General features: G+C 38.9%; 4 protein-coding genes across 4 annotated transcripts; all 4 read left to right on the top strand.

Annotated features, from left to right (window-relative positions):
* The first annotated feature begins 17,499 nt into the window (after positions 1-17,499).
* Positions 17,500-42,377, top strand: LOC120549802 (uncharacterized protein C14orf132). The gene is made up of 2 exons (XM_039786942.1): positions 17,500-17,819; positions 40,927-42,377. The coding sequence occupies exons 1-2, from the start codon at positions 17,793-17,795 to the stop codon at positions 41,164-41,166; spliced, it is 267 nt and encodes an 88-aa protein (XP_039642876.1). The 5' UTR covers positions 17,500-17,792; the 3' UTR covers positions 41,167-42,377.
* A 15,554-nt stretch (positions 42,378-57,931) lies between these two features.
* On the top strand, positions 57,932-60,863 carry LOC120548783 (B2 bradykinin receptor-like). The gene is made up of 2 exons (XM_039785259.1): positions 57,932-58,061; positions 59,309-60,863. The coding sequence occupies exons 1-2, from the start codon at positions 58,024-58,026 to the stop codon at positions 60,345-60,347; spliced, it is 1,077 nt and encodes a 358-aa protein (XP_039641193.1). The 5' UTR covers positions 57,932-58,023; the 3' UTR covers positions 60,348-60,863.
* A 140-nt stretch (positions 60,864-61,003) lies between these two features.
* Positions 61,004-64,218, top strand: LOC120548785 (B2 bradykinin receptor-like). The gene has a single exon (XM_039785260.1). It carries the CDS (start codon positions 62,105-62,107, stop codon positions 63,131-63,133), a length of 1,029 nt encoding a protein of 342 aa, XP_039641194.1. The 5' UTR covers positions 61,004-62,104; the 3' UTR covers positions 63,134-64,218.
* A 3,104-nt stretch (positions 64,219-67,322) lies between these two features.
* bdkrb1 (bradykinin receptor B1) lies at positions 67,323-69,376 on the top strand. The gene is made up of 2 exons (XM_039786648.1): positions 67,323-67,381; positions 67,826-69,376. The coding sequence occupies exon 2, from the start codon at positions 67,836-67,838 to the stop codon at positions 68,928-68,930; it is 1,095 nt and encodes a 364-aa protein (XP_039642582.1). The 5' UTR covers positions 67,323-67,381; positions 67,826-67,835; the 3' UTR covers positions 68,931-69,376.
* Positions 69,377-72,089: the final 2,713 nt, after the last annotated feature.

Here is a 72,089-nt window from a genome sequence, read left to right as displayed (position 1 = left end):
GATGTGGCATCATGCTGAGGGAAAAAAACAACTGTGATTTTACTGAGGTTCCAGCATTGTTTAACACTAGTAGAGTGTAGTTGTCCATCTTTGCAGGCGATCATGTCAAGACACCGGCTTACTCAGCCGCCCCCTGCTGAACTCATCCTGCAGGTAATCAGGTTTTTTTTTAATTTATTTTTTTTAGAAACAACTCACACAGAAACAAGAGAAGAATGCAATGAGTGTGAAAAGAGCTTGGACAGAACCTGCACTGCGAGGGGTGATTATTTGTTCTACTGATTCAGTGAGTTGTATGAAGAACCAACCACAGTGCAACCTACCACCAGCTGCAGCTTAGTGTTGTTAAATAAATGTTTTTATGAATTAATTTTACTTATTTAAATGTTGTCAAAAAATGAAGGGATTAAAATACACTAAAGCTAAATTAAGCTGTTAAACACACTTAAGACTAACACACATGTCAAAACACAATTTAAAAGGCCGTTCCCAACTTAATACCACTTAATGCTTTGCAGGGTACAAATGAAAATAAAGGCATCAAACATTCATGAGCTTCATGAGATTTATGCATTAACACTGATAATAAATATATCATCAATACAGACCTGACCAATTTTTTAAAAAGTCTACAGGCGGACATGACCTTGTAATCGTCCCACTTCCTCTTTAAATGTCTGGTAAAATATGAGTCCAACATGAAATACGACCGCTGGAGCCGGCAATTTTCAAGTGTCTGTTCATTTGACTCCACTGACAAAATAAGAGGAGACAATTATTCCATTAGCTTGGGCTGAGAATGTGTCACCTTCTGAGGTTGAATGGCTAATGTATTGCATCTTCTTGTAGACATGAATAATTCATAATCATTAATTGCACTCATTGCACAACCTTATCCAACCCTTGAAAAGAAACCACATTATTACACATTCAATCTTTTGGACTCTTGTGGATTGTGTGGATTTGGGAACAGAACTTGGACTAAGGAGGAAATAAAAATGTTCTCCTCATATAAGCAGCTGTAAAACAGAACAGGAATAACAAAGCAGGACACACAAAGGCCCCAGAGTACTATAAAGAAGTGATATTTTGTGACATCCTTTCTATTTTGGAGACATTTTTGGAGTAAAAACGCTGTTCAATTAGGATTTTGTTTTGGAACTGCCATACATTTCTTGTCTTCCAATCAGTCTGGTGCCATGTTTAAATTGTGCTTTTTAAGTTAAACTACTTTAAAGGTGCCCTGCCATACAAAACAGTTTTTACTTGCATTTTTTGAAAAATGTTAGTTCAGTTTAGTTCAGTTCAGTTCAGTTTTATTTTTGTCATTGCTACATCATAACAACGAAATAGGTCCATATGTGTTTGTGTTATGTTGTGAATGTGAAAATGAACTGCTACCTCCTTTGTCAGCTCTAGCCACTGAAAAGAAATAAGCAGAGAAATCAGGCCAATTACAAAAGCTGGTCAGTCTGACATCATGTTGCCTGAGCTCATTACTATTCATTAGCTTGCCCAGTTGGGCTGGGTAAAGGATTCTGACAGCCAGGCTCTCATTGGCTAGCTGTTAGCCAATCAGATTCAAACAGCTTAGCTAGTTGAATATTAATGAGAACTGGCAGAAAATCGAGCTGAGTCTTCCTGTAGGCTTTCTATACCACGCTAGAATGGCTTGAAACAAGGTAACCAAGGCATTTTTTCCACAAAAAATGTTACAGAGTCCATGGTAGAACTTCAGACATTACCACAAAGTAATGAAATACGTGTGGCAGGGCACCTTTAACTTCTTTAAGCAGTATTTGTCCAGCAACCTGGGTCACTATTGGTCAAACTAGCAATGGAGTTTTTCTGATTAATCCAAGCAAAACTCTGTTGCTCTACTGGATGATTAAAGGAGCAAATGCAATTTTTTTTAGAAAGTTGAATTAAAATTGTTTTTCAACAAATAAGAGAATGTAGGGGGTGCTATCACTGCAGTTAAATGGTCATCTTGTGATGAGGACAGCTCAGAATATAAACTCAAGAGTCCTTCAAAGTAATTAAAAAGCTAATACTTGCACTGCAAATGGAAATTTGTACATTTCAATTTTACTAACATTTCTTTGCATTATTGATCTTTTGAAAATCAATTTCCCACTGTTTTTAACATTCAGACAAAATACCAAAAACAAAGAACCTAGATTATTTTTAGACTTAGACTTTTAAACTATATCATACTGATAAATCAGTAATAAAGAGGAAAATAATGCAGATAACTACATTAAATTGGATAACTCACACATTTTGCAAGTGCAAGATTGTAAAGTGGTAATGTATACATTACACTTACTGATACAATATGTGATAAAATTAGGAAAATGATTAGCAATATTTTTTTTAAGAATTGAGTAAACTGCAAACAGACATCTGTTATTGTCATCTGTCATTCAGCAGCAAAGCACCTCATTGTCCATCTAACCAGGTAAATAAAGCTAACATATTTGAAATTATTAGCATGATTTCTGAGCTAATTTACTGACCGAGCAACATTGGTCTCTATGTCTACATCCTTCAATGTTGTGTCTCACACACTGCACGTCTTCCTTGCTTGGGGGAATGACAGGGAAGGAATAGCTATGTATGTGTGTGTGTGTGTGTGTGTGTGTGTGTTTGTGTGTGTGTGTCTGTGCGTGCATGTGTGCGTGCGTGCGTGCATGTGAACAGACAGGGTTGGTGACCTTTTCAGAAAGCTATCATGTAATAAACACTGACAGCCTTTTAGAGACCACTTACCATTCATCTGGTCTACAAGATTAGGCCCTGCAGTGAAACTACACAGTGATCGAATCATTGTCTCCAGATGGCATAGTGACAGCAAGAAAACACAAAATCAATATTTCTGTGGTGAGGAATCATATTTTAGTAAATCCGGGCAGCAACGTCCAACACTCAATCCATCCATCCGTCCATTTTATGTACCTGGTTAACTATGCAGGAAACCAATGTATTTGGCAAGAGGTGGGGTTCATTTTGGACAGGACAGCAGATGAGTTGTGTCCCATTTCAGAGCATGAACCTGCACCTCCTCTCCAAGTGAGACACCTTCCCCCACATAGACCAGAACTAATGGTGCATTCAGACAGCCAACAACTTGCAAGTTAGACATTTAAAAGTTTAAGATACAACGTTGCATTATGGAAAGGGTAGAACATAGTCTTCTGGGAGCTTGAATCAAACGTTCAAAGTTTTGAATCTGCTGTTCTGCACCTCAAAATCTCACTGATTACCGCAATGTACCATGCACAAACAAAAAAGACAATTTGTGATTTTAAGGGGAGTTGCATGCTCTGGCTATTTCAGCAAACAACAGCTGGGCGCAGCAAGGGAGAGGTTAACACGCAGACTCCACACAGAAAGTTCCCAAGCGGATGGGAAGGTCTGAAACAAGGGCCTTCTTGCTACGAGGCAACAGTGCTGCTATCAAATGATCAACAACAACAGTCGTCCAACAGACTTCCAGCATTTGGAGAAAAAAAACAGCAAACTGAGATTCATATATTTTTTTTTCAAATTCATGTTTCTTCCAAAAATAGTCCAAGTACATTTCGCTAGTGCAACAAGACGATACAGATTGTACATGACTTACTCACTTCCACTAAACACACACACACACCACACACACACACACACACACACACACACACACACACACACACACACACACACACACACACACACACACACACACACACACACACACTCGTCAGTGAGACAGGTTCACTGTGAGTGCTTGGCTACGTTGGCCACACTCATCCGGTGATATGTTTCATGCACCACTGCAGCAAACACGAGAAGTGCATACCGGAAACAGGCCGACAAGGATAAAAGCAGGAGCACGCAACCGCTCCTTTCGTCTGAGGCAGCCTCTCACCCACCCGGCTGCATGTTTGTCATATTAAATATGAAGCAATTACACAGCCTTACACAAGCCACACTGCTTCTCAATCTCGCATATGAAGTGAAATTAAAATTCCTCTCCTCTCTAATGTTTTCCCCTGCTGAGGGGAAAAAACTTCAACTTCAACAACATCTCATGGTGGAGTCCCCTCTCCCCACTTCTCTTCAGACCGACTTTTGGAGCGCGTTGATGGCGAGATGAGGGATAAATTGATGATGTTACATTTGGATGAATAAATTAGTGGGCCAACTTGTACCAGAATACATTTACATGTAGATGAGATTACAGTCCTGACATACAAGCTCATTACTGGCCTCTGCTGCCTCCTCCAGACGTCATCACCCAATTGCATCCTCATTCAGCCGGGGCGCTGCTACTATGAGAACAATACATACAGTAACTGGCTGACTGATGTGATAAATCATAGGGAGGGAACATGGAGGAACTACCAGCCACACATTATAAAAGCTGAGTAGTAGTTAATGCACCAAAGAGGTGTAGATAAATGTTTTAATATTTGAGGCTGAAGGATTCTTAATTAAAGGCTAAATAGCACATCTTCTGCCCACAAACATCATCAGAAGTAAATCCTCCTACAATTCACAAGCTGAGCTCTAAACTCTTTCCTTGCCTGCAAGTCTGAAGCAATGGTCCTCGGAGATCCTTTTATGTCCACAAATAAAACACAGTTCATATGCGATAAGTCAAAAAGAAATATGAAACAGGAATTCTAATTTTATGTGGCTCTGTTAGGAGGCACAAGCTGGGCTGAGTTGCAAGAAGCAGCAGTTTTATATACACATCTATGTATTATAGGTGCATTCATATTTTTTCCTGAAATTATTAAATGTTTTCCATAAGTCAAAATACTGAACATTTGTGTTTAAAGGTTTATAGCAGGGGTGGAAAGTACATTTATGAATTTATTATTTCGAGAAATGTTGATACATATATCATTTTGATATATTTCGAACATTTCCATTTCTGCTACTTACTTGCTGCTTAGTTGATTATATTGTGTATTAATAATCTAAATCTGCAAAGTAACTATAGCAATAAAAGTTATGGAGTATAAAGTAGCATGGAATGGAAATACTCAAGTACCTCTGATTTGTACTTAAGTACAGTACTTGAGTAAATTTACTTTGTTACATTCCACCATGGCATTTCAGTGGGATTTACTGAGCTAAGAGTCTACAACTAGCAACATCATTATGTTTCTTACATGTGTAGCATCAGTTGTAACAATGCTAATAATACATGCTTTGATCCTTTTACCTTTTACTATAATCAATGTTTAATTATAAGTATGCATCAAATGACAATGTGGAAAAAAAGGTCTTAATAGTGAGTTTCAGCTCATTGTTTAGCTGTCCAGCCCACAAATTTCCTGTCTGCTCTCATAGCATCGTTTTCGGACACAGCAGGCAGCCGTTTTTGGCAAAAAGCTCTACAAACTCACTGTACACAACCTGCTCATCACCAAACAGCAGTGAGACACAGTTGGCAACTAACTGGTGAACATAGTGAAGCATTTGTCAGCTGCAAATCCAGGTATTTCCCTTAGTAGTGGATAGAAAACAAAACAGCTAAAAAGTGAGTGAATATTAGACATACATTTATCCAGGTGGCCAGAAACATTGCTACAAATACTGTAAATGCTAATGTTGCTCCGTGTCAGCTGGATGTGTTAAAGCTTGTAAATGAAAATGATCAAATTAAATCACTACATTCAGTTCTTTAGTATTTTCCATCTGCCACAGTCTTCCCGGACAACGACAGCAGGCTTGCAGGTGCATACTCAGGATCAAAGCGACAGAGATGAAATGGCCTGAAGCTTTAAGTGAAAGTGAAAAGCCCAGACACAAATGGAAGGAGAAAAAAACACTGAGTGCAGAAAGGTAATGGTGGCTCTACAGGGAAATCTGCTGAAGGGGAGGCTCAAGGGAAGGATAAGACCGCCTGTCATCAGCGACCCGAGTACTCACGGTCATGAACATGAGCACACTCACATTCAGGCTGCAGCATGAAGGAAAGCCTGATATCTTCTAAAAACACATAAAGTTTCCAGATACCAAATAGAAACTATGACATGACGACACATATTGTGAGAGTTGACAGAGTTGACCGTTGTACACCATTCGAAGGACACAGCCTCCAGAGTAGACACATCAGCACGTCACTTCTTGCCTCCAGATGTTCAATAGATGCTTTGTGACACTCATACAGCCCATATAGCACTCCCAGCACAAAGCCATAACCTTCTGCTTCCCTATACACCATCACATTTTCAGGCAGTAGTCTGAATATGAGATGCAGGAAGGAAGAAGAAGAAGAGCAGTTGTGGAGAATGAGAAGTGAAAGGTTAAGTCGCAGCAGAGGACTGTGGATGCGTGTTGGCAGGTGCACGTTATAGCTCCGAGAAATGTCTGCTGTTTATGGTTTACAGCAGGCGATAAGGACAAAGCCTCACTGCCAAGGACCTCATGGATGCCAGCTGATGGACAGGCTATGCTATTTGTATTAAATCACAGAGGATAAGTGTGACTCTATGGGATAAACTGCCCCGTCTCGTTTGTGAGATAGCCTTGTAGCAAGAGAAAGACAAAAAGTCTCTGTTTTTTTATTACTTTTTCTTTTTTACCTGAAAATCTTATCCGGGGATATGTTATTCGCATGAGTTTTTCACAGTACATATATTTTGTTGAAATATTCTAGAGGTGTAAAAAAAAACAAAAAAAATCATTCCATCAATATAAACCAACTGATTATTCATGCATTTAACGATGTTACATTACAGTGCCAAGGTTTTACTTTTAAGTTCTCCATTGCAGTATTTTGCTAGAATTGTAGTATTTTTCTAATTGCATCTACATTGCTAATGCTACACCTCTCAAAGTGTAGTGATGTTTTGCGCCTTTTTTCACTCCTCAAGATAAAATGGCCTGCAAATACCTGAAGGAGTAAGATTTAAATTTAAAGTAAAATCTGTGTAATCAGTGAGGATGGACACAATGACTTGCTTTATCAAGTGCTGAGATACTTAAATAGTTTTCTTTATGAAGGTTTTCAGACAAACAGAAAATGTGAAGAGACAGGTCAGGATTTTGTGCTTGTGTCATCCTTTTGACTGTATAGTTTGTAGCATATTTAATCCACACTGTCACAATGATTTAGAGAGTAAAACTAAATCCCTAGATTAAAAGGACAAAACTATAGCATGAGAATTTTGACTTCTCCAGAGGCAAAAGTGTAAAGTGAAGTTAAGATAATGTGAGGTGTTTAATTAATGACTTGGAAACATGTCATGCAATTACTTGTTGAAACGTCAGTGGGGTTTTGCGGTTGCCTCAGCTCCACTAAATCACTTATTAGATTGTAGATTTGCTTGTAGATATTCAAATTTCTAAATCAAGTAAATCATTTCACTCCATTAGTTGAATGTCGATTTCATGGCCAAATGTGATTGAATAACTTAATAATTTAATAAATGAAGCAGTATGATCTTTTTGCAGTATGAGTTTATATTAAATGAAATCATTAAATACTGAACACTGTTTTGACATTTATCTGCAGCTTCTAAATACAATCTGGCTCTTATAAAAACAAACTTGAGCAGGTTACAGAGTAATAAAAGAAATTAATGCCAAAATGGACTTCTAATAAAAAAAATAGCAGATGACACGTAGTATAGCAGATTTGATCAGAGAGATGAATCACTCATTGTCCTTGAATGCAATTCGTGCATCAGTACGACCTTTGACCTGGGCGTGTTGTGAGAGTGCTTTCCTATAGGTCACAAGGGAAGCCTATAACCATGTTGTTAGTAATGACATATGGACGCAAGACACAAACTCAGCGGAGTGTAAAATCGCAATAACACATTGGCAGCAGGCAGTGGAGGAGCTGCTGCCTGTCACTCACTTTTATTCAGAGCAGCAGTGTCTGCTTTGATTCATAGGCAGCTTCTAGAGGAGTTGCTTGTAACTCCTCACATACTGCTGAGACAGTGTGTGCCCAGATCATTGTCATCTATTGTGTTTGCTACTAATATCAAGAAAAAAGTGAGGTATTTACATGTAATTTCTGAATTGATTTACAATGCCAATTATGTCCTGGCTCAATTTGACCTGGCGAATAGCATAAACGGGTCCCAAAAGGTCAATACCACACAAGGGTAGTCGTTTTTGAAGGTATAGTCTATAGTTTGTATTTTTCTTCTTTCGACATTACAGTGTAAGGGGTTGTTTTACGGTCTCCACCCCTTTTTCAGTATCTTTATTGGATTTTTCATAGTAGGGATTAAACTGTGTGAGAGACAGGATGAAATGCAACAATGATCCAAGGCCAGGTTCACACGCAAGACATTCCAGCTACATTACGCACCTGAGCCACTGAGCCTCCAAGGTGTCAGTTGTCTAATGTTGGTCTCATTTCATTCATACACACGTACTAACATCCACGGAGGGAGGGAATGCCAGGACGGTTTGCTCTGCATTTGCTGCTAAAACACAAATGTTTGCACATTTCCACATACTATAGCAAAGTGTGGGGGAGTAGCTCAGCAAAGTGACTGTTTGCTGTGACATTTAGGCATGAGAGACTGTCTGTACAGACTGTTTGTGTGTCTGTGCATGCAACCAAACCTGTTGCAAAAGCTTGTTTTCATACTTTGTTTGGTCCACATCGGTTTGAATGCATTACCACTAAGAACAAATCAATCAGTGCAAGGAAAAGCCCAAACATGACTAGAGGACAGTTGAAAGTCAATTTTATTTAAAGTGGAGGACAGGGGTGAGTTGAGCCTCGGGCTAAGATAAATATATCCCAGACAGACATACCCAAAATTTAATAAGGTGATCATTGAAGTAGATTTTGGAGAGGCAGTTCATTTCCATTTATTTAGGATGGGTGAGAGCACATGGAGGATGTGGGAAGACAGCCAGACTAAAAAGTAAAATAAATGAGTTTTGCCGTCTCAGATGGTTTCCCCAGGGTTTAGATGTCATGAGCCTTGCATTAAATGGAAGCAGATACTTTTGAGGCTATATTAAATATTGCTCCAGGGGAAAGAGAAACAGATATTACCTGAATGGCACTAGGAAGATAGATGGATCAAAAGGAAGACATGGCCTCTTGTGTGATATTCTTTTGACGGTAAATATGGATCATTAGCCAACATTTATGGTAATTCACACTTCATTGATCCCCTGGAGAAACCTTCTTGGCTAAATTTGACCCATTTGAACATTTTAACAATTAATTAGGAGGAGGCACAACATCCCGGGAGACAACTCCAGTGCTAATTATTCAGTTCTTTGGTTCTTCTTTCCATTAACAAAGACCACAGCATTCAAGTGGACACGTTAGTATATTATTATTTGGGAAGGGGGTTGAATGAAGATCTATAGTTCAAGCATGAAGGGATGAATGGAGGGTTGATTGGGAATCAATGATGTGCTGGGAGGTGTGGTAGTGAGGAACCCAGGGCGTGAGACTTGTTCCATCGTATCTGTAATGAAAGTGAAGGAGGACAGGAGGAACAAAAGGAATTGGACACACCTAGGCATGGGAGATCGGATAAGAGTGAGGCACAGCCTTTGTTCCTGACCCAAGTTAATAATCATATGATGTGTCCTAAACAAGAGCACCCAAAAGGAAACCCACCCAGACGTAGAGAAAACAGAGCAAGCTTTCTCTCTCTATCCACTGAGTCACTGTGCCCAAAGCAGTTATACCTGAGCTATGAATACAACATACTGTGTAGCAACATGAGTGGAAGCTTTACTGTAAAGTGAGAAGTGATATGTTTGCCTAAGGCTGTTTCCTCATATACTGTACACTATTTGTTTATGATATATAGGCTACTCATAGGCTTATTAGTCACGACAAGGAATGATCAACCTATACATCACAAGTGCACTAAATGCAACATGCACAAACATAGGTTTACTTACATCTTTATTAATACTATTTAAGTAGTTGTACAATTGTATTCCTAACTTGTATATATGTTGTACATTCTCCACTTAGTATTTTTTAATCTTCATTTTTTTTGAATATTTTTTTATTTCATATATATTGTATCCTATTATTTCATGCATATTCTGTATGTGTGCTGTGTGTCTGATATTTTGCTACTGTAACACTATAATTACGTTTGGGAATCCTTTAAGTAAAAAGGTGGGAAACTGTCCTGCTCTAATCAGGTTGAGATTGGCAGTTGGGTCTTTTTATGTGATTGGTAATCTTCCCCATGTCTGAGGAGTTGCTTGGTAGCATTAAAGCAAAACAAAGCAGCAGTGGCACACAAGGCGCTTGGCTCATGGTGTTACGCAGATTCATTTTCTTTGAAAGTGGAAAAGGACACAATGTGTCAGCTCCCTTAGGACTCTACATGCAACCTTAAACTACCTTCAGGTACATTTAGTCAGGATAGTTGCAGTATACAAATACCATGAAAATACCAAAATCAAAAAAGATTAAAGCTGCGAGCAGCGATGGACGGGCCCTCGCGCCTTGGCGTATGTCGGGGTTACCGGCGGACTCCGCTCCTTGCGACTGTACATTTGCGCGGCACTCAGACGCCGCAAATTGTCACCAATGAAAAGGGAACTCCCCGCCGAGTTCAACGATACCTCACACAAGACTCTACGTCATACGGTTCATTAGCTGTGAAAAGGGGCGTGGCTAATGCATAGGGGGCAGGTCAAACCATCACCAATGAAGAAGGAAGTCTCTGCTGAACTCAATGATACCTCACACAAGACTCTACCTTAGATGGGTCAGCATTTATTAAAGGGGGCGTGGCTTCAACGGGGGGGGAAAAAAAGAACTAGTTCATTGATACCTCACACAAGGGCCTATTTCTTAAACGGTTCAAATTTTTAAGAAAGGGGGCGGGGCTTAAGCATAGGGGCCGGTCAAACCATCACCAATGAAGAAAGAAGTCTATGCTGAGTTCAATGATACCTCACACAAGGGTATACCTTAAAAGTTCAAATTTTATGAAAGGGGGTGGGGCTTAAGCATAGGGGGCGGGTCAAACCATGACCAATTAAAAACGAAGTCTCTGCTGAGTTCAATGACACCTCACACGAGACTCTAACTTAAACGGTTCAAATGTTATGAAAGGGGGCGTGGCCTGAGTAAGTGGGCGTGGTCATATTATAGGGGGTGGCTCAGTATCACATGTAGACCACACATTCTAAGTTTCATGTAAATCGGATGATGTTTGTCATATAAGGCGCATTTGTATTGGGATGGTCCAGACCAAGTTTGAAGTCCATCGGATGAAATCTCTAGGAGGAGTTTGTTAAAGTATAGCACCTTGACTTTTAGGCCTACTTCCTGTTGCCACTAGGGGGCGCTATGACTTTAAGTAAATATCGGCCTTTATTTGTCCTCAGGGTTGGACTCTTATGAATCCTGAAAAGTTTCGAGCCAGTTGGACAACGTACACTCGAGTTACACCCACTTCCTGTTTCGGCGGCGAAATGCACAAAATGGCCACGGCCTATGACGAAAAGTTTTTCTTTTAACAACTTTTCATCTTTAACTTCTTAAGATGGCACAGACCGAGTTTGAAGTTGATCAGATGAAATCTCTAGGAGGAGTTTGTTAAAATACGACATGTGGAAATGGCCAAAATCATACTAATTTCGAACTTTGAAATCAAAATGGCGGACTTCCTGTTGGGTTTAGGGTATGGCTCTAATGAAGTTTTCTGTACGTCTTGACATGTTACATATGTGTACCAAGTTTCGTGAGTCTACGTTAAACGCACTGCAGGGGCTCAATTTTTCTAACTTTCTAGGGGGCGCTAGCGAGCCATTTTTGTGCGCCTAATTGCGAAACCCTTAAAATACAAAATTCTTCACCAGACTTGATGCGACCGCCAAATTTGGTGAGTTTTTGAATATGTTAAGCCCCTCAAAAAGGCAATTACTTTGCAGAAAATAATTCCTTCAGTTTCAATAGGGCCTTCGCCGCTGTCGGCGCGCGGGCCCTAAAAATTACTCCTTTTGCTAAAAAATAGGGTGCTCCACTCTTTTAGGGATCAATGGGTTTAGGGATGAATGGATGGAGAAGTCAAACAGTTTAGAGGAAAGAATTAAATGATAAATGATTGCTTCTGGTCTTTTAAAATGGGAGTTTTTGGTGTTAACACAAATATAGAATACACTAGCCTTATCCTATTTAAACATTTATGCTTTAGATTTTTCTTTACTCTGGGAACTCACTTTTCACTCTGTCCTCTTTCGTGATGGACAGAATCCTGAAAAGTTCAAATTTGCTTCAAATTCAGCAAAGTCATGCACAGCTGACTTGGATCTTTGATGTAGTAACATACAAAGCACACAGAGTTGAAGCCACTTTCCCCATATTTTGAAGACTTTTAGAGCCTCTCCGTCTTTCTGATACTGTCACTCAGACAGCAGGATAAAAGGCCTGAAGCAACACGTTAATGTTCACAGGTGTTTTTCTACACACACAAATATATGTGATCTGGATATTGCAAAAGAAGGTATAATCATATAGGTAACATACACAAGCATGATACACATAAATACTGTAGAAATATGCTCTGGCTTATGGTTACGTACAGTATAGACCTATATGCATGAGTGCATGATGCAAACACACATACACACTTCTCTTTCACTGCAATGATAAATGTGCTTTATCGCATCTGACTGGTCTATAACAGCCACTGTCAGGGAAACAAAGACAGAGAGGCCATTGCAATTTTGGACTGTGTTATGGTTGAGACGCATTAATTTAGGCAGAGCAGATGTGGTGCGCAGTTGCACAGAAAGGCTTCTCCACTCGTACTGTTGGTTGATGAAAATCAAACAGACTTGGCCAGGTGGAAAAACACAAAAAAGGCACCCTGATGATAAATAACTCTGGTCACATAAGGTACAAGTAAAAAAACAGGAGCGATTCTAGGATCAGAACTTTAGGGGGGCTCAGCCCCTAATGAGAATGTGACATGGATACAGTGCCTTGCAAAAGTGGTATAATTATAACAGAGGATAAATAAAAAATATTGAACATATGAAAAAACTACAAAAGTCCATTTATGGACTACCAGAATCAAATGAAATGATAATGAGGTAAAAAAATAAAAAACTGTGCATAGCATTGGCGACAGCAACACAGGATATTAAACCTGTTTCTTTGAACCTGTAATTGTTTGCCCTAACAGACAAGTACGCAAACTTTAACTTTAAGCACTAAAATTGATTTTCTTTAATTTTTTTTATTAATATCTTTTTTAGGGAGGCTGAGATGAAATTTAGGGGGGCTCAAGCTGTGGATCAAAAGGGTCTAAAATCTCCCTGAACTGAAACTTGACTGAATGTCTAAAATATGAACTCACAGAGAAATGTGGAGAGAAACATGGTGTGTAAGGCAATGTTAATACTGCATTCCTGTGTTGCATGGTCAAACACACCCATGATGAATTTTAGTATGTTCAGCTGAGCATTAATTATGAATCACCTGCCTTGTTGGCTGTGCATAATTTGAGGAGAGGCAAACTAAGACATACTGTATAGTGAGTGCATGAGAAAAGAGCTTACACAGCACATGAAAAGTGTGTGTGACACATGTGTGACATATGTGTTTGTATGCAGAAGTGTGGGAGGAAGAGCATGAATTACTCACATTTTTTTTCTCTCTTTGACAAATAATGAACCTGTGTGTGTGTGTGTGTGTGTATGTGTGTGAGAGATTAATGTGTGATTCTCATTACATATTGTTTCCCTTGTGGTTTTGGCTCAAAATCCTCATATTTGATGCTTGATATGTTGCTTTCTGATTGATAACGCATAGATTTTCAACTGCACTAATGCTATTCATAGGTTCTGACACCCAGATGTCACATCTAAAATTACAGATTATAAAATTCAGGATATTTAGGATTAATCAAAGCGCATGACCGATCTCTCATGAATCCACAAGTACACACACACAGTATACATAAATACATAAAATCACGCAAATACAAGCACGTACATTCTGGGCAATGTAGGCCTGGGTGACAGACCACATCAGTCACACCACAGGCATTCATAAATGTTGAGCAGGCCAGCCTAGTAGGTGGCATGACATTATTCCAACTCATTACCATCAACCTGGAATATTGTAACATGACAAGACACAGTTTGATGCTTGTTAATAATCTATTTTTACTTAGATTATACTGCTGTGAATCAGGGCCAGTGAATGCCCAGTGGCATGTCCACAAAATGAAGTAGGTTGCAGGACAGACGAGGCTTGTTACAGAGTAGAAGAACCACAGAGATAAACATCAGACTAAACTGAATGTTACTGTAGCTGCAATGTTCTTGCTTTCAAAGCACAGAAAAAAGGTGATGGAGCATCTAGTGTGGCTGTGATGCTGTTGTTGAAGCCTTGTTTTTGTTGGTAGCTACAGTTTGCAGCAATACAGTATGTCGACTTATCCAGGCAACATTAACACAAATGCGAGATTTACTGCCATTTCTTCTTCTCCAAACGCACAGTTTTTTTTGTGTTTTACCATGTTACTGTACAGAAGGCTATTTTCATTTAATAATCAGGTTACCGGACTTCGCCTTCAAGACAGTGAATTGACATAAAGGGTTTAAAAATGGATACTTTTTAAGGTTAAAAGAATCCCATGAATTACAAAGGAAGAATCAAAGTCGTTTTAGTATTATGAGAAAATACTCATATTTTCAGAATGAAGATGTCATTTTACATGAAAAAAGCCGCAGCATTTTGAGAAAAAAAAGGTATCTTAAGAATAAAATTGTAATGTTGCGACAAACAAGTCATGGTATCATGAGAATAAAGTCATAGTATAATTTATAAAAGGTTAAGAAAAGACGCTGCCTCATCTGATTTCAGGTTGGCTCAATGATCAGTGTTCAGGTAATGATTTAAAAAAAAAACATCACTAACTCCACCATGCATTACACCAGTATTGAATCGTTAATCAATATAATTTGTATAAATAATTGTGCCAGTGAACTGAATCCCAAGATATTTCTGCTACTAATAAATTACACCATTAACGGGGAATAAGGATATGCACTGCTTTGCTAACTGGATCACTGAATCACTCGAGGCAAAGTGTTCCACCCTCTGGTTTTAAGAAATCCTCCAAGTGACACAGTATTACTGGAGAATTCAACATTTAAATTCCTCGTCTGCTGAAACCTAAATGTCTGTTTTTCAGAGCACGGCTTATCAAAGTGTTTTTCCATCATTGTGACTGTGTATAGCACACTGATAACTTCTCTCTGAAATGTATCTCTCTGCTGCAGCTTCCTAAACCCAGCCCAATGTGGAAATTGTTCAAGCCTTCAACAGCCATAATAAATCTAGCTTTCAAACATGGGAAGTGCACATGCCTATCTGTTCTTCCAATAAAAAGGATCACAAACTTTGCTTTCCATGAGATTCAATTGACTTTAATTCAATTTTACACAACTTGCTGCTTTCGGCACAAATGTAGATACAGTCCACAAAACCTGATCTAAAGCATGCCACGCTCTTTTCACTGGTAGAACAAAAAAAACCTTGTCTGTCAATCCTGTTAGCTTCCTGTTTGTGAAAAGAAGATTTATCCTTGTTTTTGAAGGACTCAACGATTTCCCTGTTGGACACAGCGGTATGTTTAATGAGGTCATGCTATGCATGATTTTAAATGGTGGTAAAGAAAGAAATGTTAAGAGCTTGGTTGAATACCATTGAAACTAAGGGTTTATGTATGCTAAGTGCTTAAACTAAGCATGTTAACTGTGAAAGTGTCACTCCCAGGAAATTCATTAATAACCAAGTAATTTACATATTGTGTTTTCATTTAAAAATGACAAAAAACTGAGGTATTACCCACAATGTAAGATCATAAAATGTACTGATCCATGACCAATTAGACAATGTACTGTAATACAATTTATTTATGTTCTAAATGAGACATACAGCTAATACAGAAGTAAATAAGAAACTGGAGTGAAGTGAAATCCCCCACACTGGAGGATTGGCTTGGATGTTGTGTATGCCTGCTCAGCAAAAAATCTGACAGGAGGATGGAATCTTAACTGCTGATCTAGGAGATCTGCTTCAACTCCTCCGTGGCAGAGGTTATGGTATCACAAACACAACATGGGATCAAGCTAAGGATGTTAACATGAGGACCCATCAGAATTTCCCCCCTAACTCCCAACTGTTGCCAATGTTGTTTATCTTACAAAAAGCAAATTTCTTTCTGAAAGGGCAAATAACTTTGGGTCATTGATTCATTTTAAGATTAAAAGGGAACAGAAAGTCTAAAATATGTCTGTGATACTTGAAAGTTTAAGTCCACGCTCTCTGACCAGCTCTTTAAACAGCTTTGTATGTAGACTACAGTATATAGTGTTGCTCAACCAAAGAATACATTTTAGTATTCACAGTGAAAGCTGGGTCACCATTAAATGAATCACTCCTCTTACTGTAACTAGAGCTTGATAATTGGCTTTTTGAAGAGACTCTCCAATGAATAATAGCAGGATCCTTTATTCTGCAGGCCTAGTTAATTCAAGAATGTGTCATTAGTTTTAGGTCACATATTTCCAAGCCTCGGGAAGGGCTCTGGAGAATCAAAACTGAAGTGCACACTCTCACAGCTTTGACTTCTGTTCATCTACAGATTCAATTTACCCGTGAACATCACAAACACACACCTGTTTGTTCCTGGTTGATTTTAGAGACACAACTAGGTTTCTTTCTGCATGTTATGTATTACATATGTTGAGGTCAGGAACTGAGGTTGGGTGATAGGCCCTGTAAGTCAATGTCAGTTCATCCCCTAGAAAAAAAGCAAACTTTATATCTAAAGGTCAATGATGCACCATTGCAATAGATTTCATGCAGAAGAAGTATATTGTCCATACAGAAGTTTGGAATTTGTCTTGTAATTTATTAATAATTTGGCAAACAAAACAGAAACAAAAAAGAAATGCATGTTGCCTATACTGTATTAACCAGAGATACAAAAGAAAACAACACCTTTGCATAAGCAGATAAATAAATAAAATACTCAAAACAAATCCAAGTTCAAGTTAATTGTCATTCCCCTGCATACAGGTTATGTTTTTCTGAAAACAAAAATGTAAAAAAACTTGAATGTAATAATAATAATAATAATAATAATAATAATAATAATAATAATAATAATACTACATGGAAAAGCACAAACTTGGGACTAGCCCCACAAGATGAAAAACAGCCCCAGGTCAAAAGTACACGAGTACGTGGGCAGGGGAGGCTACACATTAATGTACACTACATGTACTGTAGTGTACAGAAGGCTTAGTCTACATCTCAATAAGAAGATATAGCAGAACAAATATTTTAGAAAAATGGCTGAATAGTAGCCGGAAAATAATTTTAGAAAAAAGACATAAATAAAGAAAAAAGAAAGAGAAAGAGAAGAAAAAAAAAAAAAAAAAAAAAAAAAAAAAAAAAAAAAAAAAAAAAGAGAGGACTTGCGCCTCCTTTGTTACATATGACGGTCCTCCTCCTCCTCCCTCTCACGCTGTCTCTCGCGTCCACATCTCTTCATTTCTCCGTCTGCCCAGCTTCTCTTCCTGCTTTTTTTGTCACATCCCTTCATTTTCTCCTCCTCCTTCCTCCGCCTCCTTTTTTTTGGTTGTTCATCTGCGACATGCTCCTCACGTGAAGTCCGCCAACTTACAGAGCACTGTGGATGCCGAGTTAAAAAATAAAAACAAGGCAAATGCTCAATCGGGGAATAAGAGAAAAAACTACGCACTTTTGCATCTTTCATTGAGTGCCTTGGCTTGAACGGAGCAACAGTATGGACCTGTCATTTATGACTGCGCAGGTGAGACATCTTTCCTCCAATTTGCCCAAAGATGGTTGGCTCGTCCGAACTTTTTATTACATTTGTCTATCGATTTAATGGGCGTGGCCGGTCAACACGTTTATTAGGCGCTTTGGCAGTTTTACATTTTAGATAGGCTACATCTGAACACTATTAATTAAGATGTATAGAAGTTACAGTAGTTCACTTAAAATCAATATATATTTCCATAATATTGCTAATGGGACTAAATAGGATACTAATTCCCCCTTTACTGTACATTTGAGTATAGCCTCTTTTAGTACCCTAAATAGTAGATGTAGTTATCCTTTATACGTTTATTAGGCTTTAGGTGTGTTGTAGTTTATTAGGTTAAGTCTAACTTGGACATGCTCTACCTTTGTGTGATTGTCAGAATTGTTTGTGACAAAAAAAACATCATTAAAACTTCAACATATTTCTTTAAAATGACACCAGTTAGATTGGACCAAGACCTTGTGGCATATTGCCTTCATGTGCTTTGCATGTCAATACATTTGATTTCAGATGGAACATATGTGTTATTATTATTGTGTTATTGCGCATCTGTTTTTGAGATGTGTTTTGTTTTCATTAGGAGCTGATATGGCAGGCTATTCTTCCCTCCCCTCCCTCAGTGTCTGGCTGCTTACATGGTTTGTCTGGTGCCATCTGCTTTGCCATTTTCTGTGCATCTGCTATTAAATGGATTCGGAGCATTATCTTTGCCACCAATGGCTGTTCTGAGGGCCAGACTAAGCCTAATGCTCCCAAATGTTTGAAATCAAGAACCCCTAAATAGAAACATATTGGAGCATGGAGCCATCCAAGAATACATTTTGTGTTCAATATGATTGAAAGAGAGGCGGAGTAATAACAGTGGAGAGCATGACACCTAACATCAAAACAGTCAGCATTAATCACTCTATCATTGTGCAAAGTTTTAGTGAGTGAAGTAATCAAAAATGATGTATTCTATGACTTAATGTACGCTTGTGTTTCTAGAATCTTTGCTATAGCATTGCACAGGAAACAGACTTACAGCGACTGACAGCAGCACAGCGAAGGAGGCAAACATCTACCGGTTATATTCTTGATCAGTTGATTAATTATTTAGTCTGTAAATTAAATTGTGAAAGTACTTAGAGCAGATGGGGACCAAACAGAATGTCCCCATAAACGCCCTGCTCTCTTCTAGACCTACTGTGACGGCAGCCACCTGTCACTCAAAGCGGCACACCCTTAATTATGCATAGCTTTAAGCCTTAATATAACTTCAAAGGGTGAGTTATAAAAAAATTCAACCACTGTACAGTTGTCATGATTGGGGAAACATGTTTACTTGTGATGTAAAGTTGGGCATTTTCACATGGGAGTCTGGATTGACTCCCTTTTGGAGGCAGCCTCAAGTGGCCATTCGAGGAACTGCAGTTTTTGGCACATTCGATTTTCAGCATGGGAGGTGGACTCTTGGTTTTAAGCAGGGCTGTTTTTGGTGTCAATCCCTGCTAAAAAAAAATAAATAACTTGGGATAAGTTGGACACAGAAAATGTATGGCATTTGTGCTTTTAAAAAAATTATTGAAATGACAAAGACATGGCTATTATTTGATTATCAAAGATTATTGACAATTGAATAATCAAATTATGGTTACGGTTCTACACGTAACATCAGAGTCCACAAGAGTAAAGGCAGAAAAGAGTAAAATGCAGTTAACTCAACAGGAAATAAACAGTTATTTATTTAGACAGCTAGTTTAATGGCTAACTCAGTAGAAAAAACTAATTCTGCTAAATTAGAAAGAAGAAGAATGCAGTCCTACAAGAAAGCCAATGGCTAATTTTACTTAGGTGAAATTCATTCCAGTGCAGTGATTCACTCTGTAATGGTGAAGGCATGTCCCTGGAGTTTTGAAGATTGACTTCACAATGGATGATTTTTTGCCCATCCATCTCAGTCTAGCTCTGCCGGTTGCAAATCATTACACCTTCGTCATCACTTTGTCTCTAAAAGATGACAGATACTGCCATAACTGTTCTCTCCTAAAGACACAGAAAGTTTTTAATGAAGTCCAACTCACAGATTTTCTCCCTGTAGCAGAGGATAAAGAATGACTAGTTCAGAGGATGCACTGGTCATCATTGCTGCAATTAACACATTAAACTCATCAGTGGTACATAACGTTCAGAATTTTTAATTTCCCCCAAAAACTGATCTTGGCCTTTAGCAAAAACACATCCTCCAAGACAACAACATGCATCATGTGGGTACCATTACACAGAATACCAGTTCAGACTGGTAATATAATTGGCCATTGTTTCGCTGCATTTGTCACTCTTCTTTTTGTGAAAATGATTTTGTACGATATAGCAGAAACATGCTAAATATCTCTCTGCAGAACAATGTGTGTGCTTTTGTGTTTGGCGAGTGATTTGCGTTTGGCAGTGATGCCTCACTGGTTTGAAATGAAAAAGGGCATACTTCATTAGGCTGAAAGTGGTGGCATCCTCAAGCATTGCAAAACATGGATTAATAGGTGACAATCACAGTTAAGCTTTTGAATACTAAGCTGAGGGCACTTTGTTTTTTATCTTTTCAAATAGACTGAATTGAGAAATGTTTCAGATAACTTCCCTCGGCTCCTCAAATGTGGATATTAAGATTTATTTTTAACTTGCAATCACTTTATAGGCTACATTTATTTCTCCAAACCAACTACTGTGATTGTTAATCACAACGTGTACACTAGTGTGTGTGCTGGCCACTAACTGATGTTAAGGTCAAGTTTGATGTGTTGTAGACAGGCTCCAGAGCCATCCTGGGCATAAGGCCAGTCTGAGACTTGCTTCAGCTGACAGATGTGCCACACATATATGGCACCAAAACCCTTAAGGGCTCTGTCTATCCAGTACACACTGACCCACTGGCCTTGGCCTTTTACTAATTTTTGCATGTACACACGTGCATGGATGTAGCGACCTTTTAAAAAAAATTGCTATTGTGGCAACATTTGATCCTCATGGGTAAGAAAAAGGCACAGAAGGAATGCCAACATTGCACCCTATGTGTAGTCCCTTTCCATTTCCTACACATCTGGACAGTTAACTCTTAAACGAGACACTGTTTTCAGGTCTGTATTCATAGTCTCACTTCAGATGTTTTGTCTTTTCATGACAGGCCATCAGCAGTTCTCATTACTCAATTACTTATTCATTGAAGCTGTGGCTCTGAGTCATTCTACCTGACAGGGCTGTCAATCTCTGCTCACGTTAGAAAGGACAGATGAGAGTGAATGAGGATGGAGGAGGCGGTTTACAGCCTCAACAAAAACAAAGCAATCTGCATTTACCCACAGCACCAGGAACAGACAGGACTGGCAAATCCACTTTTGGTTTACTTTGGTGCCAAATGATACACACAACAAGTGCCAGAATGTCAATACAATCAGAGGAGATGATTTTTATTTTTTTATTTTATATTTTTTAACATACAGAACATACAAACACAATTGAACAAGATCAAAAGAGGAGATGCTTTTTAGAATTACTTGCAAAAGCTACTTTGATCATAAAGGTCCAAATAAAACGATTGGACAAATTAAGTGACATATGATAGGAGAAAGACTGGCTGGAGACGTAGCTGGAAGACTTGTTTGTGCAGCACTACCCCCTGATATGAAGCCAGATATGGAAATGCAGGTTGAATAGTTCACAGATGAGATTATTTTCTTATTAAACACAGCAGCCACCACAAGGTCTATATCGAGACCATCTTTGTTCTCAATTGCATAAAAAAATTCAATTACATAATCATGTTATCTCACTATGCATTCTCCATGCCCAGACTGTCCCCTTTTAAAGTATAAATCTCCTGGTCTCTATAGTGGAGGCTTATTTGAAGTGTGTAATAATGGCACAACAGCCTTTTCATCTCTCAGAGTTCATTTCCCCTCTGGTGTTTCTTTTTTCAGCAATTGGTTTTATATAAAAACAATAGTCTTGAGATAGTGAAAAATGTCCAGACTTCTTCCACTTGTGTGTAGTGTTGTTCATACTTTGTTTTCTTAACCTGCACATTTTGTCTATTCATGTCTATTCTGTCATCGTTCAGATAAATCAAACTAAAATTGGCAGAATAATGTTAAAAAGCATTCCACAGTGAGTGCAAATGAGTTTTGTGTGTTTGTCTGTACAATATTAATGTGTGACTTCACAGCGCCAGCAGGAGCATTCAAAGACATTCAGAGGCTGTGAAGGGCCAGTATGCAGCGTTAAAAAGTAGACCCTTTTATTGAGGAAAATGTACCGAAAGCATTAAAGTGATGTAACCCTGCTTTTCATAGCAGGGCCACTTCATGGTTTTCCCTTACTTAATGGATGTACTGCTTGTAGAGAAAGAACATATAATACACTGGAGGCGAGCATTCAGAACAAAAACACAATGTTCTGCATTTCGGTTGGTTTGCTTTGGATGACTGATTTTTACATCATCCTCCAAAACAACGGTTTTGTATTCTAGCTGTTGCTGATAGTGAAGTGCAGCGGCAGGTGGTCGGGTTAAATCAGCAGCCTCAAGTTTAGTGCGGTATCTTAATGCTCTCATTGGGAACAATTGACTCACCACCAGGGAGCTGCAGGCCTCTATTTGTGGCTCTGATACCCCCTCCCTGAGCAGCAATTGTCCAATCATAACTTAGCAACTGTAACTGGCAGTGCAGACCTGTCAAGCTTTGGATTTCTCTGAAAGTTAAAACAGTGTGACAGCGAAACTCAGCATATAATAAGTTTTGGATTGTGTTTTTTTTATTATTTATTTATTTCAGAATATAGCATTTTCCGATTAAAACGTGGTAAATGCCGGTATTATTCATGTTTTAGAAGCATTTTTGGACATATATACAGCGCATTCAGAATATATGTCTCAATCAGGGTTTTTACCACAGTTACGCCTCTTGCCTGTTTATGGTTTAGGTTAAAGGTGCTCTGAGTGATGTGACGCGTTTTTTAGGCTACAAAATTCTTTGTCACATACAGCAAACATCTCCTCACTAACGCTGCTGCAGTGATGGCTCAACCAGCTCCTTCTTGTCAGTTATTGGCTGGAACACTGTTTGTTATAGTTCGTGGGGCAGGTTGGCGCAGTTTGTTTTTGTTGCCATTTGTGAGACCGCGTTTTTTTACAGTGTGTTCAGGGGACAGGCAGCTAGTGGAGAGTGAGGAGCTGTTTGCTGTATGTGACGAAAAATGTTGTAGCCTAAAAAACATATCACATCACTTGGAGCACCTTTAAGCTCTGTGCATACCTAGGTTGTCTAACACAAACCATCTAGCCAACAGTTTGCAAGGCTGGGGTAGAGATGCATGCCCAAAAGAAAAGCCCACATTTTTGGTCGAAAGAAGAAACACACTTTAAACATTATGAAAGCCATGGATATCAAAAGGTTTTTGGATATGCGCAAACATCCCAACAGCAATCTTTTCAAGAAGGTGGTTGAAGGAATGAAAGAGGGAGGCTGTGTTCCCATGGTTAAACAAGTCTGCCACTGGTGGAAAGCTTGAAAAAAAATCCTATTTTGCAAAGCTGCATGTACACAGGCATATCAGTGTAATATTCATTTTTTATAAGCCATGTCAACAGCAGCAGTCGGAATATTGTCTTTTAAAAACCTGAATATTATGTGCATTTAAATGTAGTCACTGTTTTTAGCCAACTCAGTGAGCTTAATTTGCCACCTAGTGATAGCTTATAAAATCTGTTAGCATCAGTTGTCATTATAGCCTGAAAATGTGACTGTCGCTGACTAGAATAAGCTGTTTTTTGTCATCATTTGTCTGAAATCAAACAACAATACTAAAATGAGGGGGCTAAATCTGCTGCCATTATCACTGCAAACTGCATATGTGCCGTGCTAAAACTGAGAGCTAACCATAAAGGATTACTGAAATGCCAGTTACTGGTTAGATTGGGGGGCAGTAGAAACGAACATCTCCCAGCTGATTTGCACCTGAAATGATCATGATTGCATATTGAAAGAAGTCCTGGGGAAAACGAAAGGGACACTTAATGGACTGTGACAGCCAAGTATGAAGTAATAACATCTTTCCCTGATGGACCTAACCCCCCCAACAGCATGATGCTTCCTATATAACTGTGCCTCTCATATTCAGCAGGTATGAATTATGTATTCCCATATAAATAATATATTCTTCACTCATCCTGAGATAATTTCAAAGCAGCTTCATCCACTGTATTGATAAGATAAGATACACCTTTATTGATCCCCAGGGGGGAAATTCGGTTGAACTAAGCTATGATTTGAGGTAAAACTTTGGATATTGACTCAGCCCTGATCATCTTTTAAAAAAAAGCTCCATGGGCACATTTTTGCCGTTGAAGCACACATAAAATTATAATAATAAATCTGAAATTCAGCTCATGTTCTTTAAATTAAAAGAAAACACAGGTGGAAATTATGTGAGTTAAACTGTGCGGCTGCTCTGCTTTTGTTAAAGCTGGCAAATTGCTGAATGACAGCAGCTGATTACACACTCTCAAGGAAGAAGTGGAGATGAATTATGATCACCACGGCTGCTGTAATGTATTGACATCATTATGCATTTTTTAAAATCATTAGCATGCTAAACATAGACTAATAAAACGGTATGATTATGTTTTGAGTCTCCAGCACAGCTTTGCCAGGAGATGTCAATTACAATGTTTTCATCCCTGGGTGCAATTTCAGTAAATTACCCATGTGAGTACAAACAGAAAGAGGGAAGAACGAATGATTTCTTGTTGGTTTGAACACAAATGAATCAGATATAATATTAAAGTTTTTTTTTTTTTAGATTGTTTTCCAATTTTGGACAACATAATTTCTGGTGCAGCTTTTCCACAATTTTCAGTCAGTTTTCACCTTGAGCATAAAACCCTAGTGACTTCAAACAATGCCTCCATAATTACACCAAAAGTGAAACCTGCTTTTGATTTGATCTGTTGCACTGGGCGCTACTCTTTAAGTCTGACCTTGGGGTTTGTTCAAAGAAAGCTGACCTGAAACTAATGACAGTGCTCAGACAGGCCTTTCTCTCCTTCTTTCCCTCACCTCTTGTTCAATCTGCAACAGAGCTGAGGTTATAGCGCACATAATGTACCTTCACTCCCCAAGAAATATTGTTTCCCTAAGACCCTTCAAAGTCAAAGGCAGAATGTAAGTATGTAGCCACACCCCTCGAACAATCTGACTGTATCTATACAGCATCTTAGTATACTGGATTATCTGACACCCTTCCTATTAGAACTCAATTATTGTACTTCAGTCTCATAGCTCATTTATGTCATATGCATCTGATCATTAGACACAAATTGACTAGTTTCAATTTCACTATTATGAATTCCTCAAAAGGTAAATTACACCCTTCCTCAAGTACAATGTGTTGCTGCTGATATTTTATATCAGATTTATAGCAGCTATTTGTGTCATACTAACCTCGCTTACTAGCTGCGCTTAATGCTCCACAGCTCTTATTATGTTTTATATAAAGCAAATTTGACCACAACTTTCTCATTTCTGGTGTATGCAATTTTAATGCTCAGATTATGAATTAGGCACTTAAGGTACAGTCAGCTGTATTACGTATGGAAATAATTTGGAATGCCTGAGTGGTGGAGAAATACATGTTGTTGAAATGTATATTGCCTATGCGGAATTGTGAATCAATTCGCAGCTGGAGCTTCAAGCCATTTGTTGCAGATGCTGTGATGTGTTTGAGCTAAATACCATAATGTTTTAACAATGCACCAATCTCAGTAATGGATATGGCTCTATGGTCTCGGTTGAGTTATTTACAACAGATCATCTTATAAGGCCATGATTTCAGACATTTTGTAACAGACAAAATGACTGAATGAGTTTTGAGCTTCTCCATGTTCCAACCTGTAGGGTACACATCCATTTGTCTTACGGCTACTCTGTAAACATTACACAGCCCTACAGTGTTGATGCTGTGTGGGATTACAGTACCATTTATCCACCTGTGTGTTAAAAAACAAACATTCAAACATGTTTATCATTTAGAAGCAATTATAGTTTATTGCTGCAATTATATATTATTATATATTATATATATGGATATATATCCATCTCAAAGTGAGAAAGACACAGAAATCTGTTTATTTATAGACGTGATTTATGAACAGAAGGTCCAAAACTTATAATGCATCGTCCTAAAGAGCAAGAAAGTGTGTGTGTGTGTGTGTGTGTGTGTGTGTGTGTGTGTGTGTGTGTGTTTTCTTTGCAATGGAATAATTCACCTATGATTTGGCTGTTTTGCGTACATGTGTTTTGTCAGATTATCCATACACTAATGAACATGTCTTTCCTGGATGCATCACACTGTAGTGTGACACCTCCAGGAAAGACATGTTCCTGTTTCCTTTTTGTAAATGTAAGTGTGCACACTTACATAAATACATGGACACACATAATGTAAACATCATATTAATTCAGGACTGAGGGCATGCAGAGTGAGGTAGCACTGTTGAACTGTTACAGTATCTGAAAACACTGTAACTAGGCCATCATGGCACTTGCGTGACATATTCATAACAACCCCACCGACCCCCTCCTCCCACAGGGAAAATACATACAGCAACTATTCAGAAATGCTGATGCCAACCTACAGCGGTATATACAGTACTGTAGCAGCTACACCAGTACAGGCGGTGAGATGCTACAGGCAATTTACACATTGAAGAAACAACAGAGTTGATCAAGGCTTCAACAAAGACATTGGGCCTAATGCAAGAACATTTTGCTCTTCTTATCCTCAACCACTCTTACTTTTTTTCTGTGAGGTTTGCATTCAGGAAACTCAACAGGGCAAAGTTGTTTTAGCCTGATGAATACCAATCTGTTCATAAGGAGCTGCGCATTGGTGAGATTTCACTCTTAAAAATCACAACGCAGAGGTTCAAGTCCTGCTTTTGGAAATCAGCAAGCATTGCTAAATAATGTGTTTCTAAGCAAAGCAGTCTGTGACAAATACAGTACGAGAGGTGATGACATGAGAGATATTAGAAGAGAGAGAATATTACAGCCTAGAGTAGGTTATGTTGGTGCAACAGAAGATGATACTGGACAGCAACCTGCATGAAGACCCTGAGGCAGGTGTTAGAGTGAGAGAAGTTTCCTTCAAACTACTGAACCGTACAAGTTTGTGGGCCAAAATCTGCCAATAAAAATTAGGAAATCCAAAAAAACTCAATAAATTGGCAGCAGGGTTGTAGCACTAAATTCTGGGCCCTGTAGAAAGGCATTTTCTATGGGCCCCTCCCCACATCCACAGCTACTCATTCTAGCATATTTTTGGGCCCTCCTCACATGAGGTTCGTGGGTACTCAGTCCCGTTTTTCCCCCTAGTACGACGTTAATTTTGCATTAGGTTTGTCTTAGTTCAAGTCAAAAGAGTTTTCTTTTCCTGCTCATGACTCGTTCGACCACTTGTGAATTTTGTTCATGAGACAAGTGGTGAATGCCACAAATTCTCTTAAAGGATCCTTCACACTGGTCCTTTAAATCACTTGTTAGTGCCACATACAGTAGGAAGTAGAATATAGTGAAACAATAGACTGAAGGAGCTTTAACATCCTATAGAAGCTGATATAAATATTAATGGCTTATATGAACCAAGCGGAGTAAACATGACTTAATATGGACTGATAGCTCACTCATTGGACAGGGTTAGGTAGTACAGTTTTTAGTATGCATACTAACTTTTGAGTTTACTTAAATTTTCTCTTTTCTCTTGTAAATAGAAATACTAACTCAAAACCTGCTTAGAATTAGTATGGAAGTGGGTTACAGCTTTAACAAAGGGGGTAATTAATCTTGTTTTTCCATGAGATTGACAGTTTGTGACAGCAGCTACCAGGCTATATAGACAAGAGGGGAAACAAGGGGGAAATAATTGTAAGGGTGCTTTTATATGTAAAAAAATAGAGTTAAAAAATCAAACAATACAAGGATAAAGGAATTGAAATGTGTTATGCTTAATTTGTATTTGACATGAAGAGTTGTGGTTCAGAGGGGTCTGCAGCACCAGCTCAGGGTTGCAGAACAGGGTAACATACACACACACACACACACACACACACACACACACACACACACACACACACACACACACACACACACACACACACACACACACACACACACACACACACACACACACACACACACCAAGAAAGACTGCAGTGTTTGATTGGCTGATCATGAAGGTGGTTGGATTTTCATTAATAACAAACCTACAGAACATTGATTCTGGTGATATATTCCACACAAAGGTTTACAGTGAGAAGTTAGTGGAGAAACTTTGCTGATACTTAAAGAGTGTTACTAAAATGTCTGCTCTGTGTTTCAATCCAAGTTTTGATAAAAAGTGTTCAAACTATATCTCTAATAAACAATGTAAAATAATATGCAATGAGCAGAACAGTATAATTCTGTCTACATACAGTGCATGTTTACTTCAAAGTTAGAGTGAGAAATTCCTTCCATCTGGTTATTGTTTCTGAATAGCTCCTGCTACCTATCAGTCACATTTCCCAGTGGAGTTATCTTACAGTACAGAAAGACTCAGGACTACAGTGTAAGTCGCTGTGGATAGGAGCATCTGTCAAATGCTATCATTGTAAATGGAAATATTTCATAGTATGTGGGGTCATGCAGATTGCTTTAGCTCTGGAACACAGAAATTAATCAAATAGGATATTAAGGAGAGCGCTGCAGAAATATGGGAATACAAATTACCCAGTAAAAAATAATAATAAAGTGTGGAAGATGCAGTTGCTGTTAAACAGAGTGATTTACAATAACTGTAGCACTATAATGATACATATTAAATGCATGCCATGAGAAGGTGCAATAGTCAGCACTAAGGTTTCCTTTTTACCCTTGTTTCATCATATATAGAGAAAAATAAGTTAAAATAAGAGCTAAAAAGGGATCTGAGAACAAATTGAGTGAATAGATGTACTGTAATTCAGAAAGGAGAGGGTGATCATGAGGTGTTCCACTTCTTGAGGAGATTACTTTTCGGCCTACATGTGACAAGAAACGGCTCTGGAATGAGAAAAGTTATATAAAAGGTGAATTTGAGGAGGTTTTGCTGTAACACTCTTGCTCTCTTAAGTTTGCTGATAGTATTACCTCTGCATTGTAAATCACAACAGTGAGCAAGACATACTTTAATCTTACTTTTAGCTTTAATCTTACTTTTAGCTTTTTAGCTTTCTTCTTTGCCAACATTAAACCAAACAATGTCCATATCAGTGAGATGCAAAAATATAGTCTGCAGAGCAATTGACAATATTAGTATTATGAAGCGCTGTTTGATATATTTATCCATTGTTTTACTGTAACATTGGATCAGTCCCTACAAGCAGGAAGTATCTGTGCTGAAACTTGCTTTTGATCCTGTTAAAAAGACTGATGCTGAAAGGGACTTCAAATGATCTTTATCCACAAATGTTGGTAAATGTGAACAGGGATCCAGAATTAGAATCATCAAAATGGGGTAGGTTAACAGCAACAGTAAGAGATGTACTCGATGGGTGAGGTAAAATGAGAGCTTTTCATCTCCCATCGATGTGTTTCTGCTTGCTCTGTATTTTAGATATATAAGTGTTGGTGCAAAGCTGGGCCACCCCTGCTGCACCTCACCCTGAGCCATGTCTTATATGAGTGGAGATTCAATTAAGGGCTTCCTCCCTACAACTGAAATGTAACTGTAATGCACAGTGAATAAACAGGCATGGATGGAGCTGTAGGGGCAGCTGATGCCAGCCACAGAGCACAGAGAGCGTAGTGATCTTATTTAACCCCAGTCAGGAAGCTTTCTTACAAAACCTGTGTAAAGCTCCCCAGATACACTACCTCCCCTGGTTTGACAATGATTTTATGACAGAACAAATCTTCTGCTGTAAAAAAAAAGGTGCAGGATTATAAAAAAGGTGCATGATTATAAGCCATAGACGTAATTTACAGGGGAGATGGAGGGGTTACAACCCCCAATAAATCAAAACTGGCCAGTGCAACCCCCCCCCCAAAAAAAATTCATAATTTCCTTTACATAAATAAAGACATTTGCACCATAATTGTTCCAGAAAAATAACCACAATGCAGGAAATTAAGTGTTTGATATGCTCAAAATTTCCATTTTGCTCAAAAGTGGAGATCTCAACCCCCCCAATGGTAAACTCAAAGTTACGCCCTTGTACCCAGGCGCTCCACAGAGTGGGGGTGCATGCTATACTTTAATTGCATACACATGAGCCTAATGGCATAATGCGTTTTTTATTTAGATTTAATCATTATTTGCGTCTGAATTTATTGATATTCTCTTTGTAAATCAATTATTTTATAATACAAATATGATTAAAACTGTTATAGTTTGAAGAAATTATTTATTAGCCTAAATGGGAGGTTTATTGTAAAGGGGAAATAATGTACCTCACTAACTTGATGCTAAAACAACGCAGTTTTTCAGCCTCACGTGTGACTGCATGGAAATAATAATAGACAACTCAATGTGTTTATTGTTAAAAGATAACAGACTTTCTTCCTCTACCTGACTGTAGTATTATATGATAAAGATTTAAATTGAAAATGATTCGTGTGTCTTTCTAATGAATGAAGTCAGTTATGGATGTTTTGTTAATCTCTTGTTCTGTTATTTTTTATCTAGATGATGAATTTAGCAAACATTAAATCTAAAACCTAGGAGTATTATACTTGAGTTAGTTTTGTTATTAGTTTGTCCCCTTTGGTGTTAAACTGCAGTGATGTTGTGATGTAGTATCAGATCAGCAAACAGACTTCTTCCTTGAATAAAGTGTGTGTTGCTTACCGGCCATGAACATGCAAGAGGTAACATGTGACTCCACTGGGTGTGTTTTAATTGAAAACGCTCATAATGTAAAATACATGAGCTCTGCATAGATTTGGAAGTGTTGTGCGAATGTGACCTTACACATCAAGAAATCTCTGTTGCTATAGCAAGATGTGTTCTTTGGTGTAAACTGTACCATAAAACACATGCTGCACATAATTCAGTTTATGCATATTTAAAATATCTGCTCCATAAATAATAAATGGCCCTCAGGCTTTGGTGAAAAAGCATTTTTCTGTAGATTATGAAAAGTATCTCAAAATGAAAGTGTGAATAGTTAATGAATTAGATTTAAATATGCCAAAATAACACATAGATCTATTTTAGTGCGAGGACTTGGCAGTGTGAAAGAAGCACTTTTGTGATTAATGGACCTGTAAGTTGAGTTATACGCCATAGTTTCTTTTAAAAACTAAGATGCCAAAGGAGAGTCTTGTAATTTATGTATATGTATTAAGTCAGTAATCATGTGTTAAATTGCCTGAATGACTGTGTCAACGTTACAGTTCTTTAAAGCACTCTTCGAAAGTGCTACTAAATGTAAGTCACTGTCCTGCATTGTACTTCTGTTGAACTCTTCTTATGTCTTAACAAACACAGTCACATAGACAGAGAGAAGAGACGATGATTCCCGTCTGATTCGGTCTGATCTGCCAAATTTACAATTCAAAAGATTCCAGAAGAGAGAGAGAGAGAAATGTAAGTTGTTTTTTTTTAAACTTGTTGAATGCTTGATATTTAAAATGAAATGTATGATCCAGGGCAAAATGTGCAGGGGCAAGGAAATGCTGAATAAATTGCATTTTTGGCAGAAATAGAAATTCAAATTGTTGTGTCAATAATACAAAACGCATTAGTACCATTTAAGCAGTGTAATCTTGAAGCATCTAGGGTAGTATTCACCACAATAATTCTCTAAATAATAGAACAGAATACTTGTGGAAAAGACTTGGCAGTTTGATACCAGTGTTGCATAAAGTCTGTGATCTGAACTTCTTAATTCCTTGTTTTGGGGAGAAAATGTGGGAGCAGTCAATGTATCTTCTGTGAGATTAATGATGAAATCTTGACTCGTCATCAAAATGTAAAAGCTCCGGTCTTTCCTCCTTCTGTCTGTCTGTGTTGGTTTTTTTGACACTGCTGAGAGTTGTCATGTTTGGTTTAAGGTTTTTTTCTCTTTATTCCTGTGTGAACTGAGTCTTTACAGCTTTGGGCGTCACAGACCAAAGCACTACAGACTCAGGCATACACTTACACATGTCAAGAGTCAGACACTAGGTCAATAGAAACCAGAACAATTTAAAATAGCTTTTGTGATCATCTGGCAAGAATAAGACATCACTCTTTGTTTGTGTTGGATTTGAATGTTTTATAGCTGATGGGTTTAGTTTCATCTCAAACATCAAGTCATCACGCAACTACTAATTAGCAGCATGTATCAGTGAGTAACAACTCCAGATGTGAACATGCATTATTTCTTCCACTCATCTTTTAAAGAAATGTTTTTATGCCTCCACATCAATGACAGCAGTTGCCAGAGGCATTATGTCTTCGACATTCTCACTCCCAAATCGCCAGGATCCCTTGGCATCACTTTTTAACGCTCTGGGTATCCGTTTGGCATAATTTTTCAACATGCTTAGTCAGGACCCCTTGGCGTTACTTTCTCAACATGCTTGGTCAGGACCCCTTGGCGTTACTTTTTCAACATGCTTGGTCAGGACCCCTTGGCGTTACTTTTTCAACATGCTTGGTCAGGACCCCTTGGCGTTACTTTTTCAACATGCTTATTCAGGACCCCTTGGCGTCACTTTTTCAACGTGCTTAGTCAGGACCCCTTGGCGTCACTTTTTCAACGTGCTTAGTCAGGACCCCTTGGTGTCACTTTTTCAACGTGCTTAGTCAGGACCCCTTGGCGTCACTTTTTAACGCTCTGGGTATCCCGTTTTGAATTCAAACAAAACTACATTCTCATCCCAACTCGTCACATACTCACACTGTACGGACTTTGTGAATTCAAACAATACTACTTAAAAACCACTTTATTAGGGTTAGAAAAAGATTGTGGGTGTGGTTAAAAGAAGTATGTTTAAGTGACACACAAACCGCAATCTCCTGGGTGAAAGTCCTGTGTTATTTGACCCATCCACCACACCAACCTAACTTGTTATGCAGGGTTTTGGTCTTTAATACCATACCAGTGTCGCTCTTCATACTATGTCATCTTCCAGAAATGCGGTCGAGCATTTGCACTGAGAGCCAGGGTGCTTCCCATACAGATGCTAAAGGGCGCCTTGTGCATCGGTATCAGGCGCTGAGGGTCACTGACCAAGAGTCAGTTGGGAGTGAGAACAGGTTGTTTTTCAGTCCCATCCGTCCCATTCTCGTGAATGTGATATCTTAGGAATGCCTGGAGGGGAATTTCTTTAAATTTCTTTAAACACACAAATCCACACAAATGTTGAATAGTATAAAATGATGAAGTGATGTATATCCAAAAGATTTCAACTTCACCATGACAAACACTTTTCTGGTCATTACTCAAAAACATAACTCATGAACAGAAGGCTAGATTGTGACCATATTTCCCAAATGATTGGATACTGAATTGGTGACATAAATCTTGGGTGCCCACCAAATAACTTTGGTGATTGTAAAGATCTTCTGTGCTGCAAGGTTGAAGATGTGCGTGAAGGTCCCACGTTTACTATTACTTTGTGTTCTATCCTGTTCCTCTGGTAGTCAACACACATTGGTTTTGCTGATACTGAGCTTCAGCCATGTTGTGGCACCATGTGACGAATCAGTTCTCTGTAAAAAAAAAAAACAGTCCTGAAATGAAGACAGCATGTTTTGAACTGGAAATTATTCACTGGGATCATACATGTCAATGTAGTGATATAATTCCATTTCGCCAAAAACACACACACACAAATACACTTAATACAACAGCAAGGTGGTAATTCTATTTTTTCAAGCATTGTTTCATTATGATTTATTTTTTGCACTGCTATGAGTGCAGATCATGTACAACTAGAAAATGCATTTCCTGCAGAAAATGCTTGTGAATGCTGAACAGCAAAATTACTAAAGCTAAACATCACCCACTCTAAGCCATGCAATATTATAAGCACAGAAAAATTCTGAATTAAACACTAAACTCAAACAGTGATAACACAAAAACTGTAAAAGATATCATTAAGCTAAATCGTTTTCTAATAGCTAAAGGTTTTGTGAACAGTTTAATGTTAGAATGCCGTCTGTAGGTAAAAGTATGTGGGAAGAGTAGCATTTCAAAGAGGAAGAAGCCTGAAAAGTATTTGAGAATTGCTCCATTGACTTTAATGTAAAATAAAAATTGAAACAAGCTTAATATTTCAGAAAGTATAAATAGCGGGGAAACAGTCGAAGAAGTCCCACCAAGTGCTTAAAGAGCAGAACATTTTGAGATTTCATTGGTTTTTGTAGCTGAACGTATGCAGAAGTTAGGTGACCAAAGAAAGTTGAAGAATAAAGAATCAGATAATAATACTCTGAATGCTGCTGAATCAGCATTCACAAAAAAAATCTATCACATTGAGGTCAGGTACACCATTGAGAAAAGAAACATGAAGGTGATACATTTATCATTCATAATATCAAAGAAGTATAATAAACTTTCCCCTGTGCTGCACAATTTCCACTGAGCTGACAGATTGACCATGGTGTCAAGTGAGGATCACTTGGGCTACACTTGTTCTACTGAATTATAAGATTTATTGAAAAATGCTGCTGGGCTGCTGAGACAGGGGAAATCAATGAAAGCAAAGCTGTAAATCTGACCAGCAGGAACCAGGTCTGAAACTAAAGGTCTCATCACTTCTGCGCTGGTGAACAAGCCTCCCTAAAACCTCTGCAAATCTTCCTCCAGATTTATGGCAATGTGTATAGTATGGTACAGAGCAAATCTATTGTCTTTTCTAAGTGGCTGCTATTGTATAGGAGTGACTGCTTTTTTTTTTCTCCCCTACACGGAGAAAAATAATCCTCTGATTTGTTTTCAATACTGTAACCCAATTTTATTTATTTCCCTGATCTGTGGTGTAGGTTATAGATAAACCCACCTTTCAAAAAACTGTCTTTATTTTTATCCTTCCTTAAGGGAAATTTGAGGTTACTTTGTACAGTTGTATACAGCTGGAAAGAAAGCAAAGCTTAAACTAAACAAAAATGTATCTACGTTTTAATATAAAGGGTATACTTTGGCCATCATAATAATAGCAAGTGAAAATGAAAAAATATGTTTTGTCCAAATAAATTTGTGTTCTACTGTAACACTTTTGCAATTTGCAGTACTACAGGGAATCACTGTGTGCACTATTTTAGCTGAGAGCTCAAAATAGATAAGCATCAACCATACATCCATTTTTCAAAAAGCAGTGATTTCTTAACTTCCAAGTCCACACATGAATGAAACATAAGATATTTTGTTCAATGATTTTCTTGTGATCCCACAGCACTTTGGAGATAACAGGAAAAGTTAATATACTTACTCCCTGCATTAACATGCAACCACATGTGCCTGGTAAACACTCAGACACTTTGATTTCTTAATTAGATATTATTTGATCATATTATTTGTTTTTACTAAGGGTGCTTGTTGTAATTGTCACGCAGTAGCTTTTTTTCAACGTGCAATAACGCAGCAAGTTTAAATGAATGTTTTCATCTGCGTGGTGATACACACCTGTCACAGCAGGGTGGTGATTGAGCGTTGAGGCAGTGAGAGGTTCGTCAGAACAACAAGTCACATCTTTGTGCAATTTGTGTATGTGTGTGTGTGTGTGTGTGTGTGTGTGTGTGTGTGTGTGTGTGTGTGTGTGTGTGTGTGTGTGTGTGTGTGTGTGTTTCAGTAGGTGCTGCTGGATGAGCAGCTATTCACTGCTTTCAGCTGGCTGACAAAAACCTTGTTTGGACAGGATGGGCCTTCATTTTTAAAGATTACATGTTGACTTGTCACAGTAAGAAAAGCACAGGTGTAAATAATGAAGGCTGTATTCCATTTAGCTGCTTTATTTTCAGGATCCTGGTATTGTGCATGCTGACTTCCTGTCACAATGTCATGGCTCACTGGGACTTGAAAAGAGCAGAGCCATTGTTATTGTTATCACCTGTGCTTTTCCTACTATGACAGGTCAAAATGTCTGCTGTGAAACAGGCCTATTATTTTTGAGAAAGTATGTGCAATAAAATATTTGCATGGCTGCTTAGTAGACAACAGTACAGATTTTTGCTCAAACACTCATGCAAATAAAGATGTATGCACATTAAGTGTATCTTATTCATTTGAATAACTTTAAAAATTGCATTTTAAATCATGCTGTAGTTCAGAAAGTTGGGCAAAAACTCAAGGGGTATGCATTTTTCAAAGCACTGCAGCAGTGCTTAAAAAAAGTGTTTTCCAACAGGCAGGAGCCAGAGCTAATTTCCCGGTCTGTGAAACCACTGAGATCAAGAGGAGTCTAGACGTCACTGACGATGAAAGAGATGCGGCCAAACTTTAAGGCATTAATACTACTGTGTACTTTAGTGCTCCAAGGACTAAAACTTTGTGACCTGCCCGAGAGAGAGAACGCCGCTCTGAACAGGGCACGTGCTGTCTTTAAAGAGCTTTTCTTTCATATATACCAAAAATAGGGAGCTTTTTTTATAATAGCAATAAAACCAAATAAATCCAGAAGCAAATCCTTTGAGATCAGTACACTTTGCAGCAGCTACAAAACTCTTTCCTAAAGTGCAATCTTGTACGCCCTTGTGTCCTACAGTAATCTGCTGTAACGTCATGGCCAAAGTGTGATTTCAAAACAAAAGTCGGATACAAATCCATTAAAACCAAAGATGACATCATATGAAGACAAATCCCACAATAACACTCATGGGAGCAGTAATGAAGTCAATAAAGCAGAGATGGTCGTGACAGTTGGGAAAATCAACAGCTGTGTGTTTTCATTGATTGTGCCTGTGATGTCAAACACTAAGTCCATTCTTTGCACAGCAGGGGTCCACCTCTGTGCCCGACTTCTCCGATACAGTTTGTTCTCTCGAGTACACCTTGAAGTTTGTTCTCCACAAGGAAACGAGTATGGACTTTTTGATTTAACCTCATATTATCCCTGAGTGCAGAAAACAAACTTGTTATCTTTCATTTCATCTTAACAGCCAATGCTTGAGTGCTTTTGTGGTTAGGTATATGTTTTGGTTTCCCCACTAGACATTTATTTGGGTTTTGCTTGTTTGTTCCAAAGCCATCTAACTGAGCACTTTCTGGTGGCGACATCCCACAGGAGGCAATTACAGTCCCTTCTATTTCACAATTACTGTGATCACCCGTGTAGGATGGCACAGCTCGAGGAACAGCTGGGAATAAATCAAAGCTGTGAGAGCAGAGCAGGTGGAATGGTACAGTGAAAGGAGCTTCGCTGTATCGTCTACCATGGATTGGGGTTTTCCTGTGTGGAGCATTGCACAGGTGTAGGCATTACTCAGAGCCAAGGAGGTGTGAAATATGCAAGTCAGGAGATTTCTCTAGTGCTGGTTAATGGCAGGATGTTATTTTGCAGATGATATTACACAATTAAATGAAACAGTTGTTTATCTTTAATCCCATTCATTTTCACTCACATACAACATATCAAATCCAAGATTTAAACGTCAAATTGTGGTTCTAAAGGATTAGACCACATAAAAGTGCTTTGAGAAGAAGTCACTTTCAGGGCATTGTAAAATCAGTGTTTGTGCTAATGCTACCCTCTTTCTTTACAAATGAGGGATGTAAGTCTATACACAATTACACAAAAGGCTAATATCTCACATGTTTGGCTCTGATTCTTGTTATTTTCTCACTGTAGATTAACCCATTTAGTGTACACTCATTTTCTGTATCTTGGGTGGACCGGAAAGCTACTCGATATTCAAAAAGCTCCAAGAAGCATTCAAGACATTGAAAAGATTTTAATCAAATCAATAATGTCAAACCACCTCAGGAAGTACTATGTCACAGCTGTAATTAAACTGCTAAAGTGCTAAAGTGTTGTTTTTTAGCAGTTTCCAAACAGCTTCAGGTGCAACCAACCAACCCTGATTTGCATGTAGCCCGGGAAAACCAAGACAGATTGCAATTAGATTTCTGATCTGGCCAACAGAGATTCGTATACGCGGATAAGTGTAAATGAACGTGCATTAAATCACATTTGCTGCATCTTTATGCTTTCGTAATGAAGAAGTGTAACAAGCACAAACTTGAAGCCAAACTGATGCCTTCCAGAGTTAGCATGCTGTGAAAGAAATGCATTACAAAAGAAGATACAAATTGTAGTTTTTATTGTGAACTACAAGAAAAACATTCGTAGTCTGTGTGAAGCAGTTCTCCTTCTGTTTATTCTAAAAAAAAAAAAAAAAAAGCTTCATAAGACAACCTGCGAAATAAAACCACTTTCAACTTGTTGAATGTTTAAAGTAGAGTAGCTCAGTCTGTCAGGTTGTATATATCTATCAGAATGGCCTACCTCCTCCATAAATGTAGTTTAAACTATGTGTTTAGGGAGCTCAATTCTAACACTGAAATTTAGTAGCAAGCTTTCTGTGTGGACGTGCTTGTTGAAGCCATTCAGCCACTAGTTTACCTGGAGAAGAGAGTGTGTACGGTTTCCAGGAAACTTTGGTCAGTAGTATAACTTTAATACTGAAGTCATCCATGTATGTCAACAGGGTTTCCTAGCAGTAATGCTGAGGGGATGACCTTCATTTCCCACATAAGTGCTCAGATGCTTTAGGATGCTCCTTCTCGAGATCTCTTATTTCCCTCTTTTACATTAGTGCTTAACCGCTTGCTGCGCTGACCTCATGTGCATGATACACATGGGAGTTGTGGGTTTGGATGAATGATAGAAGAGCAAGTCCCTTGAAAAATGATGATATACTACTGACATGTAATTGAAACGCCTATCTACATGTACTGTGTATATATATAGGCACACCATCTCTTCCAAAAATAGTGAGCAATCAAATATTCAGGCTTACGACTGGAATATGTTTGCACACACTCCCAGTATCCACTTAATTTTTATTCGGTACACTTCCCCATTTATGCAAACAGCTCACTCCTGTGGACAATGAGTTACTTATAAATAAAACAAAAATATAAAGAATGCAGACAGGGTTGAGAGCTTCAGTTATCGTCTGACTGAACTTTAGATTTAGAGAAGCTAGACGCAGCTTTGAATGCAGGATAAGGTTTTCAACATTGTGGTGTCTATAGAGATCACAATGTGGTGTGATTTAAAAACAAATCAGCAGCATGTCGATGAGAGGTCAGAAGAGCTCTTTAGATGCCCCAAAATAATCTTTTAAGACAAGATTTAATTGACAAAGCTGATTTTGCTAGCTTGTGTATAGCGTCTTGTCAATAGTTATCTGTCAAGTCTACACAACATGTGCATGTATGTTAATAGAAAACTATGATGTATGTTTATGGAGATTTTCTGCTGAAATACTTTTTTGGTGTTTTTTGTTGTGTAAAATATTGGAACGTTTGACTTACTTGATATATTGATGTTTGTTGTCTATGCACTCCCACACACTTTATGTGTTATCATTGTGTATGTCTTGAAATGTGTTAATTAGCTGTTTTTAGATGTTTATCACCCTGAGGAGGTTGCGTGGTTAGCCACACCTGTCATGTATGGGTGTGGTGACCATTTTTATTGATGAGGATCCAACAGGAATCAAAATATTGTCCATTTAAATGCATTTGTGGTTTGTAATCCGTGTGCAGACGTTAACTCTTCTCATTGATGCTAATTTGTAATGTAGCCTGTGATAGCCTCCCACCTATTTGTGATGTGCATATGACTATTTGATATGAATCTGCTCATGGTAGAAAAAAAGAAATGGATGCAAGGTACATATGAGATGTTGTAGCAGGAGGAATGAGCAGTTACTGGGTGGGGGGCAGGGAGACCCAGGTTGCTGGACTTCATGCATGCCTGTCTGCCCTCATCATGCTCATGTGAACAGCCGGCGCTCTGCAGGATGTGTCATGTCATTATTCACCACCAGGGGCCAATGAGCGGAGAGCAGCAGAATGCTTTATAAACAGTGTTTTCCCCTGTGTGAGGGAAGACCTGAAGTGTGTGTGTGTTAACATCTTTGTGCAGTAGCATCAGTGTACATGAGAGAAAGAGAGAGAGAGAGAGAGAGAGAGAGAGAGAGAGAGAGAGAGAGAGAGAGAGAGAGGGTGAGCAAATGAGCAACCAAGAGAGAATTTCTGTGTATGCGAGCGCTCAACATTCCTCCGAGGTATTTTTAGCATTGTTTTTCAGCATCTTTATCAGAGTGTGAGCGTGGTACGGGTCTCACATGCATTCCTCAATCATAAACCCTGCTTTACAGACACACACACATGCGCGCGTAAAAAACTCTCACACAAACACATGAAAGCATTCAGTTCTGCTTTAATGACTAAGCTTCCCAGGGCTCTGATTGTCCCAAGCAATGGATAATTTTCACTTGCCACATTTGAAATATTCATTCCATGTTAATCAAGTACTGCTTCCTTAATACACACACATGCAAAGACACACACACACACACACACACACACACACACACACACACACACACACACACACACACACACACACACACACACACTTAAGCAGTGTGTGAGATAGAGTGGGACCCTGCATGCCTGTGTGGGAAAACTTTTAACCATTTACTGATGATGTCGTGATTCAACTACAGTACCTCTCATTTCTTTTAATATAGCACTCAGACCTGCTAATGCATGGCCAATAGGAAAACAATCTGGCGTGCTAATGGATTTTTTCTTTCCTGCACTAAGGCAGTAACGTGGTTTGTTTTTATTGTGTTTGAATGATTACATATGAAAGTACTGGAATCAGGATCTATAAACATCTAAGTGTTGAATGTAACTCCATCCAAGGGTGCTATAAAAAGAAGTAGCTACGTCCCCGGTAGCCAGTGATTGGAAAAGCAAAACCTTAATAAGACACCTACTGTCTCACTTCTCTCCATATACTCTCTTCTTCAAATGCAGAAGTGCCAACATTTAATTATAGTCTAACTTTTCTCCTTATTTTTTCTCCTCCCCTCTTAGATTCCAGTTTTGATGACGGGAGCCTTTATGGACTCCTCGCCTAATGACGACTACAGCGGCGAGCACTCGCTCTTCAACTCCTCAGCCAGCGTCCACGCCGCTGCCTCTGCAGCCTCGGTACACGGCCAGCAGGATGAGTCACAGTCCATGTCCAGCGATGCCATCTGGCTCTGGATCGCCATCTTCGCGACCATCGGAAACATTGTGGTGGTTGGCGTTGTCTACGCCTTCACTTTCTGATAAACATATGCTTACAAAGACAAACACGCGCACACATCCTGGATCTCTGGAGCCCTGAGTGAGGCCACGCTTTGTAGACAGACACTCTTTCTCTATGTCTCTCTCTCTTTCTCTCTCTCTCTCTCCCTCGCACTTGGCTTTTGGATCAGTTTGAGTCCCCACAGGTGTGAAAGTTGTGATACTAGACAATGACACATAGACTACTACACTTCTTCATCAAAGGGGAAGACTGTGACTTGGCTGCATTCGTCGGCACAGAATGTTTTGGGATGCTACAAGTGGAAGTTTGAAAAGAAGCTTTTGTGTTGGACAGCCCTTTAGTTAAAAACAGAAACATCAGACCTGCACTCTCAACCAAGAATTAAAGCTTCTTTTTTTTCCAGCTTGATGTTGTTTCCGTGTTTCTCCTCAGACAACACCCACACTTAAAATGCAGAGATGAGAATGGAGATTAAATGGGGCTTGAGATTCAGGTTGATCCAGGCCATCTTAAACATCCACCACATAGCTGCTTAGCAATTTAAGGCAGTGCTGTTTAATTATGCGGCTGAACAGACATGGTGAATGTTGAAACATTTACAAAGTGCTGGGATTATTTCCATGCCAGGCAGCCCTGAGGCCCAGGACATTAGAGCTCATTTAAGGACTAATCTGTAGATGAAACACTGATCATCAGTGTATATAGTATCTAAACAATTTTACTGACAGGAAACAAAGAAAAAATGTTTAAAATCTCATACAATTGGAATATCTACATTGCTAACTCAATTATGCTAACTCAATTATACACCATGGATGATGACTTTATGATTAGATGAGAAGTGTAAAACTAAGTCAACCCCTTTTGAAATGAATGGTCTTATTGTCAAATACTTACAGTAATATTTACCAGGGATTGTTAGAAAATCTAATTGTAATGTCATGGTCTGTTCAGTCATGTTTAGATATTATCTACAGATGTTAGTGAAATACAATTAAAAGCACAAATTGAATCACAAGATGACGTAGCCTACTTTCCCTACTCCACCTAATTTTTGTGTGTGTTGTCCTTGTTTTCTTAATGAATTTCCAGATGTGGAAAATCATAAATGTATGTGTTCCAAAGTAATTTAACACTGATCAGATCTGCAGTGAACTGTGTGATACATGTATACTAATGTGAGTAGGGAAAGGATGCCTCATTCTGAAATTAAATGTCCTCATATATCATATCAAGCTGTCCTTCTAAATTTGTCACTGTAATTTAGTTTTGTGTTACTGTAAAATCTGGAGGCAGCTGTCTCCATGGCAACTTATTCTCATCCTAATTGGGAACATGTTTTCTCTGAGACTCGAGCATTAACCTGCAAACACTGATGACATGTATGCTTTTTATTCTGAGCATTTCATAATTGCTCACACACACAAAGAAAATCACAGGAAACATTGCACTGCATTTATATAAATATTAATTCTGTTAACATTGCTTTTTTAACTTAGCAAATTATTTGTGCTTTGCTTACACAGTTTTTTTTTTTTTTAGGAAAGCAAGCTCTCATAGAAGAACTAATAACATTTTTTTAGTTTTTCCGATGTGAATACAGTAGTTTGATTTTTCATTGACAAACTGACTGGTCTGTATATTTAGACAGAGAGAAATGAAATTTAGGTTAAAAGTTATGAACCTGTCTTGTAAACACCATACTGTACATGTTCAAATGTTCATACACTGCTGCGAATAACAATACTAGCTTACTATATCAACTGTACCAATGTAAGGATAAATTCAGACACACTCTGTTATTATGAGTATAATTCTACAATGTTTAAAGGACTTTCAAGCCTGGTATTTTTTAATAAATGGTTGATGTAGAAATACTGTGTTGAGACATGTATACTGACACGCTTCCGGGGAAACTCAAGTGAGAACCCAAAAGCCTGACACTGAGACAGACTCAGGCAAACAAATCCGAGGAGGAGTAGGCAGAAGTGCCAAGGCCTGGGAATCAGGCAACATGGGTAGAACAAGTACTGGAAAGCTAAGCGGCAAAACACTAGGCCAGTGTTTCTCAAATGGGGGTACTAGTACCCCTAGGGATACTTTGGAGTACTGCAAGGGGTATGTGAGATTTTTGTTTTCCATCCATAATTCCTTAAATAATGATAGTGCTTCATAATATATCATTCTTCATAACAAATTAATTTATTGATGGAATCTAAGCATTTGAAATGTAGGATGGCATTTGAGTATTTTTCAGTTACAAGGTTGTTGTTTAGCCTAAACAGGTACATGGTTGTACCTCTTTATATAGGCTTTTTTTTCCTTCCAAAAATATTTTGCGCTGTTCAGGGGGTACTTGGCTCAAAATATATTTCAAAGGGGGTACATTATTGAAAAACGTTTGAGACCCAGTGCACTACGCAAATGACTAGTGAAACAGGACTGTAGATACTGAGGGGCCAATGAGGGATTGAGCTGCAGGAGAGGAAATCAGAAATGAGAGGTGAGGAGGTGAGGGGGGATGAGGTGAAGGTGTGGCCAGAGAGAGATGAGGAATCTGAACCGACAGGGGAGTTAGTGAAATGGCAAAAAAAAAAGAAAACAGATGAGTGCGTATTCATTGTTGGTGAGATTTGTGACACATACGTGAGGCTCCTCTTGTAAAGACATATGCTGCTATTGAAATGTCTGATGCATTTTGGTTTTCTCTGTTGACAAAAGAGGCACAGAAACAGTTAATCTGGACCTTAAGTGTCAAGCGAAGAATGATTCACTGAAAACATTGTTGGCTAAGTGCAAACTTTTGGCTTTGTGCTTGATCATGTGTGAAGGTGTTTTAGCTCCATTTTTTCTCCGCCTGAATCACCTGCTATTGTTCCTGATGAAGCCAACCCACTGACAGACAGCACCAGTCACTACTCAGCTATCAGGTGAGATTGATGAGATTGATGCTAAACTTAGATGGCACCATCTGTCATTTTGACACAGGCGCAGGTTGTTTAGAAACCACCTGGATTCACTTCTCTTTGGACCCCTGCGCCCCTCTATCTATCTCTGTCTTCATACTCGTTTTGCTGAACCAACAGACTGTGCGGGAAGTTAAAACTCTTTACAAAAAAACACAACATTAAAACATGTAAGATTGTCTCGCCTACTTAAAGAAAGACAGGTTATTTACACACAAAAAAAAAATGCTTCAGGGCTTTATATATTGGAAAATGTCAAACTGCTGGGGGGAAGAGGATGAGAAAAGTTACGGCAAACGTACAGAAGTTCTTGAGACACTTCAGTCTGGACCAAAGTGGTTTTTCAAAGTGGAGCAAACAACCAACAGGCCGGCATGACCAGATTCATGCTGCTAGCATGACTAAAAACCTCAATATTTTAAAATAATGTAAGATGGTTTTGTTGAAAAAGAAATGCTTCTTTACTTTTTATGGGTACAGTTGATAATAATTTATTGGATGAAAAGAAATCTGAACCTTTTTTTTTTTAAATAATTTTTACATCTTTACTAAGATCCACAGAATCACTTTAAGAAATGTAACAATGAAATCCAGGATGGCAAATCCCTGCCACCCTGGGGGAGAACTGATGCCAAACACATTTTGAGATCACATTCATAATTCCATGAAAGTGTACTGCTCAACCTTTATGCAACCCTACAGACTGAATCAGCCCTTTCAACAGTGAAAGGCATCTTGGTTTTATAACATGTGGATCAGCTTTCTTCAAATTCGCCATGGGCCTTTCTGATCCCCCTCAGCAGAGGAGATAGAGCTGTAAAGTCGGCTGCATACGATCTTTGAACAACCTTCAAATTGCTTCCACGGCTTGTTGTGCCTCTTTTCTTTATCACATCAAGCAACAAGAAGAAAAAAAAAAGTTCTCAGGGGCCTCGCCACAGCTGGCAACTCCTAGAGGCAAGGGAGTCTCAAAAAAATATCTTAGAAATAGCAAGATGAAATGGATAACCATTGACCTTGTCGCTAATGCCAAGTAATTATTAGACTTTCAGATGATGGTTTGAGAGAAATCCACTGTGGCTAAGACTTCATTTATACGCTGTGTGCTAGATGAGGCTGGCTTTGCCTGTGAATAATAGAGAATGGCGATTTAATTTAAAGCCAGGATGAGATTAATTGGTCTGAACGTATGAGGAGAGAGGAGATGAATGGAAAGGAAAGAGTGTAAAACAGGAGAATATAAGGAGAGGTTGTCTTTCTCCTCCTCTGTTGCCCTCGAGTCTCACAGGATGTAACACTTCAGCCCAACGTCTGTCCAGTCGAGAGTGACATCTTGGTGATGAGGTGCTGGGTATGCTAATATATGCCAAGCCGCTTAGACACATCTTCTCAAAACTGTCACTTCAGAGACACATGAGAACGTACAGTTTGGGTCTATGCTTATCCCGTGCCTTAACAAAGGCTATACATTACCATCTATATACAGGAATGTGCCACATAAATATACCCATAACAGCAAATTATTATCTGTGACAAAGCATAAGCATAAGGAGAGGTAGGAAAAAGTGTCTGTGCTCCCAGTATGTGGGTGTGTGTGAGGGAGTGAGTCATAATGAAGCTCTTCAGTATCATCGAGAGCTTCAACACACACTTATCCATCAATGAAGACAGAATCATGCAGGAACGAAAAACACAAATACACAACAGTATTTGTTCTTTTTGTTCTTGTTAGTTCTTATTTCACAATAATTTCTCACTGATCACAATATTATTCAACTCTCATCTCATTAGGAGGACTCGCACCTAATTATCATTGATTTAAAACTCAGAAAACAAGACCATACCGTATATTGTATAGCAGTTCCATGCCTAGATGGTTGGTCAAATTTGAATACATAATTCATTCATTAATAATCAATGACAATATAGTAAAACACAATTGTATTACAAACATATGTCTTCATAGAAAACATAATTGTTGACAAATACTGTATACTAATAAACATTTTTTTTTATTTCCATATATGTGTGAACAACTATATTATAGTGTGTTATAAACTATTTCTAAATGTCTATATAGTCTAAATGCTAAACAGAGGGGTTAAAGTAAAATGTTACCAATTTTGAAAAGTTGTAACTCTGCAGAAAATCACATTGATGCTATGACCAATAAAGTTGTTGGAGTTCTGACCTGTAAAGGTTATTTCCCTTCTCCATGGACCTTGGTAGTAGGTGAAGTTGTCCCTACTCTGAATTTTGGATTGCTACAAACTATATCATACTTTCTAACAAACTATGCTAAAGCATCTGCAAGAACTACATACAGTGCTGTCCCAGAAGTTGACAAACTGGACCAAACTCTCAAAAAGTTGGCCCAAGATGACTTGAGAACTTTTGCACGTCACCAGATGCATTAGGCACAGAACTATTTCTTGATAATGATGTTACCAGCAGTCAGGGCATCGAGACATGGGTTAGGTTGTACAGCAGAGACCTGAGGTCTAAAGTTGAATGGCTGTCCCCAGGTGAAAGAGCTCATAGCAGCAGACCACAATAGAGGGGGGGATAATGGAGTTATATGTAAAGTGATTTGGTTTTCTGACTCATAGGATTAGGTTATTGGAATCAATAATGAGATTTTAATCACAATGTTTCCTGATTAAAGGACAATTCCGGCGCAAAATGAACCTATGGGTTAATACCACATGTGTACCAAGTCGACCGTTCTCTGGGATATGTTTTGTTATTAATCCCTAGGTTCATTTTGTGCCAGAATTGTCCTTTAAGGTCACTTTCCAAGAATAAGAATGACTGCTTTTTCCCATTAGATCAACAGCCTTATTACTGGTCCGATGACGACGTGAGTAACTGACAGCTGCTGTCATCACACTAACAGAGATTTTTACAGAGACTTCACCAACTTGCATTGTGTGCCTCTTTTGGTAACATACAAGAGGGAAGGAAGAAAGGTTGGTGAGAAAAGGATTTTAGGTGGGCTGCTACCATGGCAACAGCAGGCTGTAATGGATTTGGACAGCATCTTTGGCTTGTGGCAGCCATTTCTGGACATTGATTTTGCTTTCTGTTTCTGTCTTGGGTTTCTTCTTTCCACCTTTCTCACACACAGAAATGACCCTCTAATGATAATGCTGCTCATTACAGATGCCTGTCAATCTAGATTATAACCTCTGATGTGGAGCTCACAGAGCAGCAAATGCAGCTCTGACTAAGCAAAAACGATTGAAAAAGACCATAAGCCCTGTGAGCATCCTGCAGAAATAGACACAGATCAGTTAACTGATGATGTGCATCCTTAATTAGATTCCTTCCATCCATCCATCTTATCTTCGTCCGCTTATCCAGTGTCGGGTCGCGGGGGAGCAGCTCCAGCAGGGGACCTCAAACTTCCCTTTCCCGAGCCACATTAACCAGCTCCGACTGGGGGATCCCGAGGCGTTCCCAGGCCAGGTTGGAGATATAATCCCTCCACCTAGTCCTGGGTCTTCCCCGAGGCCTCCTCCCAGCTGGACATGCCTGGAACACCTCCCTAGGGAGGCGCCCAGGGGGCATCCTTACCAGATGCCCGAACCACCTCAACTGGCTCCTTTCGACGCAAAGGAGCAGCAGCTCTACTCCGAGCTCCTCACGGATGACTGAGCTTCTCACCCTATCTCTAAGGGAGAGGCCAGCCACCCCCCTGAGGAAACCCATTTCGGCCGCTTGTACCCTGGATCTCGTTCTTTCGGTCATGACCCAGCCTTCATGACCATAGGTGAGGGTAGGAACGAAAACTGACCGGTAGATCGAATAAGTAATAAATTAATAAGATTCAATTTGTTAATTTCCCTCCAAAAAGAGTCAGAATTGAAAGCTTTTCATTAAGTATAGTTGGCATTTGTTAGGACAGAAAATGCAGGTGAAATGTAAAAGAAATCACATGTAATCCACTTCTGCATTTTGTTTTGCTTTCTACCTCCAATCCCATGGGATGGGAAATAGTATTCCAAGTGTGACAGGGAACAGAGTCTTTAATGCAATCCCAGGGGCTCCACCACCCCCTAAAGCTGCAACAGCCTCAGTGAAAATGCTTCATTGCTGTTACTTCATGATGGGAGCTCAGCATCACTCGTCATCCAAAAGGCAAGAGCCTTATTCTTTCTTTTGATTTAGTATCGATGGGTCTCTCTCCTCTCTCTCTCTCTCTCTCTCTCTGTCATCACACTCTTCACACTCCTCTATGAGGCAGGAAGAGAGACAAAGTATCCCTCTCTGCCTGTCATCTCATATAGAATCCTTAGAAAGAGAAGGCAATTTATGAGGAAGCTGCCCTTTGAACAAGATGGATACAGCCCTGCCCACCTGTGCCATGAGCCAAATCTCTAACATATAAGCTTATTACTGTTATTACTTTGTTTTATATAACCCTCATTTTTATCAAGGAAGATGACATAGAGCAGAGCCAGAATATAGAATGGTGATGTTGCCAGGTGGCAGCCAGGCCGCATCTGCTCTCTGTTTGATAAGCCCCTTAATGGATGTTCACTTTAGTTTATTGTATTAGCATGCTAACATTTGCTAACTAGCACTAAAAACATGGAATTACATTAGTTTTGCTGGTGGACAAATTAAAATTTTGACATGATGCTTGCCCAATATGAAAAGTTAAGACAAGGAAAGGTTATTTGTATAGCACCTGCAAAAACAGTTCAGTTAGACAAGAGAGAGTATAAAATAGAAGATAAAAATGAGCTAAAATTGCGGTATCTTCAAAGTTATTACAAATTTTCATCAGGGGAATACAATGCCCTTTTCCAAATTTTCACTGTCAATCATGAATGTCTGTACAAACTTTTATGCCAATCAATCTAAGTGAAAACATTTGACCTGCTGGTGGCACTAAAGGAAAGGCCAGGGAATCACCAAATCAAATGGTGACAGAGAAAAAGTCAGTGGATCACTTTAAGGGACTGTACATTAATATAGCAGCGAACAAATATTTACTATGTAAAGATTTGGTGGAGTAATGGTGTCCTGAACAGACAATGAAGTCCCACTCCCTCTGTGTGTGTTTTAATCCGAGCTTATCTGTTCTTTGTTCATGTTTGTGCATGTGGCCGTAAAAAAAAAAAACGTAGGTATTTCACATATTGTGGAACGGCCTGTAAAAGCTGTGTGGAGGCAATAAAGCCCCGTGTTCTTTTTCAGTATTTCTATTACAGACCCTTTAAGTCAGTAGGATTCATCCTCAAGGGATCATGAATGTCTCTACAAAATCCCATGCCAATCTATCCAATAGTATCTAGACTGGAAATACAACCAGCACACGCAGCTCTGTTGTTAGGCAGCTGGCTACAACAAAACACTTGCAAGTCACAGGCAAACTTCCTCAATCATTAATCATTAAGCAGATATGACATTCAATCTATAAGCAGATTTTTGATCTATAAGCAGATGTAATATTAAATGTAAGTCTTAGGAAGTACCAGAGGAGTCCTGGGAATAAGACACCGATACCTCAGTAGACCACTGTCCCTGCACTGCATATGATTGGATAGTAGCATGAAGAACATGCAGCCTGTCACCATGGAGACTGACATGTATCACTCCGGTTGCCAGACGCGCCCTTTGGCAGACACAGTGGAGTCTCACTTATTCGGTTTCTGGCCAAAATTAAAGTGAAAAACTACTCCGGGAGCTAATGGAGGAACCATTGAACAGAAAGCAAGACAAGAAAAGAGACAGATAGACTGATGCACTGGCTGACAGAATTTGACAGGATGATTGAGAAGTGCACAATTACAAGAGAATGGGGAGGAAAAGGATCAGGATTAACAGTGGAAACCTCTGTCTATTTCTCTGTGTTGTGATGAATGTGTGACAGGTGTTCTCTCAGAGCAGAGCAGAGATTGATCGATGCTGAACTTTGTCATCTGTAGCTCACTCTCAAACATTGGCAAGTGTGCCAGGGTTTTTGGCAATGCCTATATCTACCATGTGTGACTTAAGGGCAATGGTTTATTTACTGTAGGTCTTTTCTTAATTTAAAGTAGCAATACCAAAGTGTAAAAAAACTCTGTTACAACTGAAGGTCCTGATTATCAGACTTTAGACAGGTCAGATGAGGACTGATGGACACAATGTGTGTAAGTATTAATTCATTATTTACATACATGTTTTTATCTGTGTTTTCAAAAAAGGAGGGCCAGCTGTCCTTTACTAGCATTTTGTCTATTTAATTTCCATGGCTTAGAACACTTTATATGTCATCCAGTATAGGTCTCCATATCATTTTTTTCACTTCATCTTGTATGCCAAGATGATGAAGGTAAACTGCGCATGCATTACATACTGTACTGTATACTATAATGAGAATTAACTTTATTTGCAAATACAAATTTGACATCAGTTACTCACACTTGTACCAAGATAGCATGAAAGTGCAAGGAATTGAATTTAATATAGTATAAACGTGTCATTCGTTATACATAGATGTACAGTATATGCCAACCATTGTTTTTGTAGACTATGTTCTACAGCCTACAAAAAAAGATCTACATACTGTTTAGGTACAGCATATCTTTTTTGTATTGCAGAGTTTTTGCACAGTATTTGCTCTGTAAAATAATAAGGATGATTTAACAGTTAACAATGTTCAGTGAGCTGTGTAGCTCCTACTGGAAGGAACAAGTTGAAGGAAATTGATTATGTGCATTTTATGAGGGGTCTGTGGTGATTTTGCCCCCTTCCCATCTCAGACTATATAAAATACCCTTTAGGATTATTATTTGATTTGTTTGTTTTCAGAAGGCAGTCATCTCTTTTGTCCCTCTGAGGCTAACATTTGTAGACTGTCAGTCTGCATCAGAGTAAAAAGACACAATGTTTAACTGTCTAAGACAAGACATGCCTGTTATCTCTTTGTCTAACGTTGCTTTTTAGTTTTCATTTATCAGACATTCTTTTAATGCTGGAAAATCTCCAAAAAAATCTCAGAAGCTGAGTTCTCTCATAATAAACGGTTTCTATTATGTCATTTTATGGACATGATTACAGATGCTTTTGAGGAAAAGGTTTAAAAGATAGAGCGAGGAGCAATTTGCTGAAGATGGTTTTGAAAAAAGTAATACTTTCAGTAGTTGGCCTGATGCAGAGCACAGTTGGGAAAATTGCCTTATTTCTCAAAAGCATTTGCAGATGTTGACAAAGTGGACGCTCACTTAGAAGTGACGTATTTCAATAAAATCATTTGGAGTATAACCACAATTCCCAACTATACCAGTGCCTGGATGATAAATTATTTATTCCCAATTAAAGTGACTTTCTCCCACATAGTTTACCTCTTTTTCAGTTCTTCTATAAACTTTAAACACCCACGGGCAGAGACGCAAGCTCTCAGCTTGGTCATTGCACATAAACAAGTTTATTTCACCATAACTGGCAGATTTTCTGGCGTAGCTAAAATGTTAGTTTTTTTGTTCTGATGTTCAAATCACAGAATGAAAACAAAACTAAAATTGAGACAGTAGATGTTTGGATTGTGGCAGTCCACCGGTAGTTTGCTCTATCTATCACATAATAGCTTGTGATGGCTGGTTTGTTGGTATGAACCATTTGTCCATTTTGCATTGCTTTTATTTGAATGCAAGATGTGTACGACAAAAAAGGCAAGATCACTTTCCAAAACCTGTCTCAGCCAGAACCAATTTACAGTCTGTCTCTCTTACAGTAAATACATCAATATTGGGTGGTCTGTGTATTTTCTGCCAGGAACATTTGAGCAATCAGGCGAACAGCATTCAAAGCAGGGGTTGAATTATACTTTGACTTTTGAAGAAATGGCTTATTGTTCCACTGCTGGCTGCATCAGTGGTATCATGCAGTCCTCATCAAAGTTGCATTAGTGGTTTTTAGACAAGAGCCGAGGCCTGGGGCCACTCCCAGCATCAGACCCTGGGGTTTGTATGATTCCATCTCTTATGAGGTCTCATTCACTTTCCTTTCAAAGTCCCTGATTGTACCAGACAGCTGGGTAAACAATTATACAAACTACACAAGAGGAGCTGTGCCCTGCTGTCTTAAATCTGTGAGTAGTTATGGAAGAGCGAACGGGGGCGGACTCAGCACCGAGTAATAGAGCTCACACAGTCACACAGAAAAAAACGTTCAGCAGACAGGCAGAAGGAGACAGGAAGGAGACAGGAAATGAACTGAAATGAGTATTTTTGAAGAGTAGCATGAGCTGTGCCGCCCCCTCAGCCAGACATTTGTTATATACCTCATTACACACCACTGAGACATAACTAACAGCAGCGGACAGAGTTGTACTATGTTGTCATGATTACTCAAGGGCCTTTCAGTTTGCTATGATAAATTACTTTAGAGTTTTCCACGTGACATTCAATGTATTGTAATGTAAAGGATTCATAGAGTGTGTCTCTATAAACTTATGAAGGATTGGGCCAAAGGTTAAAATCACACACTTTACAACATTACAAGGCTGTTAAATGTAATAAATGTTCATCATCATGTTATCAAATCATATTGCAACATTTGTTTAACCATATTTAAGGTTTTATTTGCTGAGGTTTTGAGATAACCCTTGTGTTTGTGGTGTTCATTTCGTTGGTAAATTACATTTGAAAAATCTAATAAAAACTCTTCCAGACTTATTGCACTGGTTAGTCAGAAAAAACCGCAGACCTTTCCTTCAGCACAGTTTTTTTCCATGTTCAGTAAAAAAGTAGTTGCTAATAAAAAACGTCAATATAATACAGACAAGCGACACCCTTTAGTTCAATAAATTTAACCTGTTTAAGGACATTTATTAGGAACTGTTTTTGCAATTGGTTTAAAGACTCAAACAATTACCAGAGGTGCAGTAATTCTACTAAGTAAGTAAGTTGTTTGTAGGAATAGTTTAAATAGTTTACTAATTTTATTTTCATAATTTGCCTAACTTAACTGTTTTATACACAGCCTATTAGACAACAGCCAAAAGTAGTTTTAACTGCACTAATGATTCTTCAGTCAGAGCAAGTCGGCCTCCCAGACATCACTACAGGCAATTTTTAAATAGCCACCTCTCATTTTAAATTCAGTATCAGAGTAACATTTAAAATGAAATGAAAAGAAAAATCAATATTTCATTACATAAAATGCCACAAAGACAGTTTTCCATGTTCATTTAGTGTGAAGTATTTCATTGGTTTGGGGTATATAAAGATGGGGGGAATAGATTGTGGATCATTTGTTCTTCAAATGGCAAAGGAGGAGCCCAGATCAAACATTTATCCACGTACCTAAAGCAACTCAAGAGTTGTCTCTATATGTAAACACTAATACAAATAGATTTATTGATTACAGCTATTTATTCTGTTCATGTTTAGACAAGTCTTTACAAAATATATGGACAACCACCTACATGAACACAATACAGAGACAGAATAAAGTTCAGATAAAAAACGACAAACATACCAGAGCTCATTGGCAAATAAGGTGACATGAAAGGCATGCAGGTCTGGGAGGATGTTGCCTAAGGGTCAAATATTTGTTCATATTGTTTGAAGAAACTAGGGAAAGCAAGTGTGCAGTCTGAAGTGAAAGTCTTTTAAGGAGTTGACTTTGTCGGAGCAACTGAAATAAATTGATATCAGTGTTGATATTTAAATACTCTGAAATCAACCCTATCCATTTGAGGACCTCCATTGTTTGTGAGAAAGGTGTTACATAACTTCTTTTGTTTTATTGTTAGGATATTGTTTCCCTTGCTATGCATTTGGGTCCAAGGAAATGTCTTGGAAAAGTGTCATGAATGGAAAGTCAATACTGCACAATACACTCAGTAATGCATAGAACAATGAATCATACAAGCCTATAAAAACATCCATCACATGAGATGAAATGGTGAGGACAAAAGGAGGAAACAATGTCTCCGTTGCAACACCAGGAAGTCTCATGACTTAGCTGTTATTAGATTGTATAATAGACAACCTTACCTGTCAGGGGAAACTGATGGTGGGTGAAAGATTGGCGCCAGCACCAACTGGAAATCTACAACTGGTTGCTAACTGCTTCAGCCTGGCTACAGGGCTCCTTCCTGCTGGAGGTCACTTCAGGGTATCACTTAGATTATGAGCCTCAATGGTTCATGTGTAATAAAAGTTATACATTACATTAGCCAACAAAATATCATGAGGATGTTTACTTCAATGTCTGTGTATATTTAGGAGCAACAGGAAGTGGCGAAACTGAAATTCATCATTGCAACATCATTTCAAGAAAGATCACAGTCCTGGCCACAATGTTATCCCAAATTAGTTGACTTTACCAGAAGTTTACGTGGAAACCCGTTGCCTTAAACCATTAAAGTTTTTACACAAGGTGAAACTGAACAGGTGAAGTTGTATTAACAGAGCGTTAAGTTGATGCTGTAGACAAATCAAGTTTACATAAGTAATCATTACTAAAAATCATTAGTAACAATTTTTTTTTTGAGTCATGTTGTCTAAAATAAGCATGTTAAGTTAAAGCATTTGTACGTATATTTTTTTTTAATGAAGGTCCATTACATTCAAGCCATTGCCAAATGAGTTGATATAAAGCTAATTAAGACTATCAGTGCCATAAAACTGTCTCTGTATTTCTCAGTATGGCTCTTCTGAAGAGTCCATTATGTTTTTGAATCTTCCGTGTCCTCCTTGGCTACGAGCAACTGCATGGAGGAGGGCAACACATTCTCACTCCAATCGCGTAAAATACGGATGCTTGGTCAGGTGCCTTTGGCGTTGTTATTGATGCTAAAAGTCTCCTTTAGCGCCATATCTAAATGTGCTTTATCTAAACGTGCATGGTGGGAACTACTGGTATCACTTTTGATGCGGTTAGGTTAAGGAAAAGATCATGGGTGTGCTTATAAAAGGTATGTTTTTGTGACACGCGGGACAAGAACGGGACAGTTGGGTTTAGGAAAAGAAGAAAGCAACAGTTGGGTTTAGGAAAGGTGACACGCTGGACACGAACCCCGTTCTCCGGGGTGAAAGTTCTGTGTTGTTTGTCGCAGTTAGGTTAAGGAAAATATCTTGGGTGGGCTTATAAAAGGTATGTTTTTGTGACACACTGGACACGAACCCCAGTCTCTGTGTTGTTTGACCCATCCACCACCCCAACCAACCTCCCTACGCGCTCTGCCCGATGTGTTCTACACACACGCTAAAGGGTGCTTTTTGCATCGTATCTGATGCTGACAGACACTGCCCAAGCGTCCGTATTTTACGAGTTCGTGGTGAGAACGGTTTGAGGAGGGGTGGGGGTGGCGTGCGATTACGGAAGGCTTGTATCATGTGTTGCGCCAACAGTTTTATCATTAATTAGAATTCCTCATGGGGGAGACAGAAACTACACACTATAGCTTTTAACATGCAAAGAAACATAACAAATATGTTTATTAGGCTACTTATACTACTATAGTATGTTTTTTTGTGACAATATAACTTTAAGGACGATAAATTTGTTCCAAAAATAAACAGAAAGGACACAGAACATTGTAATTTTCAAATGAATTGTACTGCGTGGAAAGTTTCACTCAGGAAACAGAGTTACTAGTTTCTAACCTGTATATATGTCACAGAACATTTTCTCACTGCCCAGACCCCATCAGTCCCCCCAAAAAAAAGGACATGGAGGATTAAAAAAACATCATAGACTTTTCAGAAGAGGTAATTATCTTCACTTGAGTTTCTGCGTGGGAAATTCACCGGATGCCAACATAGCCATACTGACAAATAGAGAGAGAGCCGTGTGGCGCAGATAGTCTTAATTAGCTTTGTATCAACTCATTTGGCAATGGCTTGAATGTAACGGACGTTCATTAATATCAAAAAGTTATGCACTAAAGCTTTAACAGAACATTATAAAAACACACTTTATCTAGGACAGAAACCGTTTACATGTTTTTTCCCATGAGCCTTTGCACCACTTCAGCGCAGAAGCCCTCCTATACAGAAACTTAACATCCTTAGTTATCTCTGCTTAACATGATCTGTGCACTGCATACTTAAGATAAGATTATTATAAAGAACTAATGTGATTTAGTAATGAATATGGTTTTAAACAAAACATGAAAGAATAAGTAGTGACCACTAAAATGTTTAACTACAACTAAATCTCGGTTTACAGTGTATGCATTTACTACACGGTAATCATATTAGTATGACACACCAGATTAGTTTTCACACACTGAATGCTTTTAAGCCCTTTGTCAATTCTAATCAATGCTACGAAGAAAATGGCCCTCGGTTTAAAGCGCATTCTCCCTATTTAGCTCTTAATGGCTCTCAAATAGCCACGTTGGTCAGCCAAATGATATCTCGGAGAAAAATGAACATGTCAGTTCTCAAATAAGAGCTGATAATCACAGGCTTGATGATTAAGCCACCAGTCCATCTTGACGCATTGTTAGTAATACAAACACACACACACACACACACACAGTATAGAACATGAATGTGATTGTGTAATATTTCTTTTACAAATCTTAATTTGGTAGATTAGGAAGAGATTGGAGGGTCATTATTGACATCAGACAAAGGGGAAGGTTCTGAGTCCTAACACAGGACAGCAGGAGAGCAAAGATTGATGAGAGAAGTATGTCAAAATTATGACAAAAGGTGGAATTGTAGCAGTTTCGGACTGTGCAACAAATAACCCTTTCTACCCAAAAATGACACAAGAGAAGAGCAGGCAAAAGAGAAGGATATGCCAGCAATTCCATCATCAGTCCAATCCTGTGGTTTTGGGTGAGTCACTAAGGAAACTAAGCATACTCATCCTCAAGCCAAACTTGCAACATGCAGGCCCAGGGTCTTAGGTTGTGGAGGCGTTAGGTTGAAGGTGGGCCAAGTTTTCAAATGTCTTGTAGAAGCCTGTTTCACCTTTGAGAGGAACTTGAAATGACTATAGAAATACCAATAATGGCAAAGCTGTATAGTGCATAAGTGTTTCTCTTTAGTGCCTCTTACCATTCAGGTGTAAAAAGAAGAACTTATATTGTGAAAAGGTTAAATATGATCTAGGATTCAGTGCTTGCAAATTATTTGCTAATTATTATTTTGTAAAACAGGGACAATTATTTTATCCTCCATCATAGTGAACACAAGGCAAATTACAAAGAAATTGTAAACAAACCACATTACAAAGTACAAATCTGTCAGGAATGCGTGCAAGTATTTAATTGGCTAGAACATGTTTGGAGGAGGGTTGTGAAAGGTCTGCCATGGTTTAAGGCCCGACTATGGAAGCGTTATTTACTGTAATAATAATCTTACAACACACATAATGCAGTGCAGTAAATGGATTAATTTGTCTCTAATGCACAGCAAGAAGTGCATTATAACATTTAGTGGCTTTCTTTATTCAGCAAAACATCTACTCCACTTTAATGCTGAGGAAATAACATTACTATGCTCAGATGCCAGATGTTTATGTAGTGGGAAATTTGAAATGATTGTGATTACCATTACACCTACAGTGTATTTACACAAAGACAGACGTCACCCACCCACTTTGGAACTTTAACTTCCAGCTCAAGTGGCTGCATACTGAAAAATCTTTATCCAATGATAAAACATCAAGCAAATAAACATCAACTATGCCAGATTACAAACATGAGGTGTATAATCTTACTCAGAGAAGGGCATAGGACAAACAGGAGAGAGAGAGAGAGAGAGAGAGAGAGAGAGAGAGAGAGAGAGAGAGAGATAGATAGAGAGGGAAAGAGGCATGCAGACTGAAGTCAGCTTGAGTCCTTTTAATTACAGTTTCCTATAAGAGAGCGAGTCAGAGACTAGACACAGGAGAGTAAGGGAGGGTTACTGAAGGAGTGTAGTCGGGCATCTGGGTATTTCACATCTGGACATGCAGTACTCAGGAGAAATGACTCTTGAACCTACAAGGTATGTATAGGCTTCATTTTGTTTATTAGCATTGATACATTATCTCTTCTTTAACATTGAGAATTGGCAACGTATAGTAGTTTTGTTCTTCATAATCATTTGTTGTCAATAATTATGTACAGATTCTTGTTAAAAACATGTTGACATGTATTTACATTTATTATACATTAAGATGTGTTGGGTAACAGAATATCTTGATACATTACAGGAAGAACCAGAATTGTATCTCATCTATTCCTCCAAACTTGTTTAATTTCACAATACAGTGAGCAGTAGCTCTCTCTCGTTTTTGGTATAAAAATGTTGGTTTGTTTGTACTTTGCTGATACACAAAAAGTAGCAGTAATAGATGTGTTGATGGAATGGAAAATTGAATGAAATGACAGTAATTGCAGTGTGTAATATCTGAGCACAATTTCGGCCCCAAGTATAATATATACTAAAGAAAACCATACATTTACAAACATTTGCACTTTGCAACCTTTACTTGTGCATTCATTTTGCCCACTGCCACAGAGCTGGTATCTTCTACTTACAATAATAAAAACAAACACACTGTGAAACATTTGATGTAGACCTACGCTCTTAAATTGCAGCTCTATTGATTGTAATAGATTTTTAATACGTTCAGAAACATTCTCAAATGCGCATCATTTAAAAATAGAGCCTAGTTGACTTTGATGTAATGGTTCAGCGCAAAACAGATTTTCCACTAAGATGATATCACACAATGTGCAGAGCAACGTCAAACACCCCCCAGGGAAATTAGGGTGAACAGAGCCAAGCATATGTTTCTCATTGGTGGAACATGGTGACCACTGTACTACGTGACTTGACACCATTATAATTGTAATATTTATGGATTTATGGGTGAAGACAGAGCTGCTAGTGGTGCATGCAAAGGTTGCAATGCAGCAATGAGTTCCAATAGCAATCAGATATACAGTGTGGAGATGGACATTTAAATAGGACGCTCTGTTTTATGATTGGGTGTGTAGTTGGTGCTCATAGAGCTCAGCTTACAATCAACTGTTTGCAGATGCCCAATTATTAAAGTCACGGTTCATATATGTTGTTAGGGCAGCTTATGTTATTTTAGTGCAGTACAATGCTCACTGCTGTTCACCTCTGCACCTGGGGAAAACATAAAGACAAAGTCAGGTGATGACCCTATATAGAAACATTTCCCTAACACTTACTTATTTTAATGTCACTATTTAATTCTCTTTGTTTTATGTTCTTCACAGCGTCCCAGACCTCAGTACCACAGCTTTATACAGAGACCAAAACAACACCAATGGCACTGATTGTCCTGATTCGTACGACTGGGAGTGGCTCTACACCGGTCAGCCAGTGTATATCCTGCTCATCACTGTGCTGGGAATCGTGTTTAATGTGTTTGTCCTGATAGTTTTCTGCTTCCACAAGAAGGCCTGCACCGTGGCTGAAATCTACTTGAGCAACCTGGCTGCTGCTGACCTCGTCCTGGTGTCCTGTTTGCCTTTCTGGGCTGTCTACACATCCAACGGTTTCAATTGGCCTTTTGGTCTGTTCCTGTGCAAAGTCGTCAACCTGGGCATTAAGATAAATGCCTACAGTAGCATCTACTTTCTTGTTCTGGTTAGCATAGATCGCTATGTGGCACTGGTGCATACGATGTCCCATGGCAGAATGCGTAGGCCAAAATATGCAAAACTGGGTTGTTTGCTGATGTGGGGTCTCGGCTTGGTGTTGAGCATCCCCGAGCTTCTCTTCAGGGAAGTGAGACCTGTACCTGAGTATGGTGTAAATGCATGCTTTCTGGTTTACCCAACCCACATAGGGCTGTTTTGTGATGGGATGTTGATCATTTTTAGCTTCGTCATCCCAATTTCGATTATCTTATTCTGCACTGTCAAGATTATTCAGGCTTTGAAGATCCAGGTAATAGAGAGATTCAATGCTGTGAAAACAGAACATAAGGCCACCACGCTGATGCTGGCGGTCCTCCTGGCGTTTCTTATCTGCTGGGTGCCATTCCACGTGGTCACCACATTAGATGTGCTCTCACGGGCTGAAGTCCTGGTAGGGTGTCACCTTCTGTCTGTCATAGAAATCTGCAATCAGATCTTCACATACTTAGCCTTCTTCAACAGTGTTCTCAACCCCATCCTCTACGTCCTGGTAGGAAAGAACTTCCGGAAAAAAGTGTGTGAACTCTTCAAGCAGTGGAGCATTAGGAAAATAGTGACCTCTGAGTCCTCACGTGCATCAAACCTGTCCTCTACACTGAAGACTTTGGTATAAAATACTTCTTTCAAAACTGTTCCCCTCAAAAAAAGACTGCAGAAAGATGACTGTGGTGGACAGGCATATAATATTCTTGGCAAACGTAGACGATTCCAATGATAAGGTAAATTCATTATTTGATTTGTAGTGGATCTAATTGTGTAGTAATTGTATCAAATCACCTGTTCTCAAATCAATCTTTGACGTGACGTCTTCTCAAAAAGATAAACTAGCTTTAATTATCTTTAAGAAATGTAGTGATATGTGGTGGGCCATACAAGGTTTGAACGTTTTTATTTCTTTATTTTTTATAAGAGTTTCACCACATGCAATAAACTACAGCTGGTCTCTTGTTACAAACATTTGCAAACATCCATATCTTAAATGTAAAGGTGGTGTGATCTAAATCATCGTGGTTGCTGTAAAATAATTTATGTAAATACCTTTTTTTAAATATTCTGCTTGTATTGCTCATAACTCAGATTGTAAATAGTGCCAGTATTTGTTTTTCTCTGTACATAACAGGTCAAATAAAACATGCATGTGGTTTAATGGATCTCTCGATGAATCTTTATAATGCATTTCAATTTTGAGTTGAGCACACAAACTAGAACGTTAGAGAGCCCCAACATTTGTTTGCTAAGTGTTTTCTGGTGTTTCTGACTCATTGTCTGCAGAGTTAAAAACAGGATTGTGTCAGAGAGTTTCCAGTGGTGACACACAAACATGTTCCTTTTTTTTGGCTGTACGGACATCAGTTGTCTCATTTTACATTTCTCCCCACACCACCATTTGATGGCCCAATGTTTACTTATTGTGGATTGTGGGCAAGGGTACACCCTTAGTTGTCCCCATAATGAAGGCCTGTCCTGCCAAACAGGAAATCTTTGTTAGGAGTCAGTCTTTACCACCATTGCCAGAGTTGGAAATTGTTGTGGAACAAAAAACATGCAGGCAGAAAAAGTTACCTCAAACTGTAGAATGCATGCCAAAAATACAGTTTTTGACCTTGTTTGATGTATTTCTGTCTGCCTTTTAGGATCATGATAGCCTACCTTGCTAAGTTCGATTTTCGAAGTGAAATACAAACTTAAAATATTATATCAAAGTTCAAAGGCAATACAGGACGATGGCGTACGCCTGTCAGTAGCATGCCATGGAAGTTGACAGCATGTCTCCTAGTAAAGCCGGCCCTCAAATGTCTGTCTGCCATGAGAAATGTCTTGCCAGAGGTCTGAAGCTTAGAACCTTAGCAAAAATTTATATTTTCCTCTGAAAAATCGGAAAATAAGCAAACCAGATGCTGTATCATCCTAGTTTATATTTCCTTACACAAAAAGTGAGCAGCATTCAGTTTTTTATTGAATTTTTATTGTGTGTATGTAATCATACTGTATGTGTTTGTAAGTCCATGCAGGTATGAATGTGTAGCTTGGGTTAAGTATGTGGCCTGAGTTATTTTTAATCACAGACATATTCCGTACAGTATCTGTTGCTAAGACTCCCCTCTTTGACGCCAGCATGTGCGTGCTGTGTGCTCTGACTGATAAAACAACATTAAATCACTAACACTCCATTAAATCATTTATCCATTTTCACTTTAAACTCAAATGATGACGTGAAGGTAGTGACACAGACATTAAACCTGTGTTGACACAGTTAAAAGGTTTTACTGGTATATGTAGCCTACCTACTAGTTTTGAACACACTCTGGTTTTTCTAACTCTAAAATCGCTGTTACCGTGCAACAGCTTTCACAGTGATCTACATTACTTATGGAGAGTGCCGCAAGAGCTGAGCTTGTCTGCAACCACACAGATGCATGGGACTGGGTTTATACCATGCAGCCTGCCTACATGTCCATTATCTGCCTTCTTGGAGTGATTGGCAACACATTTGTGCTTTGTGTGTTCTGTCTCCAGAAGCGGCGCAGCTCTGTGGCTGACATCTACCTGAGCAACCTGGCAGCAGCTGATCTCCTCATGGTTTCTTGCCTGCCGTTCTGGGTAGCAACCATTATCAACAAGTTCCACTGGAGTTTTGGGGAGCCCATGTGCCAGCTTATCAGCATTGTCATTGGGATGAATTATTATTGCAGTGTGCTGTTCCTTACGCTTGTGAGCGTGGACAGATACCTGGCCCTTACTAGACCCCTAACCCAGGGGCGGGAGAGACGGGCCTTCTGGGCACGTGGGATTTGCTTCAGCATCTGGGTTGCTGGGGTCTTGCTCAGCTTCCCTGCTATCCTCTTCCGCTCCGTCCAGTTCTTCCCTCATCTAGGCATTGATGCATGCTACCTAGAATATCCGCATGAAGGCTGGAGACTGCGCTACAACATGACTGTCAGCACAGTAGGCTTCCTTATCCCTGTTCCCATTGTGTCCTTCTGTAGTTACCACATCACTAAAGCTCTTCGGAGTAGCCAGAAGGTGAGAAATGGCAGCAGAGGCAGTGTGGAAAGAAAGGCGGCGTACCTTGTTCTCGTTGTTCTGGCTGTGTTCATTCTCTGCTGGCTGCCCTACCAGGTTCTGATCTTCTTGGACACCTTGGATCATTATGAAGTCGTCACTGGATGTACTTGGGCGTACGTGTTGGACATTGGAAACCAGTTGGCTACCTACCTTGGATATAGTAACAGCTCATTGAATCCTTTCCTGTACGTGATTGTGGGGAAGCAGTTTAAGCTGAGGGCAAGGGAAGTGTTTAGGTTAGTGCTGTACAGAAGGAAAAGGCAAAGGGGGATGTCCGGTCTTTCCAATGCCAATAGCAACTCAACTAAACAAACTGAGAGTACTAAAATCTAAATCTACCTACACACAAAGACAAAACAGTTGTTAAATAAATCAGTTTATTTTACATGCAAATAGTGTATTTTATATAGACTCACACAATTACTTATTAACTTATGGCCACTTAAAGGAATAGACATTGACATTTTGTGAAAAATGCTTATTCGCTTTCTTCACGAGAGTTAAATGAGTTGTGAACACCACTCTCATGTCTGTAGGTTAAACATGAAGCTACAGCCAGCAGCTGATTAGCTTAACTTAGCATAAAGACTGGAAAGACTGGAAAACAGAGGTTGTGAGGTGACAGAATTGACCTGCCAGTACCTCTAAACCGCACAAATGAACATATTATATCTTGTTTGTTACTATGTTACTATGTAGAAAAACCAAAGAATTGTCTGGCTCATAACCCCCTTAGAACCATACTATGTAGTTATTTAAATTTTGGCACAAATTAAATAAATGTGATATAACGTGCTGATTAGTGATCTTAGAGATGATGGTTCCCTGATTTTGTTACCTTTGACCAGAGTCAGGCTTGCTGTTTCCCCCTGTTTCCAGTCTTTATGCTAAGCTAAACTAACCAGCTTCATATTTACCATGAAGACATGAGAGTGGTATCAATCTTCTGTAAGTGATCTTTTGTAATGAAAAATCATTTTAGACTTTCTGTATTCAGATTTTTGGAATGATATTTTTGGCAAGAATTGTAGTGTAGTTTGTCAATGTTGAACTTGATGTCATATGATTATGATTTTTGTAAACAGTAGTTTCCTTTCAGAGCAGTTCCACTTCTGTTCGCTAAACAAAGGCTAAAGCTTAATTTGGGGGGCTGCACTTTCTATTTCTATAGCAACTGTCAGGAAGCAGACGATGAAGTTTGTTTTCTTGAGAAACTTCACGTGTTGAAACTGGCTCTTCAACTGATAACAAAATATTTGAAGTGATGAATCCATCATGTTTGTGTATTAGCCTGCCACTGTACTGTACTGTATGTGAAGAGTGAAATATAACGTATAAGCTTCTGCACTATCCACTAATAAAAAATAGAGTGAATCATATATCAACCACAGCATTTCAATTTCATAAGACAAAGTGTCCACTAGGATTTACAAAAAATAATTTGAAGGTTTTTCAAGATTTTAACATTTTTCAAGTTTTTTAACAATATATGAGTGTTTCTTATCTTCAATAAAATATATATTTGAAGCAGGGAGTGTCTTTGTTTGACAAAAAAGTATTGTTGACATGTCCCATTCAGAATGTCCTAATGGACTGCATGATTCAAGTGAGCTGTTCATCATTTTGACCATAAAAGGGATGCTGCAGCCTCATTCTCATTTTGAAATACTCATTTTGAAATAACACTTCCCATTGCATGCTGGCAAGAAACACTGTTTATAGTTTGTATTATATCCAATTCGATTTCTTTTGGTTTTAAGCCATATTAAGTTTGTTATTGTTGCCATTTCATCAGCTTGAGTTAGCATAACATTTAGAATGGATTAGGATAGGATTACACATAGGTGCAAGGATAAAAATGAATATATATATATATATAAATATATATATATATATATATATAGATAGATAAATCAGTTTGTATTATTAAGACAAACCTTTATTAAAGGTGAAATATGTAATACTGACAGCTAGTGTTTAAAATAGTTACTACAGTACAAATTCAAAATACTGGAGAGAGTCGTCTCCCCCGCCCCCCTCCTCCCCAGACTCGATGTTCACGTTGGTTGCCAGGCTGAGACCGCAGCATCCACAGCAATGTTGCTAGACGCTAGTCTCACATAGCCAGACATTACTTCGCAGTACAGCGGAGTAGCTAACGTTAGATGCTGGCTATATTGACATAAAAGCCTGTGCTCACGCAGAGCTCTGTACCCAACTGACAGGCACACTTTTCCGGCTTAGAATTACAGTAGGAACTGCTAAAAACACAACAACCTCGCTGTCCTCTCCACTCAATGGACAGACACACCTTCTCATCTTAGAATTACGTTGAGAACCGCTAAAAATAACACTACTTTGCCGTCCTCTCCACCTGACTGAACACACTTTATTGTCTTAGAGTTACGGCAACAATCGCAAAACACACTGCAAACTCACTGTCTTCTCTTCCCGATTTACAGCCCCCCTCTCTTGGCTTAAAATAACTCACGTTGTTAGCTACGGCTGCTGAACAGGCTACGTTAGCTAGCAGTTAGCAGAGTTGGCATGGCGGTGTTAGCCAGGACCAGTCGGGATCACTTTACTGGCTGTGAGTACACGGATGTTGAAATGACATAATGTCCGTTCCTTGTAGCCATGATAAATTAGCCTGAAGCAAAGGCTTACCTATTCAGGATGAAATTAGCCAACTCTGCGTCCTTTTGGGCTCTAAGCTGTCTCCATCTTTCAAATACATCTCCAATATTTACCAGGGGTTTGTTACATCTCTGGTCATGCAACTGTTAGAAACATGCCGTTTATTTTAGGTCAGGTAGAATCTATCTCTGTTAATCCAATCCGTTTGTTTGCTGCTTTCATGGCTGTACTAACGTTACAGCTGTAGTGCGCTGGGTTTACATTTTTACAGGTATATCTGGCAACCCGGCCTGGCTGTCAAACTGGACAGTTGATAACAACACACAAGCCAAAAGACAAACAGAAATTCCGTCACGGAACGAAAATTTCAAAAGGAGAAAAGATAGTATTTCAATATAGCATGTTTCCTTAATATCTGATGGCACATTGGGGTCATTTTTGGATTTATTACAGTAAATATATTACATATTGGACCTTTAACTGTAGATACAAAGTATAATGTTCATAAATTAAAAAGCAAATCATTACAGATATCTTACCACATCAACAAACCATAAGAGGTACTACAGACTGTAATAGGAAATAATCATATTAATCGGTTAAATCAGATGGATGGCTACTACATTTCTATCGACTGCAGGTAATCTTCTCTTTGGCCTTGAGGAATGTGAGACTGTCGTCCCCTGAAAAACGACCCCATCAGTAATTTGTTCAAGCACCTGTTGCACATGTGAATAAGGACTCAGTGTGACTTAGTATTTTCTTCCTTTACTGCAAAATACACAGACATTGCGTACATTGTTAACACATTTCTGTCCAGCGTTTGCTCTTAACACTACCATACGTGCTTCGACTCTGTTTACTTCTGACAGAAGCGCTCACTTAAGGGTATACTCCCTCTTGTGGCTGAAGGGAGCAACAACATGTTTCTACTACAATGCCTGCGTGCAGGGAGCACCGTGACTCTTAACAACATAAAGCAATGCACATTTTAATGAACATGAACTGTTATAATGCAATTAAATTAAATGAAATAAATAATATTAAATAATATATATGGGTGGTGGATTTTCCTATGAACTAAACAGTATAACTTATTTTATGACCTGGTCCTCACACACCCATTACGACTAAGGTAACAAAGTACAGTATAAGAGTGTGAAACTCCTCATAGGGAGGCAGTTTAGGGAGGTGGATGGGTGAACCATAGACTTTCACCCAGGAGACTGGGGTTTGTGTCCCATTTAAAATAAAAGTTTTTTTTTACTTTACGGAACAAACAGAACTGCATCACATGAGTAACTATAGTACAAAACAAGTGTAGAAACATAACAAATGTACTGATTTTAAATAAAACAAACCACAATCCTTTTGTAAACTCAACTGAGTACTTTTGTTAGAAAAAGCCTAGCCTAGTTTTACAACGTTTCACAATGTTAACGATGTGTTTAAAATAAAAAATCACAACCGTTACGGTTATGTTTAGATATGAGGATGGAAAACGCTCCTGTGGGTTTTATTTTCTGCCACCGCTTGGGGTGCTAATTTATCAAATGCTCCTATGGGTTGTATAAGAGGGTAGGAATAATATGCCTATATGGTCGTATGGTTTGTGAGGAATGTTTCATAAAATTTATTAAAAGCAATACTAACTTTCATAATCGTTTCTTAATAGTCTGCAGTTGTGCTGATGAAGTTGAACACTCTTTCCACCATTTACTACTGCAGTTCCAGCTTTTCTCTAATACGTGCATGGAACAACTTTTGACTCTCTGATAAACAGGTTGAAATATTGAACTCTTTGGCAAAGGGTGTGGAAGAATGCAGCTATAAACAAAAATGCTCTTAACAGATCTCTCCTCTGACTTGCTGTGTACTCAGTGTACACACATGAGCCCTGTTCCAGACATTTCTTTTATCGGGAGCATTTTCATGAAACATACGGTAAGAACTTTTCATGCTTTGTCTAATTCTTTGTCTTACACTATGTTTACTTTTAAACTAATTAGGTGCAACAGTCTTAATACTCAGCTTGACAAAAATAATGTATTTAGTTGTTCAGCCATTTTGATAGCAGGACATGATTTAAGGTACTATAATATAACACATTTTATCAAGTTGTTTTGGCAAATTTGAAGTCTTGTTAAACTAAAGGCAAGTTAGTCAACTTGTTAATGTGTGGCTACTTGTTTTCCTCGGCACTAAAGCTGACTAACTGTGAATAAACATGTCATCATAGTCAATATTTCTACTATCTATTTTACATGTTTTATTTTTAAACTGCATATTATAATCCTAATATTTTTTTAATCTCTGATGCAGTAGTAACATAGCATCATTTAAATTAAATAACAGTATTTTACTAATGAGTTGTGTATAATAATTTAGTTCCTAGCCCATGGAGCCGATGACACTATCTGTGGCAACACTGTGGTCTGAAAACAGCAGTGCGTCTCTGCCATCCGGTCCAACAGAGGATCCAGCCTCGGCAGAATGGGAGCTCGTCCACACCATCATACCCCCGTACATCTTCACCTTATCTCTGTTAGGCCTTCTCTTTAACAGCTTTGTCCTGGGGGTGTTCTTTGCCCACAAGGATCGCCTGACTGTAGCGGAAATTTACCTGAGCAACCTGGCGCTGGCTGACTTTATTCTCCTGTGTGGCCTCCCCTTCTGGGCGATGAACATCCTCAACGACTTCAACTGGCCATACGGAGATGCCTTATGCAAACTGGTCAACTCCATCATCATCATCAATTTCTACACCAGCATCCAAACCCTGGTCATGATTAGTGTTGACCGCTACCTGGCACTTGTGAAGACCATGAAGGCCAGGTGGTTGAGACGGACACTCTTTGCCAAAGTGATCTGCACCATCCTGTGGATATCAGCAGTCGTACTGAGCACGCCAACCATTGTTCACAGAAAGGTGAAGTTTATCAAGGAGTTCGAGACAATGTCCTGTATACTGGATTATAGCCATGACAGCTCTTGGAAGTTGGCCCATCAGTTTCTGGTAAATGTTGTAGGCTGTGTACTCCCTGTTCTGGTCATTGTTTTCAGCAGTGGGAACATAATCAAGGCTTTAGTCCAGAGGAGGGAGAGTGTAGCTTATCATGACACTAATGACACAAAGGCCACAGTACTGGTGTATGCTGTCACACTACTTTTCTTACTGTGCTGGGGTCCCTTCCAGGTCTTTACCTTCCTTGACACACTCTGTGATCTCCACGTGCTGGATGAGAAGCTGTGGTCCCACACTCTCGATATAGGAAACCAGGTTTCAGTGTATCTGGCCTTTCTCAATAGTGCTTTGAACCCAGTGCTATATGTCTTCTCAGGGCAGTACTTTAGGAGGAAGGTTAGCGCCATCTACAGGAGGATTAGACATCGCAGAGGATCAGATATGACCACATATCAACGCTCTGTTGTGTCCACTTACATTAACAGAACAGAGCAAATTAAGACTGTGGTCATTTTTAATGCAGGCTGAGATGTGACTCTTCATGACATCATCCACTTCCGTTGCTGCTTTTGTAAAATGTGATGCAATATACAGGATATGAGTCTCAAGGTTCTCATTTCATTTCATGAGACTTAACGTAATATGTATGTAATGCTGTTACCTCGTTTAAAACCACTAAAAAAGGATGTATTTGCAGATATAATGGGCACAGCCGTAGTTAATGGATGTAATCTGTAGAAGAAATGGAAGCAGATAATATGTTTACAATCTCCATAAAGACACTTATGTCTTGCTCTGCAGACATGCAGTATGTATTTGAATTTGTTTTATTTAACTGACTCCAAAAAGCAGTTTAAATCTGCAAGCTACCGGGAGATAAAGGACACTTAACTTTGTATACATTACCTGTACATTCATAATTCCCCTTGCAAAGTATGTCTTGACATGTAAACTTAAAATGTATTTAGTAGTGACATACACAATTTGCAAGTTTCTTTTTAGTATGAACACTTGTTACTTTAAGCTATTTTTGTGTACGGTATTACTGGAATAATTTGTGTAATAAACTCAACTGAACAACTACTATACAAGTACTATAATAATAAAAAATGAATGCAAAAAATGAATGCAAGACATGATCTAAGACATAACCTGTTGGAAACTTGTTTTTCCCCAAAAACGTTGATAAGTAAAAGCGGGGTTAAATGGATCCAACTTGATACATTTACCTTCCCACATTATTGCAGTTAAGTAGCATGTTATGTTCTTTTGAGTATTGCAGTTTTTGAAACCTTCGATTGCAAACATTAGGCTATGTAATATAAATCTACCAGCTTATCTTTAAGCATCTAACTACAGTGGGGAACTGCATCCTTTTCTCTTTGCATGATACATGTTTTGCATACAATTTAATTAGTCCTCAAATGTTGTCTTTGGTGACCTCCAGTGGTTTCATTTCTAACCTATCTGCACAGATGTACTTCAGGGTGTGTCAATACACTGTTTTTTCGATTCCGGTGCTAAATCGATACTTTTAAAACGGTGCCGGTGCCTAAACGGTGCCTGAACCGGTACTTTTCAATAAAGTAAAAAAAAAGAAGAAGAAAAAAAAATAAGGGTAGTAAACAACAGTCAGTGACTTGTTTATTGTTAAGGCCATGGTCAAAATTAAAGATTTAATGATAATGTAATAACTATAACACTAACTTATTTCACCAGTATATTGCATCAGAATTAGGCTACCTGTTTTAAGTGAATGCACCGTCTGTGTTGTTTAATTCGAAAATGGCAGCTGCAAAACAGCGACCGTCTGTGTTGTTTAATTCCGACAACGGTAGCTGCGAGTGAACGCACCGTCTGTGTTGTTTAATTCCGACGACGGCAGCTGCAAGTGAAAGCACCGTCTGTGTTGTTTAATTCCGACCATATAAACATACTGTATATCTATGAATTCCGACAACGGCAGCTGCTGCGCTGCATTGCAGACTGTTACATCCCGCTGTTGAAGTCCTCCACAGTGAAATACAGTCACACTTTACACTGTTTAACGTTAGCTGTCAGCATTTTACCGGTGTTTAATCCAGCTGCTAGCTAAAGGTAGGCTAACGTTACATGCAGTCAGGTGTAGTGTAAAGTCAAGCACCGAAATGAGGCACCGAAACTTTCGTTCTTATTCGGTCTCGTCACTACCGTTTACGTCGGCACCGGTTCCCTATTGGCACCGAGTTTCGGTACCCAACCCTACTGCTGGGTGTGGCTACAGTTGCAACAGACCGTGCGTTCATGGACATCGGAAAAACGTTTTTCCGAGTGAAAACGTCACCATTCACCTAACGTCCTGTGGGAATCAGAGGTGGGAAACTCGGGCTGGATTTTGATAACCGAGTTTCCCAGTTGGTGACACGTTGTTGACAACTGACGTTTGATGAAGGCGACTTTGGTTCACTGAATATATTTCAATGATTATAAACTGTTTATTGTGGACAAATTTCTTTCTTGGCAGAGACATTAATGCCTCTGCCAAGAAACATACAGAGACATAATATGTTTAAAAGTATTCATAAATAGGCCTATGTATAAAAAAACAACACATTATCCGTGTCTTTTCCCGTTCGTTGTCCTGCAGATAACACAAAAAATAGCCTAAACCTGGCGATGTGCTGTTTGGATGCTCGCATAAGAAAACAGAGAATCTTTTGTAGGTTTGGGTACCGAAACTCGGTGCCAATAGGGAACCGGTGCCGACGTAAACGGTAGTAACGAGACCGAATAAGAACGATCGGTGCTTGACTTTACACTACACCTGACAGCATGTAACGTTAGCCTACCTTTAGCTAGCAGCTGGATTAAACACCGGTAAAATGCTGACAGCTAATGTTAAACAGTGTAAAGTGTGACTGTATTTCACTGTGGAGGACTTCAACAGCGGGATGTAACAGTCTGCAATGCAGCGCAGCAGCTGCCGTTGTCGGAATTCATAGATATACAGTATGTTTAGATGGTCGGAATTAAACAACACAGACGGTGCTTTCACTTGCAGCTGCCGTCGTCGGAATTAAACAACACAGACGGTGCGTTCACTCGCAGCTGCCGTTGTCGGAATTAAACAACACAGACGGTGCGTTCACTCGCAGCTGCCATTGTCGGAAATAAACAACACAGACGGTGCATTCACTTAAAACAGGTAGCCTCGTGGTGCATTCACAGTAATTGTAAAATACCCTTTTCCCATCTGGGGTTCAACAGCAATATACTGGTGAAATAAGTTATTGTTATAGTTATTACATTATTATTAAATCTTTAATTTTGACCATGGCCTTAGCAATAAACAAGTCACTGACTGTTGTTTACTACCCTTATTTTTTTTCTTCTTCTTTTTTTTTTAACTTTTTTGAAAAGTACCGGTTCAGGCACCGTTTAGGCACCGGCACCGTTTTAAAAGTATCGATTTAGCACAGGAATCGGAAAAAAACCAAACGATACCCAACCCTAATCTTCTGTTATTGTGGCCTCCATGTTTTCACACACCTGATGCTCTAGGCTACAGCCAACAGTTGGTGGCAGTCATGCAAAAAGTTGTTATGCCAAACGCCAATATAACAGAAGAAGAAGAACACGCATCCCAACCATGTGAACGCTGCCAGTCGGAAAAACAACGTAACCACGGGGGCGGTGCCTGTTATTCCG

Source organism: Perca fluviatilis, chromosome 20 (genome assembly GCF_010015445.1).
Source record: "Perca fluviatilis chromosome 20, GENO_Pfluv_1.0, whole genome shotgun sequence".
NCBI lineage: Eukaryota > Metazoa > Chordata > Actinopteri > Perciformes > Percidae > Perca > Perca fluviatilis.
Note: the sequence above shows the minus strand (reverse complement) of the source record. Positions and strands in the feature narration are given on the sequence as shown.

Bases quoted from the DNA above. Each gene is read 5' to 3' on its own strand.
- LOC120549802 (XM_039786942.1), top strand. From the start codon at position 17,793: ATGGACCTGTCATTTATGACTGCGCAG. The intron at 17,820-40,926 runs GTGAGACATCTT...CTCCCCTCTTAG, and splicing joins TGTCATTTATGACTGCGCAG to ATTCCAGTTTTGATGACGGG.
- LOC120548783 (XM_039785259.1), top strand. From the start codon at position 58,024: ATGCAGTACTCAGGAGAAATGACTCTTGAACCTACAAG. The intron at 58,062-59,308 runs GTATGTATAGGC...TGTTCTTCACAG, and splicing joins ATGACTCTTGAACCTACAAG to CGTCCCAGACCTCAGTACCA.
- LOC120548785 (XM_039785260.1), top strand. From the start codon at position 62,105: ATGGAGAGTGCCGCAAGAGCTGAGCTTGTCTGCAACCACACAGATGCA.
- bdkrb1 (XM_039786648.1), top strand. From the start codon at position 67,836: ATGGAGCCGATGACACTATCTGTGGCAACACTGTGGTCTGAAAACAGC.